At 40.1% G+C, this 69,589-nt stretch overlaps 13 protein-coding genes across 13 annotated transcripts; 7 read left to right on the top strand and 6 right to left on the bottom strand.

Annotated features, from left to right (window-relative positions):
• Positions 1-22,503: 22,503 nt before the first annotated feature.
• IWZ02DRAFT_162321 (uncharacterized protein) lies at positions 22,504-24,522 on the bottom strand. Its single transcript, XM_066762081.1, has 3 exons — positions 24,447-24,522; positions 23,913-24,228; positions 22,504-23,835 (listed from the first exon to the last, which is right to left on the bottom strand). The coding sequence occupies exons 2-3, from the start codon at positions 24,099-24,101 to the stop codon at positions 22,603-22,605; spliced, it is 1,422 nt and encodes a 473-aa protein (XP_066617527.1). The 5' UTR covers positions 24,102-24,228; positions 24,447-24,522; the 3' UTR covers positions 22,504-22,602.
• Positions 24,523-33,542: 9,020 nt separating this feature from the next.
• On the top strand, positions 33,543-35,057 carry IWZ02DRAFT_162303 (uncharacterized protein). The gene is made up of 2 exons (XM_066762080.1): positions 33,543-34,049; positions 34,118-35,057. The coding sequence occupies exons 1-2, from the start codon at positions 33,876-33,878 to the stop codon at positions 34,802-34,804; spliced, it is 861 nt and encodes a 286-aa protein (XP_066617526.1). The 5' UTR covers positions 33,543-33,875; the 3' UTR covers positions 34,805-35,057.
• Positions 35,058-35,624: 567 nt separating this feature from the next.
• Positions 35,625-36,868, top strand: IWZ02DRAFT_162162 (uncharacterized protein). The gene is made up of 2 exons (XM_066762077.1): positions 35,625-35,926; positions 36,035-36,868. Exons 1-2 carry the CDS (start codon positions 35,723-35,725, stop codon positions 36,689-36,691), a joined length of 861 nt encoding a protein of 286 aa, XP_066617525.1. The 5' UTR covers positions 35,625-35,722; the 3' UTR covers positions 36,692-36,868.
• Positions 36,869-37,998: 1,130 nt separating this feature from the next.
• On the top strand, positions 37,999-39,073 carry IWZ02DRAFT_437871 (uncharacterized protein; the record flags this gene model as incomplete). Its single annotated transcript, XM_066766671.1, has 3 exons — positions 37,999-38,097; positions 38,157-38,482; positions 38,545-39,073. 3 exons carry the CDS (start codon positions 37,999-38,001, stop codon positions 39,071-39,073), a joined length of 954 nt encoding a protein of 317 aa, XP_066617524.1.
• Positions 39,074-40,036: 963 nt separating this feature from the next.
• On the top strand, positions 40,037-40,933 carry IWZ02DRAFT_437870 (uncharacterized protein; the record flags this gene model as incomplete). Its single annotated transcript, XM_066766670.1, has 1 exon — positions 40,037-40,933. One exon carries the CDS (start codon positions 40,037-40,039, stop codon positions 40,931-40,933), a length of 897 nt encoding a protein of 298 aa, XP_066617523.1.
• Positions 40,934-41,407: 474 nt separating this feature from the next.
• Positions 41,408-41,974, bottom strand: IWZ02DRAFT_495308 (uncharacterized protein; the record flags this gene model as incomplete). The annotated part of the gene is made up of 3 exons (XM_066770127.1): positions 41,408-41,593; positions 41,728-41,790; positions 41,873-41,974. The coding sequence occupies 3 exons, from the start codon at positions 41,972-41,974 to the stop codon at positions 41,408-41,410; spliced, it is 351 nt and encodes a 116-aa protein (XP_066617522.1).
• On the bottom strand, positions 41,947-42,531 carry IWZ02DRAFT_162248 (uncharacterized protein). Its single transcript, XM_066762078.1, has one exon. It carries the CDS (start codon positions 42,410-42,412, stop codon positions 42,071-42,073), a length of 342 nt encoding a protein of 113 aa, XP_066617521.1. The 5' UTR covers positions 42,413-42,531; the 3' UTR covers positions 41,947-42,070.
• On the bottom strand, positions 42,180-43,816 carry IWZ02DRAFT_162269 (uncharacterized protein). The gene is made up of 2 exons (XM_066762079.1): positions 42,998-43,816; positions 42,180-42,934 (listed from the first exon to the last, which is right to left on the bottom strand). The coding sequence occupies exons 1-2, from the start codon at positions 43,712-43,714 to the stop codon at positions 42,536-42,538; spliced, it is 1,116 nt and encodes a 371-aa protein (XP_066617520.1). The 5' UTR covers positions 43,715-43,816; the 3' UTR covers positions 42,180-42,535.
• IWZ02DRAFT_162057 (uncharacterized protein) lies at positions 43,817-45,044 on the top strand. Its single transcript, XM_066762075.1, has one exon. The coding sequence runs from the start codon at positions 43,920-43,922 to the stop codon at positions 44,904-44,906; it is 987 nt and encodes a 328-aa protein (XP_066617519.1). The 5' UTR covers positions 43,817-43,919; the 3' UTR covers positions 44,907-45,044.
• A 139-nt stretch (positions 45,045-45,183) lies between these two features.
• IWZ02DRAFT_437867 (uncharacterized protein) lies at positions 45,184-46,049 on the bottom strand (the record flags this gene model as incomplete). Its single annotated transcript, XM_066766669.1, has 3 exons — positions 45,184-45,513; positions 45,572-45,940; positions 45,969-46,049. The coding sequence occupies 3 exons, from the start codon at positions 46,047-46,049 to the stop codon at positions 45,184-45,186; spliced, it is 780 nt and encodes a 259-aa protein (XP_066617518.1).
• Positions 46,050-46,568: 519 nt separating this feature from the next.
• Positions 46,569-47,231, top strand: IWZ02DRAFT_437866 (uncharacterized protein; the record flags this gene model as incomplete). The annotated part of the gene is made up of 3 exons (XM_066766668.1): positions 46,569-46,587; positions 46,650-46,696; positions 46,722-47,231. The coding sequence occupies 3 exons, from the start codon at positions 46,569-46,571 to the stop codon at positions 47,229-47,231; spliced, it is 576 nt and encodes a 191-aa protein (XP_066617517.1).
• Positions 47,232-48,254: 1,023 nt separating this feature from the next.
• On the top strand, positions 48,255-49,745 carry IWZ02DRAFT_495303 (uncharacterized protein; the record flags this gene model as incomplete). Its single annotated transcript, XM_066770126.1, has 2 exons — positions 48,255-48,308; positions 48,360-49,745. 2 exons carry the CDS (start codon positions 48,255-48,257, stop codon positions 49,743-49,745), a joined length of 1,440 nt encoding a protein of 479 aa, XP_066617516.1.
• Positions 49,746-51,673: 1,928 nt separating this feature from the next.
• IWZ02DRAFT_495302 (uncharacterized protein) lies at positions 51,674-54,453 on the bottom strand (the record flags this gene model as incomplete). Its single annotated transcript, XM_066770125.1, has 2 exons — positions 51,674-53,836; positions 53,899-54,453. 2 exons carry the CDS (start codon positions 54,451-54,453, stop codon positions 51,674-51,676), a joined length of 2,718 nt encoding a protein of 905 aa, XP_066617515.1.
• Between the last annotated feature and the right edge of the window lie 15,136 nt (positions 54,454-69,589).

Below are 69,589 nucleotides of genomic sequence, written 5' to 3'. Positions count from 1 at the left end.
ACAATTCATGGAGATTTTGAGGCGTGCCCCATTGAAATGTAAGAAGGACGTGCAAGAGAGGTATTTGAACTCCTGATGATGTAATTCCCGTCATAAACAGAAACGCGCATGGAAATGCCAACAGCGATGGAGATTCGCCACACGTGGCGAGGTAGCAGCAGTCAAAGGATATTCAGAGCTGGATAAAGAGACGAAGTTTGCACATGGCCTGTGGAGAGGTATAGGAAGAGGGACAGGGCACCGTTGAGACAAGCTTTTGCATCATGCGGCGATTTTTGGCCCGCCCAACAAGATCAACGACCTCAAGGTCGATGAGGACAAGGCGACGACGGTCGCCCACATCAGAAGGATCATGGAAAGCCAATCGGTGAAGAAGAAGGCGGCGGGACAGCAGTCGCAATGGCCTGGGAGGTAGCGCGCTCGCACATCTGTAGCCGCTGTCACACTTTCCGGCGTGCTTGTTGTCCGTGTTGGCCACGGCAGCATAGCTGCTGGGGTAGGCCCCTGCAAAATTGGCGCGAAGTCTCAAAGGTGCATGGAAATTGGGAATAGAAAAGCAGGCCTTGGAAAAATGCCACGGGAAACAAAAGCCTCAGTCCAAGAGAAGAGAAGTCCGGCGGTCGTCATTCCTGAACATGATCTTTGAGAGGGAGGTGTCCCTCGTAGAAGGCGATGCTGATCTGGAAGAGGAGAGAGCCATGGCTGACGCGCCGGAGGCGAATCTGAAAGGTGTCTGCATCGCGAGGATGACAGGGGACGTTTCCGTAATTAAATGACGACGGCCTGGTGGCGAAGACCGTCAAGCTCGTGATTCGTAATTCGTAGTCGAAACCGCAAGCCTCTGCACTGTAGCTGCTGTCGCAATTAACCCATTCGACTGAATAGAAGTCACATCGTCCACACGCCCGCCGCGAGCACGACCGCACGTGCCCGAGTCTTCATTTTGGTCGCGTTGAGGAGGAGAGGGGCGGCGGGGGTTTGAAAAGTGAGATGGAGACGGATGCTCCCATGTTACAGCTCCCTTGACATGGCGGTCCCGTGTACGCTCGACGGTTTCTACCTGGTTGGGTTTTCTGCCCCGTTCGTCACCTTCGCGCCGCTGCGAGTCCGTTTTCGAGCCCGACCTTGCGTCTCGTGCGAAACGCCGACGACACGACTGAAGATAGAAGAGACAATGAGGTTGCTGTGGAGATACAAGTTGATGAAGAGAGAGGTATCATTTGAGAGGGTGTTAAAAAAAAAAATTCTGAAACGCGAGACTCGAGAGCAGTCGTGCTGGAAGGCGATAGCAAAAAAGACTCGACGCCGGATGCTCACCAACGGACCTGTCCCATTGTGGAAATACTGGCTGCTGCGCCATTGCGGCGGCCGACTTGGCCATCTCTCCGTCTCCTGGTATTCATGGATTTGTCGCATCAACAAAAGCGCGGCATTCAGCAGGTAGTGTTTAAGGCTGCCGTTATGCTAGCTGGCCGGCGGTTGCTCGAGCAAAAAAAAAAAAAAAAAAAAACCCTCGACCTGGCCGGAATTCTCGCCCCGCATATCAACGCCCTTGACTGCGCATTCTATCATTCGTGCACGACTCTCTACGCGCGTCGCTTGAGGGAAGGGATGGCGGTTCCTTGCACGTTGTGGCTGGTGGTACGAATCCAAGACTCGTTCCACGATGCCGACCGGCCGGCCGCCAAGGACCTCGTCTTTTTTGGTGCAAAGTGGCCCTTCGATGTCATATCGATGACAGACGCATGGCAACCAAGGCAGACGGGTAGGAAAGGCGCGAGATCAAGGCAGCCGCTGAGGCGTCAAACGCAGGCGGCAACAAAACACCGTGGGTCGCTGGCACGACGGTGGGAATGGCAGCGGAGAACGATTGTCGAGAACTGACGCCGGGGAGATGGAGGAAGTGATGGAGTTGAAGGGGCGAGACGAGATGCGATGAGCTGGCGACGTTGTCGGGGAGAGATTTGGCTGATGAAGTTGAGGTTGCACGGCATTCCCGTTTGCTCTCAGTCTCGGGCACAAATCCCTACCTCCGCCCGCCCGCCCATAACAACAACTAACCCAACAGCTGTCATCGCATGGCGACGAATCTCTTCTCTACTAAGCTCCCCCTTCTTTGCCTCGCTGATCGACTTCCTTACCGCCGCCCTATTAGCATTCCCTATCGCATCCTATAGAAACCCGCTACTCGAATCATATTATCGTCTACTAATATAGTGTAAGTAAATACTAAGGGTATAATTAATAGACTACTTAAGGCTATATATAGTACTAAATCTACTATAAATAAACCTAGGGTAATTAAACTACTTAAATAGGTTAGAGGCGCCTTTAACTCCTAGTCCTCTCCTATAATAATAGTTACTAACTACTTATAGTACCTTCTATTATATCTATAAGTTCTACTTTAGCCCTTAGATTTTAACCTAGAAAATTATACCTATTCTTTACTTACTTAAATATAGTATTACTATACCTATCTCTAAGACTATTTTAAGCTTCTACTTTAGAGCTACTATATCTTTAGATATAGTAATACTTTAAAATAGGAGAACCTATCTTAATCTAAGTAGTTTAGAATCTAAAGAAGCTTTAAAAACATTTTAGTTAGTAGGTTAACTCTATAGTTAGGCTTTTTAGATATAGTCTTCTTATTCTAGAGCTCTATCTACTAGTAATTAGAGTAATTAAATCGCCTAAGAGCGTTAGTTAGTATTCTTTAAGGTAGATAAATTACCTTACCTAGTTATAGGTATTATTATAGTTTCTAACTATTTATATCCTTAGATAGATCCTATAGTTAAAGTATTAGGCTTAAAGTACTAATTCTCTATATATACTTACTTAGATTAGTACTTTAATCCTACTATTATAAGACTAGCTTACTATAACTAATTATTACTATAAGAAAGAAGTTAACTCGTATATCTACGTCTTAATCTCCTAATATTTAATTAGTTATTAATAGATAATAGAGTAATAGTAGCTAGATAATTAGGCCGCCTAGTAGGTAGCCTTATAGTAGTAGTAGTAGGGGTTACCCCTAGATAAGTAGGCCTACCTTATAGAATAGGTATACTAATAGTAGTAGGAAGCGCTCTATATATAATAGTAGAACTAGTAGCTATACTACTAACTAACTACTAGTCTATTAGATCCTAATATTATCTAGTTACTATAGTAGTAGATAGCCTACTAGGCTAATAAGAAGGAGCGTAAGTACTAAGTAGGTAAACTAACTAAGATCTTACTAGAGATACCTATTTATAAGGGTAATAGAGATAGGCTAGATATATAGATAGATATAGTTTATAATAAGATAAGCTAAGACTATACTAACTATATACTAAAGACTTAGTTATTTACTATCTAGGCTAAACTTAGTAGTAAAGCTACCTACTAAATAACGTCCTAGTTTAAATAATATAGGAATAATCCTAGTATAACCTTTAAGTAACTACTTATATACTTAGAGCTAATCTATAGTAATCCTTACTAAGTAGTAAATACGTAACGCTAGATATATATATTATACTAGTAGGGAGTACTATTCTAGAAGTTTTTTACTAAGTTTAATTAGGTCTTATAGTTAGCTAGGAGTAATAAGTAGCTAGATTTAGCTAAGATTAGCCTCCTAGAGAATATACTAAGCTATAAACTATTAGCCTAGATAGTAGGGTTAGCCTTAGGAGGAGAGTCTTAGGACTAGTATATAGCCCTTCTTACCTAAGTTAGTAATTCTATAGAGAGACTTAGAAATAATAATAGTAGTATATATAATAGTAGTTACTAGGCTAATAGCTAATTCCGTAAGGGTAGGTTAATAGGTTAGGCCTCTAGTAGTACTATAATAATACTATAAGAATAGTTAAACTAAATAAGTACTACCCCTAAGGCTATAGAATAGGAGCCTACTAGCCTAGCCTATTTAGCTATCTAGTATACTAAGTAGGTATTAAATATAGAGGTAAGCTAATAATATATATCTAAGCTCTATCTATATTATAGTAGTAATACTTACTTTATTAGTAAGTACCTATATAAGCCTACTTACCCTTCCTAGGCTATAGTAGTCTAGCTATTACTAGAGGATAAGATTAAAGATATTAAGGAGCCTAAATTAGGAAATAAGGAACTCTAGCTATATTTATAGTCTAGAGTAAAGTTATAAACTAGAGAAGGTTAAATAGTAGGATTATAGTCTATTAGCGTAAGGCTAAGTAGTATATAAGGGGTAAATTCCTACTAGTATTAGTACTAGTTAATTAAGTATCCTATACTAGAACTCTTATTAATTTAGGGAGTAAACTATATATAATAGTAACCTTCTAGTTTATAATATATATAAACCTTCTAGTCTATAAAATTATACCTATACTAATACTTAGACTAAAGAGCTTAGAATAGTTAGTAAAGATAGTAATAGAGTTTATACTTAATTTAGGAGGATACTTAAGGATAATCCTTACCTATATAGTACCCTAACTTCCTAATAGTATTAAGTTACTAATAGGAGTACTATAGCTCTACTAAGAGAGGGTCCTACTAGACCTATTAGCTAGAAGCCTTATATTTAAGGATACTAGCCTAATAGTATAGGAGGAGGGAAGATTAGAGGTTAAGAATAGAGTCTACTTTACTTAGGCTATCTCTACCCTAGTATACTAACTACTTACCTAATTAGTAGCTAAATAGTAGAAAGGATATATATTTATAGTAAGTCTTACTAATATTAATAAGGCTCTAGTAACGAAGCTAGCTATTAGTAGTAATAAGATCTAGTACTATCTACCTAAGTAGATTAGTAATAAGTACCTACCGTTATTTAATAAGGCTCTTATAGATTTACTCCCTCCTAACTAACTAGGAATTAATTATAAGATTAAGCTAAATAAGCTACTAAATAGAAAGGACCTAGACTCCTCCTAGAGACTACTTTATAGAATAAGCTATAAAGAGTTACTCGTCCTATATAAGACGTTATATAAGCTCCTAGAGAAGGGGTTTATATATATAAGTAGCTCTCTAGCCGTAGCTCTAGTACTATTTATAAAGAAACCTAGTAGAGGATTAAGGTTTTATTACGATTACTAGGCTCTTAATACCCTAATAAGGAAGGACTATTATCTACTTCTACTAATTACGGAAATATTAGCCTAGATTAGATGAGTATACTAGTTTACTAAGCTAGATATAGTCTTAGTATTCTACTATATTTATATTACTAAAGGAGATAAATAGCTAATAGTCTTCTATGCCTAATTTAGACTATTTAAGTAGTTAGTAACGCTATTTAGCCTTACTAATACTCCTAGTACCTTTTAATAGTATATTAACTAGGTACTAAGAGAGTTCCTAGATAATTATACTTTAGCCTATATTAATAACATTCTAATCTTTATAGAGGGATCCTAGAAGGAGTATTATTACTAGGTTAAGATAGTAATAGACTACTTACTTATAGTAGGCCTCTATATTAATATTAGGAAGTACGAGTTTAAGGTCTAATTAATAAAATACCTTAGCTATATTATTAAGGCCGGATAAGGAGTATATATAGACCTATCTAAGGTTAAGGTAGTAAAGAACTAGGCTAGACTAACTACTATTAAGGCTATATAAGGCTTCTTAGGCTTTACTAACTTTTATTATTATTTTATTAGTAGTTTCTTAGAGATTACGGAACCTCTTATTAGGCTTATATAGAAAAATAAGGAGTTTAGATAGGATAATAAGACTAAGAGTACATTTAAGAGGTTAAAGCTAGTATTTATTAAGGCGCCTATACTAATATAGTTTAACCTAGAAAGAGAGATAGTATTAGTAATAGACTTATTAGGTTATACTACTAGGGGAGTCCTTTACTAATATAATAATTAGGGAGTCCTCTAACTAACTACCTTCTACTTAAGAAAGAGTAATATATATAAAGTAAACTATAAGATCTATAATAAGGAGCTCCTAGTAATTATTAAGGCGCTAGATAAATAGGATTACCTATTAAGGAGTATTAGTAGCTTTACTATCTAGATAGACTATAAAAACTTAGAGTACTTTATAACTAGTAAGTAACTAAATAAGTATTAAGTCTACTAGGTAGAGAAGCTTAGTTAGTATAACTTTATAATAGTATACATCCTAGGAAAAGATAATACCTAACTAGATATACTATTATAAAGAGAGTAAGACCTACCTACTAATATAGATAGTAGCTACTTAAAGTACTACTTTACCTAAATACTTAAGTTATTACCTACTAGCCTTATAATAATAAAGGCTAGTTAAGAGGAAGAACTAGTAGAGGAGGATACTATATAGGTATACCCTATCGTATTAGATAGTAATAATACTAGGACTAAATAGATAACTAATATATAGAGAGAGTTAGTAGGAGAGGACGGAGCTTACTAGGCCCTAAAGATAGTAGTACTTAGAAGGAGTAGAATAGTACTAGTAGAGCTCTCCCTTAGTAAGATATTAATATCTAACCTAACTATAGATAATAAGGGTAACCTTTATTAGCGTAGTTACTTATAGGTACTAGATTCTAAACCTCTATAAACTAGTATTCTCTAGACGATATATAACTCTCTAGAGGTAATCTACCCTAGTAATAATAAGATAGTATCCTAGCTCTACTATCTTAAGTTATTTTAGCTAAACTATAACGTATAGGTAAAGTAATTTAGGTATAATTATAACGTCTATAGGGTAACTAAATTCTAGAGAGACTATAAGTAAGGACTACTCTAACTACTCCTAGTTCTAGATTAATAGTAGTAAGAAGTATCTATAGATTTTATAGGCCCTCTTATAGTAAGTAAGGGGAATACCTATATACTAGTTATTATAGATAGGCTATTAAAAGGCGTAATCCTAGAACCCTATTATAATCTAATAGCTAAGGCCGTATTATTATTATTCCTATAAATATACTACTAGTACTATAGGTTACCTAAAGCTATTATATTAGACTAGGGTCTATAGTTTATAAGTCTTTTATAAGAACGCGTCTATAAACTATTAAAGATTTAGCGGCGTCTCTTAATAGGTTACTACCTAGAGATAGATAGTTAGACTAAGAGAGTAAATATAGAGGTTAAGTAGATATTAGCCGCGTTAGTTAACTAAGTATAGAATAACTAGGCTAACTACTTACTAGTAGTTAAGTTTACGTTAAATAATAGAATATTAGCTACTATAGGCGTAAGCCTATTCTTCTTATTATATAGCTACTATGCTAACTCCTTATAAATAAGACTCTTAGAAGGCCCCTAGCGCGTTACTAACCTATAAATACTAGTAGTATAAGGTAATACTATTATAATAAAGATCTAAGAGGCTACTACTTAGGTAGAAAACACGATAACTATATTCTAGGTAGCCTAGAAGTAGTAGGTAAACTACTAATATAATACCTTACCTATATATAAAGTAGGTAATAAAGTTTAGCTAAGCCTTTATAATATCTCTACGGACCGCCCTATTTAGAAGCTAGATTACTAGTTAGTAAAGTATACTATAACGTAAGTTATTTTAAATAAGGCCTACTAGTTAGATATTCTAGGTACTATTTATAATATCTTTAATATAGACTAACTACGACTAGTATCTAATAATACTCTACTAAGCTAGGTATATATAGATTATTAGCTACCTATAGTTATTATTAATAATAAGAATAAGTAGGAGGTAGAATATATACTAGATAAGCGTTAGTACTAAAACTATTAAGAGTTCTTAGTAAAGTAGACTAGGTATATAAGACTAATATAGAAACTAGTATCTATATTTAAGGATATAGTAGTTATTAATAAGTTTAAAGCTAGTTAATAAGTTTAGGTTAGAGGTAAGGGAGTACTACTAAATAATAAGTAAATAATAGCGGACCCTAGTAGTAGAACATCTAATAAGTACTAGTACTATCTAAATAAGCTACTAGTAGTACTACCTATACCTAGGCGCTATAGTACTAGGCTTAAGTAAGTAAACTAGCTAGATTAGGATTCTAACTAATAGGGGGCTACTAGTAATATATACTAACTATATAAGCCTACCTATAATAATCCTCTTTATAAGGTCTAGAACTACTAAACCCTACTTATACTCTACTAACTCTACTAACTCTATAATCTTTATAACTATACTACCTTATAACCCTATTATCTTACTATACTATAGACGCTAATAATAACTACTTACGTAACTTATATAACTATATTACTAAGCTTAAGAATCCTTCTTCTCTAGTTAATACTATAAATCCTATAGCTTCTTCTATTACCTCTATAGACCTAGCCCCCCCTCCTAATAAGGCTAACCCTACTACCTACTCTAATACTTACCCTAGTAACTCTTACTTTAGTACTACTCTCTATATTCCTTCTATCTTTAGTAATATTAAAGACCTCCTTAGTATTAAGCTCTATAGTTACTACTTTTATATTATATTAGGCTCTAGTTAGGATAACCTTAATAACTCTATCTATAATATTATTACTACTACTAGTAGTATAATCCTCCTCTTCCCTAACTTTAGTAATACTAAGGATAAAGAGAAGGACTACTTAGGCCCCTTCCCTCCTAGCTCTATCTAGTATTAGATTATTATAGATAAGGTTATTATTAGTCTTACTCTATATAATACCCTACCTATACCTAGTTATAACGTGCGCTAGATCTCTCCTACTAAGCTATATATGCTTATTACTATTAGTATTACTAAGCTACCCTAAGGCTAGTACTATTTAATCTATACCCTACCCCTATTCCCTTACCTTAGTATTAATAAGCGCTTTATAGTCTAGTAGGGCTACCTATTACCTAGCCGCGTTACTAACTACTATATCTACTTATAGTAGATCTATAGTAATAAGCTAGAGTATAATATATTTATTATTTACTACTCTAACGCCTACCTCTTTCTATTCCTCTTCCTTAGTAATATAATTAAGGCTATAGGTAGCCTTATCCTTAACTACCCTAGTAGCCTACCTAACTATAAGACCTAGTTCCTTACCTACTCTACTAGTACTAATATCCTACTATTTAGCTAGCTACCTAATAAGTATAAGTCTAGCTAGGATCTTATCCTCCCTATTAAGTAGTTCTACTACCTAGTCTTCGTCTATATTAGGAACCTCCCTAATCTAGGCTATATCCTCTATAAGTACTCTAGTAATAAGGAGTTCTAAGCCTACCTTATCTCTTATAGCTTTACTAATAAATAAGCTACTATAGTAACCCTAGTAGCTCTCTTAGCTTATACTCTTTCCTTACTATTCCCTTTATATAGTAGATTAGCGTTATATTTAATAGCGTAAGGGGGGGGGTATTATTACGGTTTCTAACTATTTACATCCCTAGATAGATCCTACGGTTAAAGTATTAGGCTTAAAGTACTAATTCTCTATATATATTTACTTAGATTAGTACTTTAATCCTACTATTATAAGACTAGCTTACTATAACTAATTATTACTATAAGAAAGAAGTTAACTCGTATATCTACGTCTTAATCTCCTAATAATTATTCCTCTTATTACTAGTTACGCTATAATAGAATAGAACGCTATATTTAGTAACTATAGCGCTAAACTAGATCTATCCTATTAGAGTTATTATCTAATAGTATAGAATATAGATAGAAGAAAGGAGTAGAGTAGAAGAAGATCTTAAGGTAATAGTAATTTTTCTATACTAGTAGTAGTACTTATTAGGAGATTAAGACGTAGGCACACGAGTTAACTCCTTTCTTATAGTAATAATTAGTTATAGTAAGCTAGTCTTATGATAGTAGGATTGAAGTACTAATCTAAGTAAGTATATAGGTAGAGAATTAGCGCTTTAAGCCTAATACTTTAACTATAGGATCTATCTAAGGATGTAAATAGTTAGAGACTATAATAATACCCCCCCTCTTAGAGCTATATTATCTTAAAACGCCGTTAAATATAATACTAATCTACTATATAAAGGGAATAGTAAGGAAAGGGTATAAGTAGAGGTAGCTACTATAGTTATAACTAGTAGCTTACTTATTAGTAAAGCTATAAGAGATAAGGTAGGCTTAGAACTCCTTATTACTAGGGTACTTATAGAGGATATAGCCTAGGTTAGGGAGGTTCCTAATATAGATAAAGACTAGGTAGTAGAACTACTTAATAGAGAGGATAAGGCCCTAGCTAGACTTATACTTATTAGGTAGCTAGCTAAATAGTAGGATGTTAGTACTAGTAGAGTAGGTAAGGAACTAGGTCTTATAGTTAGGTAGGCTACTAGGGTAGTTAAGGATAAGGCTACCTATAGCCTTAATTATATTACTAAGGAAGAGGGATAGAAAGAGGTAGGCGTTAGAGTAGTAAATAATAAATATATTATACTCTAGCTTATTACTATAGATCTACTATAAGTAGATATAGTAGTTAGTAATGTAGCTAGGTAATAGGTAGCCCTACTAGACTATAAAGCGCTTATTAATACTAAGGTAAGGGAATAGGGGTAGGGTATAGATTAAATAGTACTAGCCTTAGGGTAGCTTAGTAATACTAATAGTAATAAGCATATATAGCTTAGTAGGAGAGATCTAGCGCACGTTATAACTAGGTATAGGTAGGGTATTATAAGAAGTAAGACTAATAATAACCTTATCTATAATAATCTAATACTAGATAGAGCTAGGAGGGAAGGGGCCTAAGTAGTCCTCCTCTTTATCCTTAGTATTACTAAAGTTAGGGAAGGGGAGAATTATACTACTAGTAGTAGTAATAGTATTATAGATAGAGTTATTAAGGTTATCTTAACTAGTACCTAATATAATATAAAAGTAGTAACTATAGAGCTTAACGCTAAGGAGGTCTTTAATATTACTAAAGATAGAAGGAATATAGAGGGTAGTACTAAAGTAAGAGTTACTAGGGTAAGTATTAGGGTAGATAGTAGGGTTAGCCTTATTAGGAGGAGAGGCTAGGTCTATAGAGGTAATAGAAGGAGCTATAGGATCTATAGTATTAACTAGAGGAGGGGGATTCTTAAGTTTAGTAATGTAGTTACGTAAGTTATATAGGTAGTTATTATTAGTATCTATAGCGCGGTAAGATAATAAGGTTATAAGGACTATAGAGTTAGTAGAATAGTAGGTAGAGCGTAAGTAGGGTTTAGTAGTTCTAGACTTTATTATAGGTAGGCTTATATAGTTAGTATATATTACTAGTAGCCTCCTATTAGTTAGAATCCTAATATAGCTAGTCTACTTACCTAAGCCTAGCGCTATAGCATCTAGGTATAGGTAGTACTACTAGTAGCTTATTTAGTTAGTACTAGCGCTTATTAGACGTTCTACTACTAGGGTCTACTATTATTTACTTATTATTTAGTAGCGCTCCCTTACCTCTAACCTAAACTTATTAACTAGCTTTAAACTTATTAACGGCCGCTATATTCTTAAATATAGATACTAGTTCCTATATTAGTCTTATATACCCGGTCTACTTTACTAAGAACTCTTAATAGTTTTAATATTAATACTTATCTAGTATATACTCTACCTTCTACTTATTCTTATTATTAATAACGACTATAGTTAGCTAATAATCTATATACGCCTAGCTTAGTAAGGCATTATTAGATGCTAGTTATAGTAGGTCTATATTAAAGATGTTATAGATAGTACCTAAATATCTAACTAGTAGGCCTTATTTAAAATAACTTATATTATAGTATACTTTAGTAACTAGTAGTCTAGTTTCTAAATAGGATAGTCTATAGATACGTTATAAAGGCTTAGCTAAACTTTATCTCCTACCTTATATATAGGTAAGGTATTATAATAGTAGTTTACCTACTACTCCTAGGCTACCTAGAACGTAGTTATCGCGTTTTCTACCTAGGTAGTAGCCTCTTAGATCTTTATTATAATAGTATTACCTTACGCTACTAGTATTTATAGGTTAGTAACGCTCTAGGGGCTTTCTAAGAGTCTTATTTATAAGGGGTTAGCGTAATAGCTATATAATAAGAAGAATAGGCTAAGGCCTATAGTAGCTAACGTCCTATTATTTAATACGAACTTAATAACTAGTAAGTAGTTAGCCTAATCATCCTATACTTAGTTAACTAATACGGCTAATATCTACTTAACCTCTATATTTACTCTCTTAGTCTAACTATCTATCTCTAGGTAGTAACCTATTAAGAGGTACTATTAAATCTTTAATAGTTTATAGACGCGTTCCTATAAAAGACTTATAAATTATAGACCCTAGTCTAATATAATAGCCTTAGGTAACCTATAGTACTAGTAGTATATTCGTAGGAATAATATTACTACTACCTCTACTATTAGATTATAATAGGGCTCTAGGATTATACCTTTTAATAGTCTATCTATAATAACTAGTATATAGGTATTTTCCTTACTAGCTATAAGGGGGCCTATAAAATCTATAGATACCTCTTACTACTATTAATCTAGAACTAGGAGTAGTTAGAGTAGTCCTTACTTATAGTCTCTCTAGAATTTAGTTACTCTATAGATATTATAGTTACGTCTAAATTACTTTACCTACGCGTTATAGTTTAGCTAAAATAACTTAAGATAGTAGAGCTAGGATACTATCTTATTATTACTAGGGTAGGTTACCTCTAGAGAGTTATATATTATCTAGAGGATACTAGTTTATAGAGGATTAGAATCTAGTACCTATAAGTAACTATACTAATAAAGGTTACCCTTATTATCTATAGTTAGGTTAGATATTAATATCTTACTAAGGGAGAGCTCTACTAGTACTATTCTACTCCTTCTAAGTACTACTATCTTTAGGGCCTAGTAAGCTCTATCCTCTTCTACTAACTTTCTCTATATATTAGTTATCTATTTAGCCCTAGTATTATTACTACCTAACGCGATAGGGTATACCTATATAGTATCCTCCTCTACTAGTTCTTTCTCTTAACTAGCCTTTATTATTATAAGGCTAGTAGGTAATAACTTAAGTATTTAGGTAAAGTAGTACTTTAAGTAGCTACTATCTATATTAGTAGATAGGTCTTACTCTCTTTATAATAGTATATCTAGTTAGGTATTATCTTTTCCTAGGATATATACTATCGTAAAGTTATACTAACTAAGCTTCTCTACCTAGTAGACTTAATGCTTATTTAGTTACTTACTAGTTATAAAGTACTCTAAGTTTTTATAGTCTATCTAGATAGTAAAGCTACTAATACTTCTTAATAGGTAATCCTATTTATCTAGCGCCTTAATAATTACTAGGAGCTCCTTATTATAGATCTTATAGTTTACTTTATATATGTTACTCTTTCTTAAGTAGAAGGTAGTTAGTTAGAGGACTCCCTAATTATTATGTTAGTAAAGGACTCCCCTAGTAGTATAACCTAATAAGTCTATTACTAATACTATCTCTCTTTCTAGGTTAAACTATATTAGTATAGGCGCCTTAATAAATACTAGCTTTAACCTCTTAAATGTACTCTTAGTCTTATTATCCTATCTAAACTCCTTATTTTTCCGTATAAGCCTAATAAGAGGTTCCGTAATCTCTAAGAAACCGCTAATAAAATGATAATAAAAGTTAGTAAAGCCTAAGAAGCCTTATATAGCCTTAATAGTAGTTAGTCTAGCCTAGTTCTTTACTATCTTAACCTTAGATAGGTCTATATATACTCCTTATCCGGCCTTAATAATATAGCTAAGGTATTTTATTAATTAGACCTTAAACTCGTACTTCCTAATATTAATATAGAGGCCTACTATAAGTAAGTAGTCTATTACTATCTTAACCTAGTAATAATACTCCTTCTAGGATCCCTCTATAAAGATTAGAATGTTATTAATATAGGCTAAAGTATAATTATCTAGGAACTCTCTTAGTACCTAGTTAATATACTATTAAAAGGTACTAGGAGTATTAGTAAGGCTAAATAGCGTTACTAACTACTTAAATAGTCTAAATTAGGTATAGAAGACTATTAGCTATTTATCTTCTTTAGTAATATAAATATAGTAGAATACTAAGACTATATCTAGCTTAGTAAACTAGTATGCTTATCTAATCTAGGCTAATATTTTCGTAATTAGTAGGAGTAGATAATAGTCCTTCCTTATTAGGGCGTTAAGAGCCTAGTAATTATAATAAAACCTTAATCCTCTACTAGGTTTCTTTATAAATAGTACTAGTATTACGATAGCTATTAGATACTAGTATACTAGTAACATAAGCACTATTAGATACTAGTAACGTAAGTATATTATAACTATACCCTTACGCGATTACTTAATAAGCCGAAGCTAATTATAACTAAGCCGTATAAACCGGCTAAGCCGCGTAAGCTAATAGTACTAAGTAATAATAAATACTACTAAGGATATATAGCCTACTTAATAGCTAATAAAACTTCGCGTAGTAATAAGAAGATTAATTTCTTATCTATTTTAATAACATAACTAAAGTAGTAATTTACGTAGTAAAAAGAGAGTTTAGTTCTTATTTTACTTCTTATATAAATATATATAGAAGATAGAAGAGTATATAGCATCTTCTATATTTATAATAATTAAGAAGACTTTACTTAACTTTATCTTTTAACTACTTAACTTTAATTAAGTTCTTTTTAATTTTATATATATCTAACTAAGTAGATAGCCTTTAGGTAAAAGCCTATATATTAGCTACTTAACGATTTATAATAGATATAGAAGATTATTCTAGGTATTATCCCCGTCCTACTTTTTTATTACCTAAGGGAGGTATTAGAATACCTAAACTAGGCATACTATATATATAGCCTAAGCCTTATATATGACTATCTATTATTTAAGAAGGTAATTTAAGTTATCTTAGTAAGGCGTATTAGTATTATCTAAGGACTAAAGAGTATTAAGTATATATTAACTATAGAAGTCTTTATAAGGCTATAGTATAGTATATAAATATTAAGGAGGCGTCCTCTCTATACCTACTTATAAGAAAGTAGAAGACTATTCTATACGTAGATAGTATAGCTAAGAATTAAGCCTACGCGACTAGTACTTAAGAGGAGTCTAGTAGTTAATAATAAATACCCTTATATAGAGGTACTAAATTACCTTATAAATTAGAGGAAGAAAGAGGATAGGTACTCCCCTTCTTATTATAATCTTTTTACTTCCTATTACTAGTTAAGCTTAATATATAAGTATAAGAGAAAGGTCTTTTTTACGCGATATAATTTTAGGTTAAAGAAGCTTTTAGGCATATTCTACTAGAAGAAGCTAATAACTATTAATCTAAGATTACTCCTCTTATAAAGGGATAAACCTAGGATATTACTATTTATATAAAGATATAAATTAAGACTCTTAAATAAGTTATCCTTAACTTAGTAGAAAGGATTATAAGTTATTAAACTTTATCGCGTAAAGATACTATTAAGTTAATAAGTTTATAGTATTTAGAAGAGAATAGATCCTAGAAGAAGAAGAAATATATACTAAGAGTACCTAACCTACCTAAATTAATAAATAGCTAAAACCCTACGTATAAGTATTAGTAGCTCCTTATAAATAATAAAATCTATAGTAATAAGGACTACTTTAAAAGAGGTACTACTATAGATACTAAGGAAGCTATTATAAGTTATATCCTCTCTAGGATATAGGGTAAGGTAGTATAGTATTTAGTACTATTTCTTTATACCTATATAAAGATAGATAATCTAGTCCTTAATACTAACTTATATTACTAGCTTAAGTAAGTATTTAAGAATCTATACTAGTAAAAGGATGTAAAGAAGAAGCTAAAGGACCTTTATTATAAAATTCCTATAGATCTTTAGAAGTTCTAGTTAGAGTTTATATACCTAGCTTTAGAAGCTAACCTTCCGTACGAATAATAAAAAGAGGATTTTTACTCTTTATTAGATCCCCTACTATAAACTCATTTAGTAGGAATTAAATAAGACGACTCTATTTCATTTAAAGAATACCTTTAAAAGGCGTACCCTATTATATAAAGTATAATTAAGTACTAAAACGGTTAAAATATATCTCTATCATCCTAGGAAGACTATATAAAGAAATAATAATAGGAATAAGTAGGTAAATCTACTCTTTTAATAGGTAGAAGTTTAAGAGAGTAGCCTTTTTTAAGGTTATTATAGAGATCTACTCCTTATATAATAACGGAAAATTTAATATATAAAGAAAAAGTAGAACTCTAAGGTAATATTAGACCCTACTATTAATATAAAAAGTTTAGATACCTTATCTAATAGTGCCTAGAAACTAAAGTAAAGATAGTTAATACTATAATAGAAGAAGAAGGAGAAGAGTATATAATATTAGAACTATACTCTTCTTTATTAGAAAATAATAAGTCTTAGGGGAAGTCTCCTTCCTAAGATATAAGCTTAGAGCTCTATAAATTACTAATTTATAGGTAAACGTTTATAACCTTATTAGAGGATACTTATTTACTATATAAACTATAATTATAGCTAGTAGTTATACTATACCTATTTATGCCCTAGTTAATACTAGTATAAATAGATCTAGCTTTATCTATCCTTAACTCCTTCTATAACTTAGGGAATTAGGAATTAAGAAAAGAAAGATTACTAGTAGGAACCTTAAAGTCTCTAGGTTTAACTAACGCATAAATAAGTAACTTAATTTCGTTTATTAATTATAATTCTATTTCTAATATTATCTAGTTATAATATACGCCTTTATACTAGATATTAGGCGCTATAATATTATTCTAGGCTACTAGTTCCTCGTATATTATTATGTTCTTCTAGATTACCGTAACTAATAACTCGTTTAGTTAGATCCTCTAGACCGAATTTCTTTTTTAAATCTTTTAAACGTTCTAAAATTATCTATATAAAGTAAAGTTTTATAAATAAACTAATTAATTTCTTTAATATATATCTCTAATAATATTAAAGTTAATAATTAAGAAACCTTTTTTACTTCTCTTATAGAAATTAAGCTACCTATAAAAATACTAATAGAAGTAGTAGATCTTTATTCTATTATACTAGATAATATTAACGAAGCTAATAAAGATAAAGCTTTTAATAAATACCTTAATAATTATTTACCCTCTAAGTATAAAAACTACCGCGACGTCTTTTTAAAATAAGAGTCTAACTAGCTACTACCTTCTTATATAGGAGTTAATTATTAAATTTCTCTTATATATAAGGATTCTCCGTGCCTACTAATAAGTCCCCTCTATAGAATATCTCTAGAATAGCTTACCGTAGTAAAGGAATACATCTAAGAGAATTTAAAGAAAGGATTTATTACTAAGAGCTACGTACCCTACGCCTCTCTAGTATTAGTAGTAAAAAAACCTAGAGGTAGTTAGCGAATTTATATTAACTACTAACGGTTAAATAATTAGATAAAGAAGGACTTATATCCTTTACCTCTTATCTTAGAACTCTTATAGAGAGTAGGTAAAGGAAAGGTCTATATAAAACTAGATATTTAATAAGCTTTCTATTAAATCTAACTTTAAGAATAGTCTAAAGAATATACTACCTTCTATATAAGATATAGATTATTTAAATACCGCGTTTTACCTTTTAGGCTAAGTAATAGGCCTACTACCTTTTAACGCTTTATTAACTAAGTTCTCTTTAACTACTTAGATAACTTTATTATTACTTTTATAGATAATATTCTTATTATTTCTAAAGACCTATATAAACATACCTAAGATGTTATTAAAGTTTTATAATAACTATATAAGGCTAGATTATAAGCTAATATAAAAAAGAGCGAATTCTCTACTAATTATACGAAATTCTTAGGCTATATTATCTTAACTAAGGGTATATTAATAGACCTATAAAAGATTAAACCTATTTATACTTAGTAACTACCTATAACCCTTTAATCTCTTTAGTCTTTCTTAGGATTCTATAACTTCTATTAGAGATTCCTTCCTAACTATAAACGAATTAGCTAGCTACTAGAAAAACTATATTTAAAAGTAAAGTAGTAATAACTTAGACTAGTTAAGGAAGAATCTTTTAGGAATCTTAGGAAACTAATATATAGTAAATTACTACTTATAAACTATAATCTAACTTTAGATACTTATATAGAAATAGATATAAGTAATAGAGTAGTTATAGGAGTTCTATTATAATATTAAGAAAATTACGAATAGAAACTAGTATCCTTTTATTCTAAGGTAATATTAGATGCTAAACTCTACTATAGAATACCTAATAAAGAACTTCTAGCTATTATATAAGGACTAGAGGAATAGAGATCTATACTTATAGGCCTTTATAAACCTTTTCTTATAATTATAGACTATTAAGTATTAGAATACTTTACTTCTAAGCGCTAATTATCTACATAATAAGTAAGATAGGCTAAGTAACTTACTAAGTACTAAGTCCGGTTTACCTACTAACTAGGAAAGAAAAACATTATTATAGATATTCTTATAAGAAAGTAAGAGTAACTTAAGACTTAAAAAGAGAAAGTAAAGGCTATATAAGAGTAGTATCTTATTCCTACTTCCTAGGTAGTCCTACTTATAATGATAGAGCTAGAAGTTTCTCTACTAATATTTTTCTTAATAAACTCCTCTATATAAATAGAGAAAACCTAGATCTTAAACTATAGAGAGAAATAGCCTATCTTTAACTAGAAAACGAATCGTATTAGAAGCTATAGGATGGATTACTTCTTTACTATAGCATATTAGTTATTCCTAACTAGGATAACCTTTACGCGAGAATAATTAAAGTAATATATACTACTTATATTACTACCTATCCTAGAATTAATAAAATGCGAAAGCTATTACGGTAATACTATTACTAGCCTAGCTAGACTTATATAATTAAGAGATATAGCCGAAACTACTATATTTACTACTAGAACTATAAATTTATAGATAAGATACCTAGCCTTCTATATCCTCTACTAATTCCTAACTATTCCTAGTAATACTTAGCTATAGATTTTAAAGAGATACTATAAGACTAAAAGGGATTTAATTATATCCTTATTATTATAGACTAGTTATCCTAAAGAACCTTTAGTTTACCTTATATAAAGAAAATTAATACTAAAGGAGTATCTTAACTTTTTTATAATTACATCTACTAAATTTTTAGAAATCCTAAAAGTATACTATTAGATTAAGGTCCTTAGTTTATTTTAGCCTTTACGTAGGAGCTATATAAGTTAACTAGTATTAAATAATACTTTAATTTAGCCTATTACTCTTAGATAAATAGAATTACTAAGATAGTAAATTAGGTCCTTATATACTAACTACGACCCTTTATTAATTACTACTAAAACGACTAGTCTAATCTTCTACTATTAATAGACTTAGCTTAGGCTACCCTCCTATATAAGGCTATAGGTCTTATACTAGTAGAAGTAGACCTTAGCTTCGTACTACGTATATATTATAACTAGACTACTTATATAATAATAACTACTCTACCTAAAGGTAGAATATAGTCTATAGCTTAGTCTCTCTAAAAAAGAAGATAAGAAGCCTATAAGTACGCCTATAAATTAATTTACTAATTATAAGAAAAGAACTACTAATAAGCTAATAAATACTATTATATACCTAACTTTAATATTAGAGACTTTATTTATATTAAGAAGACTAGCTAGATAATAGACTAGCTAAATCTAAAATTAGACGCTCCTAACGTAGGACTATTTAAGATTACTAGAATAAAAGAATATTCGTATAAATTAGATCTTCTAAAAAGTATAAAGGTTATAAACCTTTTCTATACTAATTACCTACGTAAAGTAGCTATAGACCTATTACTATAATAGAGATATACTAAGCTAGAACCTAAGGTTATTAATAACTAGTAAGAATAGGAAGTTAACTTTATCTATATAAGTAAGGTTACTTACGGAATTTTAAGGTATTAGGTCTAATAGGTAGGATATAATTAAGATAATAAGTAGTATATAGTAAGTTCTTTTATTAGGGCCCCCTAAAAAGTAGAGGACTTCTATACTACTAATCCTTCTACCCCTAGACTACTAAAGAACCTAGAAAAGTAGAAAAGAGCCTTCCTCTAATAAGAATTATAGGAAGAAACGTAATTAGATAACTAACCTACCTATACTCTAGTAAAGAGAATCCTTTAACGCTATAGTAAATAACTCTTATCTATATAAACTAATTTATCCTTATCTATTCTATTTTTCTATTTTAATTTTATTCCTTATCTTTTATACCCTTACTTCTCTTCCTCCTCTTTAGTAGGAACTAGAGCCGACTTCTTAAGTTTAGGCCTTATTATACCTTTAATAGAGTCCTAGAGAAAGTTATTAACCTAGTTATCTATTATATAGTAAAGAGTAAGGTACTCTCTAGGCTTTATCTTATCCTTACGCCTTTTATATTAATTAGGAGGACGAGTACTAGTAAGGTTACTTATAGTATAGTTAAGGTTACTAGTACCCTAGATATAGTTCGCGTATTAACCCTATAAGAAACCTAGTAACTTATAGTAACTATAGAAGATATAAGTAGAAAGATTATCCTAGTACTTAGTATAACTAGTAGCCTAATTAATACCTATATATTAGATTAAATAAGTATTACGTAAAGAACTATAAGATTCTATAGATATAATATTAAAATAATCCTTAGAAACTAGGATAATAGTATAATAAGCTAAGTTACTAAGGCCTAATATATATATTACGCGTTAGCTAGTTTCGTTACTACTAAGGGATTTCTATAATAAGTTAGCTATTACGTAAGAATAAGTAAGTAGTAATATATACCTTAGCGAGTTTTTTAAAGGCCTTATATAGGACGAAGACTATAATCTTATTAGAAGTATCTACCTCTAAGTCCTAATCTAAAGGTTCTACTAGTAATTCTATAGGTAAAGTAGCTAGATAAATAATGCTACTATTATTACTTTTATATAAAGGTATACTTAGTAGTACGCTAATATAATAGCTACTAGAACGTATATATAAAGGTAAGGTAGGTAAATTAGCTTATATAATATTCACGTAAGGATTTATAGGTAGAATAGTAATATATACTAGCTCTTAAGAGCTAGGTACTATACCTAGACTAGTTAGCTTTACTTTACCTTTTTAAAACTCTAAATATATAAATAATTAGCTAATTATATATAACGTCTTACGCGATAGTTCTAAGTTATCTTAGTATCCTCTTAAGGTATTATATTACCTTTAGGGTGCTTAGAGTAATAAAGTTAATTAGATACTATCGCGTAATAATTAGTTAAGCGTTTTTAGACCTACTATAAATAGGAGGACTTACTATTATTACTAGAGCTAGTTACTTAAGTAAGAGATAGGCTAAGAGTAATAGGAAGATATAATAATAGAAGTAAGATCTATTATTATTATTAAGGTAGTAGTAAAGAAGGTTAGTTAAACTATAAACCTAATAATAAGATATACCTAGTAGTTCTATACTTTATACCCTTACTAAAATAGCGCTAGTTAGTTATCTATATAAGTACCTAATAAGCTAACTTAGGCTTCCTATTAGGGGGGAATATTATAATAGCTATTAGATACTAGTAATATAAGTATATATTAAATACTAGTAATATAAGTATATTATAACTATACCTTTACGCGATTACTTAATAAGCTAAAGCTAATTATAACTAAGCCGCATAAACTAGCTAAGCTATATAAGCTAGTAGTACTAATAGATAATAAATACTACTAAGAATATATAGCCTACTTAATAGCTAATAAAACTTTATATAGTAATAAGAAGATTAATTTCTTATCTATTTTAATAACGTAACTAAAGTAGTAATTTACATAGTAAAGAGAGAGTTTAGTTCTTATTTTACTTCTTATATAAATATATATAGAAGATAGAAGAGTATATAGTATCTTCTATATTTATAATAATTAAGAAGACTTTACTTAACTTTATCTTTTAATTACTTAACTTTAATTAAGTTCTTTTTAATTTTATATATATCTAACTAAGTAGATAGCCTCTAGGTAAAAGCCTATATATTAGCTACTTAATAATTCGTAATATAAGTAAGATAAATAGCTATATAAGTTAGTATTAATATAGGATACTTTACTATATACTATTTTATAATTCTATACTACTTTAAGATATAGTAGTAGGTAGTCTTTAAAATTAGGAAGCTATATTATTCTAATAGTTATAGGTAGGTATTCTAGGGGTAGAGTTATACTTTATAAATAATAATATATTTATTATAAGATATAGTTACCTTAGGCTAACTAGTATATACCTTAGATATACTAGTATAGTTAGGAGTTATATTCTTTAAGGTATATTAAATAGTTAAATCTAGGATATATAGCTTATATATAATTATTATAGGTTTCTTACCTAAGAAGTATACTAAATAATAAGTACCCTTTAGGTTAAAGAGAGTTCCTTCTTAGGCTACTTATTACTAAAGATTAGCCTTAAAGGATTACGTGGTGCCATAATTATGGTGAAGTGAAGGTAGTAGGTGTACGCGACGCGAGTTTCGCGTGTCGCGTCGCGGGGAATTCTCGCTAATACTTTTAGCCTAGAACTGTAGCATTCATCATCAAAGATCCTCGTGCAAAGCCGCAGTAGTGGTTGTAGCGCTGCTGTCACTAAGACCATTCCCCTCGTTAAACACACTCAAATCCAAATCTAAAAGCCCATCCCAATCAAGCGCATCCCAATCCAACTGATACAGCTCCGGCAAGTGGTCCAAGTCAACAACAGACGATGATTGTTGGTCCGTCAAGCTCGTGCCCGTCGCCGCATCTTCCTCCTCCTCCTCCTCCTCTACCGCGATATTTTGTCGGTCCTCCTCTTCTTCGCATCGCTGTGCGCCGGTCATACCTATCATCGGGGCGGGAGGACGCTGTTGCCGCAGCCGCTCGAATGGGGCCGGCGCCGCTTGGTGTGGTGGTACGGCAGGCGGGGCCTGGAGGAGTGGTGGTAGTAGTGGTGGTTCAGAGAGGGCCGAAAAGCCGCGCAACGCAAAGAACGACTGCCAATGGATACAGCCGTCGCGATTCAACGAGTTGAGGAGATGCGTCGCCGAGCCGGGTATGCCGCCGATATCGTTTGCGTGCGAGACAGCGGCCGAAGCGCTCTTGTCCTCCTCTTGCTTATCGACCGAGTGGCCATGGGAGAGGATGTTGGAGTCTGCCACCGCCCACGCCGACGCCGCCGCCTCCGGCGCGTAGGAAAAGTCGTCAAATGGCCAGTCGAGAGAGATTGTGGCTTCGGCCTGCTCGTCCGCGAACGTACATGCGTTGTCCAGATCCATCTTGTCCAAGTCCCCAAACGCCGCCGCCGTGTGCTCAGCCTGCTGCTGCGTGACCAGCGGAGCGGCGGCACCGTCTGTCTTGGGCGTAAAAGACCAAACGAAGTCCATGCCCGAAGAGTCGGAAGAGTCAGAAGGGTTGGCCGACTGATCGGACAGCAGCTCGTTCTCGTCTTCCTCGTCGTCGTCCCCCTCCTGTCCATTCTCCTCGGCTGCGTCCAAGATCTGGCCCGCGGGCTTTCCGAAGCTGTCTCGGTCGGCGTGCGAAAAGTTTGCCAAAGTGCGAGAGCGGATGCGTGGTGTAGTGTTGCGGCTACGGGATGCGGGACGAGAGATGGGGGACGCCGACAATGAGGGCGGCGGCGTCGCGGGAGTGCGATTGCGTCGTCGTTTGCGGTTTCGCAGAGGCGAACGCCTGTATGTGCAGTTGGAGCCCAGCCGGCTGCATCGCAGGCAGGGTGCGTTGGCATTTTCGGGGTCGCGTGTACAACGCTTGGCCTGGCTGTGACAACTGTCGCACTGCACGCACGTTGAGTCGGTCAGCTCAGCTCATCAGGGAGTCTGCAAGTGAGTGGGTGGTGGGTCGTGATGCGTACCGCTTCGCTTGCCCAAAGGACAGTGGGTGTGCGGAAAAAATGTGGATGTGCCATTGTGCTTGAAGGGCTTTGGCTTGACTTGGTTGGCAGGGTTGAAGAAGTGTGGAGGATGAAGGAGTTAAGAAGATGAGATGCATTTTCCAGCGACGCAGAAGATACTGGGCTTTTTGAATGCGGACATGACGGCATTTGTAAATGAATGTGCCGCCATTCATGGTAGTCATTGGGCCGTGGAATAGGGGAAGAAAGACAAGGAGGTTCAGTTGGTTTCTAATAGTTCCAGATGTAAACGCGCAAGCTGGAGGGGCCATAGCACCTGTCATCGTTGCCGTCGTGATTTTCGTCGTTAGTGTTGACTACATGGAACTGAGTGGACACGAGGAGGGGCATTGACGGCGAATAATGGCGAGCGTGGGCGGATGGATGGGATAGATGATGGTTAGGGTGGTTGGAGAGGTGCTATGCTAGTAGTGCTGTGGTTAGACAGCCGCCTACAGGCTGCCCCGACCAAGCGAGACTATCACTCTCACTCACACTCACACGGGGGATTTTACACCAATTTGAAGCAAAAGTCTCAGCAAACCGTTCGGTCATGTTTCATCTTCTCGCAGTGTGCTGAGTTGCAGCTGCAGTCTAGGAACTGTCCAGTGTAGTAGAGACGGCTGTCCTGCTTGTAGTAAAAGTTAGTCAACTTTCCATCCACCATAGCATTAGTCGGTGTGTACGGGGAGCATGCGGTTGATTTTCACACGATAAAGGCAAGACAGCGTCCCCGTCGACGCCCTACACGGATGAATTCCCTAACCCCAGCTCTTACATCGTTTGAGACCACGGACATGTCGGGGCTTTTCTATAACCTAAGCGGATGAATTTATTCCCTAGCATGGCTGGTACCATGCTTACCGTTAACTTCGCGGCGATGCTGCTACTACCACTACAAGGAAAGTCATGAAAAAGAAGTTCCGTCATCCTCGAGTTCCATGGGGAGGCGTTTGTGCGAAAACTCAGCGGCACTTTGGGAAAGACACGCACTCTTTGTAGTCTAGAAAGGACATGCTAGGTGAGCGCACACGTAATTGAGTTTAAGGCGCCCGTCGGGGATATCGGCTAAGCAAACGCATAGCTCTATGCGTGGCTGCATTGCAGGGTTTGTTTTTCGTCGTCGCCGAGATGGAGAAAATTAAGCCGAGAGCAAGCGTCGTAGGGTTAATAGAGAGAAGGAGTAGCTTAAAGAGTATTAGGAGAAATTAAAAGTACGCGATTTAGCTTAGCTAGCGTAGTAAGATGCATCTCTTTAAAGATAGCGCGCTTAAGAGAGAGCATTAGTATAGTAAGTAAAGAGGAGAATATAAGCTAGTATCTATTACGGGCGTAGAATAGGGGTAAGAGGGACTTTTCGTGATAGTAGCTACTATTAAAGCGTTTAGGTCTTAGGTCTTTATAGAAGTCGCTAAGGTAAAAGCGTTTACATCTTTAGTCTCTATAGTAGTAGCTACTATAGAAGTATTCATGCTTTAGATCTCTATTAATAACATTATAGCCTTTATCTCTAGCTTCTAGTCTTAAACGGCATTCCTAGTTTCTATATTAATACCTATAGATTTAAGCGAAGTAAAGAGTTAGCGTCTAAGTTTAAGTATCTAAGTCTTACCTCTTTCTACTTTACTATAAGATAGTAGTACTAACTTTCCTAGAAGATTCTTCTTAGAGATAAAGACGAAAATTTAGTATATCTTACCTCCCTTAACGCTCTTATATAAGTTAGCTATAAAGGGCCGTAGAGGGATTAAGGTAATAGGCTATTTTATAGAATTAATTTCCTTATTATAAAGTTATTTTTTACCTTTAAATTAGCTCTAAGGACTTTATCTAGGGTATTAGCTACTATAGCGTTAGTAGTAAGGTATTTATTATAAGTAGGATAAGTAGTTCCTAGCCTATTTTAATATCTTTAACACTCTAGATATAACATATAATATATAGTTACTTATATTAAACTAATAGATATTAGGTAGCTAAAGATAGTCCTAAATTAACTAAAGATAGGAAAATAGACTAGGATAAAATTAAAAGTAAGAATTAGTAAATACGCCTAGATAAAGATATTAAGAGAGATAGTACCTAAAGACGTTATTAGTACTATATTTAAAGAAGGTATAGCTCTTAGTCTTATAGGGGTATTAGGTAGAACTTATAATCTATTCTACTTATAGCTTAATATTAGGTATTCTAGCCGCGATAGATTATAGGAGGGGAGATATAGATAAGATAAGGATAGAAGTATAGCCTACTTCTATATAAAATAGCTTAGGCTATAGCTAATTTATTATTTATCTATCTTAAAACTTAGTAATTTTAATAAGGTATAGGCTAGATTAAGGAATAAGGACCTATCTATAGATTTAGGTATAGATAAAGAGGAGTAGGTAGAGGATTTCGTACTAGATTTAGTAGGTAAACGTTTTATATAGTACTATATAGGACCTAGTTAGGCACCCCTTAATAGAAAAGGCTAACTCTTTTAGGTAGTTTAATTACCCTAATATTTAGACTAATAATACTAATATAAGGTCTTAAGAATAGTAATCTAGTTAAGGAGTAAGGAGTTAGTCCTATTCTTTACGCCTTTAATACTACGCTATATCTTAAGAAAATACCTAAGAAATAGGGAGAAATAACTTCTACTTTACTATCTACTATTAATAATAGTAGTGCTAGTAGTAGTAAGGTATATAAAACTATAGCTATAACGCCTCTTTTATAAGTAATACGCTAGTTTAAGTCTTTTCTTAGCCTCCTTAGACCTTTTATTAAATAGTTTTTATGTTATATATCGCTTTATATTACTATTAGTAGTTAGTTAGGTTTTACTAGACGCGGAATTAATAGTATAGCTTTTTAAGTCATAAATAGTAAATTCTAAGGAGTATAGAGACCTAGGATAGTAGGCTTTAATTATTATATTAAAATTATAGGTAGCTCTATCTCTACTTAAAGGTTTAACTTAAGGATAGAATAGACTATAGAGGTAAGAAAAGAGGTTACTATACCTATATAATTAATAATTAACCTAGGACCTTAGGAAGTAGTAGCTTAGGTAGCTTAAGGTTTATAGGAATATTAATTAGTATTCTAATAGTATAGAGTTAACCTTAATAGCCCTTATTATCGCTATCTTAATTTCGCCTTACTTTTATACCGTCTTCGTTATTACCTCTATTTTATCTTACTTTTACGTTATCTTATCTACCTTAATATATATTATTCTCCTATTCTTTATAGAGGAGATAAATTTTATACTTAGTTTATTAAGTACTATAGAGTAGAAACGTATATATAATTCTATAGAAGAATTATCTTCCTAGTACCTTATAGAGAGAGTATAATTATTAGGAAGTAAGAGGAGCGTAGGATCTTAGATAGGTAAAACTTATAGAACTACTAAGGATCTACGGTTTAGGGGGGGCCGTATAAGATAAGTTAATAAGGTTATTATTTATAATAAAGGAACTAGGTTACGTTAGTAGAAGAGTTTACTATAGAGACTATAGTACCCTTTTAGTAAGCTAGGCTAGGAAATAGTAAGAAGGATAAAAAAAAAACTCGTAGGTATATTAAATTAATTCTTAGGCTAGAAGTAGGAGTAAAAGATTTTATATAAGATTTTATATAAGATTTTATAGCTATAAAATCCTATATAAAATCTTCTAAAAAATCTCCTATACCTATATCTAGAAGAATAAACTATAGTAATGCTATCTAGTATAGTCTTAGGCTATTATATAACCTTTAGCTATAGTAAATTACTAATATAGCGTGCTAGTAAGCCCTATAGCTATATTAGGGGCGGTCTAAAGCGGTAGGGTTTTATAGTACTTAATAGGGCTATTATACTTAGACTATTAGTCTTTTTCTAAGTAGTAGTATTTAAGGAGTTAGTTTAAGGATAGTTTAGATAGCGATATTATATAAATATTAAGGATTATATAGGTATTACGGGACGGCGTACCTAGTATCTTTATAGTATAGCTATTCTTTTAGAGAGCGCTATATCTATAAGTAGTTAATCTACTATTATTTTTTCGTCTTAATTTTACTAGGCTTTTACGTTATCTTATTACCTTAACGTGTACTATTAATAGGTACTCTAGTAGCGTAGTATTAATTATAACGGCCGTTACTATTATTATCTTAAGTTTACTCTACTTTTTATCTTCTTATCCCCTTAATAGCTAGCCGTTATATTTATCTTAGTTCTACTCTTCTTTTACGTTATTTTATCTACCTTAACGGCTATAGTTATTATTATATTAACTTTACTTTACCTTTACGTTATCTTAATTTTACTAAGAGTAACGTTAGGGAATAGTTTAATAAGGTAAAAAAAAGAGAAAGAGGATATTATAATAGGTTTAGGACGGCTAGTATAAAGCTATACTAGTATAGTATAACGGTCCTTAATTACCTCCTATATTATTAAACCTAATATAAGTTTTAGCTCTAATACTACGTAACATTTTAGTTCTTCTTAACTAATATCTATACTATATCTTTAATATACTATTATATATCCTTATACTACATACTATAGATACTTAAAACGCTTTAATAAGGTCGTCTATACTAGATTAAGGCGTAATTTAATAAGAAGTAGTAGGTTCTAAAGTCCGTAAAGGTCTCTATAAAGGAAGAAATTTATTAGAGTTAAATCTACTAGGTAAGATAGTAGTATCTTTAGTATTTTAGTCGTAGGGATAATCTTATAGATACTAAAGCTCTTATACCTACCTAATTTATCGTAGTTAAATCTACTATATAAGGATATACTATACTAAACTTAGCGCTTTAGTTATAAGCTTACTCCCCTATAGAGGAGTAGACTATTACGACTCCTAGGACGAGTTATAAGGACCTTACTAAGCATACTATAGACTAGATCTAGCTAGAAGGTTTACTAGCTAATATAGGAGGTAATAGTAGATGTTTTAGGAGGTAGGTAGTTTTATATTAGCTACTAGGACTTACTAGAACGGAATAGTAGCTAAAAAAGGTACGTAATAGGTAGTATTAATACATAATTAGGCCTTTTAGTACTAACTTATATCTTACCTTCTATATAACTATAGGATGTCCCTATAGGCTATAATATATAGAGGTTATCTATTTTACCTATTAGGCATAGTAGGATTAGGGGTAAGACTACTACTACTACTAATTACGCTATATAATAGGTATAGTATAAGACTCTTCTAGATTTCTTAGGTCGTCTTATCTTTATTCTAGTAGACTAGGTAGGATAGTAGGTCTATAGGTCTCTAGCTAAAGCTATAGGTTACGTATATAGCTAACCTAAGAATTAAATCTATCCCTAATACCTATAACCGCTAAGTACTTACTAGCTAGTATACTCGCTATAGAGCCCTACTTCTAAGGATATCTACGTTTTAATATAGAGGCCCTAATAGTAAGCGTACTATAAGTAGCCTATAGAAGCTAGCCCTAAGCTCCTCTAACATAATTTCGCCCTAATTATAATGTATTAAGTAGTAGAAGGCGGTATAGAGGGAGTATAGTAATAGTAATTAGTCCTAGAGATGTATTTTAAGTAGGGAATATAACGCATCTTATAGAGTAAAGAGTAGCTATTCTCCTTAAGCGTAACGGTATAGAGGGTATATTTAACGAAGCTAGAGGAATAGATAGAGGGAGATTATAACATAAATAATACCTTATTAACCTTTCGTTAAAGTTAATAAATCTAGATAGGCTAGAGGGTATAGTATTAGTAATTAGCGGCTAAAATCTTCTTCTACGAGATATAGTTATTATTTAAAAGATAATAGGTTATAAGATAGTAGTAGACGACTAGATAAGTATTAGCTAGGTAGTCTATAGTAAATAGTAGCTTTCTCTATATTTTCTATCCTAGATAGTAAATAGTTAAAGGCTTAACACGTCTACTACTATAGATAGCTAGGAGATTTTATATAAGACTTTATATAAGATTTTATATAAGATTTTATGATACTAAATCCCCTATAAGATCTTATATAAAATATCTATTAAACTAAAATAACGAAACTTATTATTAGTAGACATAACATAAAACCTAGATTAAGCTTTACTTTTCTTTACGTCTCCTACTAATACGTGGCTCGTCCTAACCGCTTTCTTACTAGGCGTTCCACATTTCTTAGTAGAAGACTTAGCTCTAGCAGATATAATACTATAGTTACTTAGGATATTAGGAAGCATTTATCCGTTAGACTTAACATATAGAGTCTAGAGCTAACTTACAAGAAAGTAATAGATGGACGACGGTGCTCTCGAGTCGCAGGAGGCTTCATGCTTAAAAGGGACTTAATCGGCTTAGGGACGCTCAACTTCGTAAGCTTATAGACAGGGAATGGCGTAGCTAAAGGGGAAGGTTAGGGCGACAAGAAGGCTGACACAAACTGTGGTCTTGAAGAGCATCATGTTAGAGGAAGTGAGTTAAAGGGAGACGGCGATAGTGGCGAGGTATGAGATCGGAGCGGCCTTACGTGGTCAGTTTTGGAATTAGCCGACGGGGCCTGCATGCAGATGAACGGATGGTACAATAAAACAGTATCGTGCTTGAGATAATAATGAAGAAGATGGCACAGGCATAAGCAAAGGTGAGGAAGGGTATTAGTTGCAGGCCCAACTCTAAAAAAAAAGATTCAATGACGGCGGGAGGCTAACAAGTTGTGTAATGAAAGATTGCCATGTCTGAGATGACAGCAAGTACGGCGCGACTACTGAGCGACAGTGGCGGAAATTTCGAGGGATGGCAGTATCTACAAAGCCTGCGTTCGGAAACAAAGTCGAAGCGGGCGGAAGGCAAACAGAGGGCACAAAAACGTCTTCCCGGGATGATGTTGGCGACGAGCGGGCGGCGGAGAGCAACACGGCGACGTCGAGGAATGTGCGCGTTTGGACATGAGGAAGAGCCGTGAAGATGGAATTGGCAGTGAGGCGGTGTTTGGTGACGGCGGCCATGGCAGCGATAAGACGTGTGGCTGATTGAGCATGCACAGCCAATTTTGGACAAGGGGAGGTTAGAACAAATTGAATCGATGAAGAGGCTTGCGGGACCGGGGGTATGTTGCATCAGCAGCACTCAGGCGGCGGTCGTCGAGGGCGGCCGTTGAAATTACGAGAGTTGGCGACGGCGAGAGATGGGAAAAGCGAGCGGTGGGAGAAGGCGAAGCAGAACGAAAATCAGCCACTAACATGAAGAATATGACGGGAGAATCGAAATCCCAGGGCGATGGTGCTGCTCAAAGAAAATGATGAACCCAGAAGTCGTGGATGTGTCGCGCGCTGAGAGGAGATTTTGTGGGAGATTTTGTGGGGGTGGGAAAATTTTGTACATCAGCCAATCAGGATTTTGTGCAATATTTTGTGCAGGACTTTGTTGCCACAAAAAGATGGTGGGTCCGTGCGGCTCTCCCACGGGCGCCAGCTCCTGCCGCACAGCAGACGATGCCCCTCGGCACAACAGTGCCATGAACTCCCTAAACTCTGATACGCACACCCAGCGTCGTTGAGTGCGGTAGGGGCAAAATTGAGGTTTGGGAAGACATACCTGACAGACACCGTGTTGATGGCCCGCGCGCGAGGACACGCACCAGGATCAAAGGGTTGAAGGATCACAGTGCTACTCAGCAAATTGATCTCGTCTGCATGTCGGAAACAGATTGAGGGCCTGTCCGATAATTCATTGATGCGGTGGCCTTTGGATGGGGAAAAAACTCCGTGGCGAGGGAAACATGGTCGACTGTCTTTGACCACCCATGGCGAAGCTGGTGGGTTGATGGAAAGAGATGAGTTAACAGCCGAGTGGAGTGGAGGGGCCGAGGAGTGGCGAGGCAAGGCGGGGCGGGGCGGAGAGGAGCCAGGCAGGGACCGACATCTGCCCGGTCGCGTCCTCGTCGCGTCGCGTTTCCCGCCGCCAACCAACACCAACAACACACGTAACCGACCTTTGCCGGCCCCATCTGGCCTGGCCGACTTCAAACGTCAGCGACTGTCACAGCAATCCATCGGCGTCATCCTTCTCGTCAGCTGGGAAGGCTTTCCGACCGGGAGGTCAATGTCGCTCTGGATATTCTCACGCGGGCGCTTCCAGAGGCCTGCGCCACTCAAACCCGTGTCTCGTTGGGTACGTGGACCGCGGAAACTTCACCGCCTCCACTGTCCAAACAACGGCTGACGAAAGTCACAGCTTAAGGTTGTGTGCGTATTCTCGCCAGCAAGCCAGCCGCGCGCCCTCCTACCGACATTCGAAATCGCCTCCGTCCACCCGTACAGCCGTCATCATTCCTCCCTTTGCGAATGCCAATGCAAGTCTCGAGAAATCTACGGCAATGCGACGCTTCTCCGCCTGCTACAACACTGCCGTCTCTGAAAGGACCGGGCACACAATCTTTCTCGGTAGGTCCATCCAGCGTGCAACATGACTCGTCCTGTCTCCCAAGCTGGAATGAACACGCGGCTGTTTGCTTGGGAGACATGATGGCACGATGGGCGAGTTTTGGCTACCGATGCTGAAGATTAAGCAACGCCTGTTGCTTGCATTCAGCTGAGCCGCCTTCGTTCAACAAAAACGCTGGCAGTGCTGCGACCGGCGACCGGCAATGTGGAATACAGATGGCGAGACTACCGCGTCACGTCATTCTGTTGTTTTTGCGAGCATCCGCACTGGAGTTGGAGCAACTCATAATACCATTGAGTCCTATCTGCGGTGCGAATGGTTGTCAAGACCAACATGGGATGATAACATTCAATCCAGACTTTAATTTTCTGCCCACCCACATCCACCTCGACTGCATTTCAGATAAACAAGCCGTCATTGACAACACCTGCCGCTTTCCCGACCTCCTGGCTCGTCGACTTTGCTCCACTACAAAACAGTTCAAATTCACACCCCTGACAAATTCTTTCGTGCCGCCCCTTCGATTCCTAAACCTCACGAACACGATCGGACCCGTTGGTAGCGGATGAGGAGAAAGCCGACATTTTCAGAACCGCGGCGTTCTGGACGCGCTCAGGCAACTTGACGTAGGCGTCCATGGCTTGCGCAATGGCCCTCTCTCGGCGGGTGAGAGCCACGTCGCGAGCAAGGCGCGCATTTGACACTTCCAACATGGCCACCTCCTTAGCACGCGTGGCTTTGTCGAAGGCCGCTTTGGCCTTGCGCATCGCACGCTCTTCCTCGTCGAGCGTGTCAATGGCCAGCACCACCCTTCGAACAAGATGCTGGAAACTCATCATCCTCTTCGTCAGCTGGAGGACTGTTCACGGAAAAAGGTCAGTCGCTATGAGGAACACAAGGACGGCTTTCTTCCGCACTTGGACCCGAGTTGTTGCCCGTCTCCATCGTCGTCGTGTTTGCCCTGCCGCTGCCGCGATTTGGACCGCCTGAGGCGACAAAGTCAGTGAGAAAACGAAGAAAGGCAGGAAGCTGATGTACCACTGTTGTCGGCGCCGGTCATGAAGAATTCGCCGTTTCCGTTGGAGTTGGACATGTTTGAACTGTAGATGGATGCAATGACAGCTTTGAGTTGCTACTCCCTGTCGGAGGACTCACGTCTGGTTTTATTTCCTCTACGACGAGCTCAAAGTCGACGAGCGGCACGATGAGCGGCTCTTTTCTTTCTTCGCTGGTCAAGGCGCGGCGGTTTCGAGCCGCGTTTGCCCCCTTTCCGTCGGCTCAGTCTTTGCAATTGGGCGGCCCGCCCTTCTTTTCTTTCCGTCTTTTTTCCCGCGCCGCGGCGACATCGAGTCTCATATTTGCTTTGTTCCTGTCGGCTCAATCCTCGCAGTCGTGCGGCTTGTAGGGATGCAGACTTTACATGTGCTTCTATTTTCCATCTCTTTCTAACCTGGCCATCCACTCCAACTTCCCATCATCTCATAATCAACACCATCAACATCATCATGGCTCAGTGCTCCGGCATCACTCTTGCGGGCAACCAATGCCGAAACCACGGCACCTACAACGGCCGCTGCCACCACCACCGCAACCAGGAACAGCAAGCCGCCGCCAGCCCCTCGAGCTCCTCAATCTCCCGCGGCAGCAGCCGTGGCAAATGCAGCAGCAACAGCAGCACGGTAAGCCGAAGCCGACGAGCTCCTGCCCACCTTCCTTTGCTGACCTTTTTGGCCGCCGGGCCATTCAGGAGGACCTTCAACTTCGAACCGCGACCACCAACGGTACCCACCGTCTGACTCCCCAGCCCAAGCCCAACTCCAAGCCCACTGCTGGCGTCGTGTTTCGCGCCCGCGGCGGCAGGCCTCTGATGATTAGCCCGCCGCTTTCCACTGCCGCTGCGTTCCGCGGCGAAGGAGGTGGAGAACACCGACTTATCGAGCCAGAGCCGACCCCGAGACCGGTGGGAGGAGGACAGGGAGGACAAGTCGAGCATGTCACTGCTGCTCCTCCACCACCTCCACCCGTCTGGGCTACCAAGCCAAACAACAGCAACAGCGTCGCGCATGTTTCCGCTGCCGCTCCTGCTCCCGCTCCCACCGCCGCTGCCCCCGTCCCTCCACCACTGAGCATGACGACAGGCGGTCTCGACGCGTCCACGGTCCGCGAGGCATTGGCCCGCATCATCGATCAAGTCGAGGACTTGTGGCTCGAGTACCTTGAAGCCTCGTCCACCACTGCTGCTGGCAACAACGCCACCATCAACGATGGAAAGGGAAACGGAAAGGAGGGAAAGAAGATGGAGATGCAGAAGGTCGTGCAGCGTGTCCTCGATTTGCAGAGGCGCGCTTTGGTGCGTCAGGTGGTTGAGTTTGCGGCGTTGATGGGGGAGTGGGTTGAGGAGCGTGGCAAGGGTGAGGGGAAGGAAGTTGAGTGAGTGAGTGGATGGCGTGGCGTGGCATGGCGGGGGTTGATGCGGTTGGCTCGATTTGGGGGAGGGGGGAGAGATGGGTTGGTTTGAGTTGGGGATTTTGTCCGGGTGTGTGTGTGGGCAAGGAAGGTGTTGAACTGTTGTACTGCACGCGCAGATTGTCTTTCTCCTATCTAACTATCTACATTAATTGTTTTGGTGGTCCTACCTACCCATCTATCCCCCTAAACACCCAAATTCCCGCCAGATCCTGCCTTCCTCCCTCCACAGAACCTTCCCTCGCTCAGCCCGGTCTGATCTGTTTGGTGTCTGGTAAGATGTGGATGGCGATAGCGAGCCGAACCCTCTAGGGCTGGGGAGAGAAGGGGTGGAGAGGAGGGGGTTGTCGCGTTCGTATTTAGGCGCTGAAGGGAAGGAAAAAAGGAGGGGCCCGACAGCAGACAGCAAAGAGCAAGGAATATTGCTGCTTGTTTCAATTATTGAGCGGCTGCTTGGGCGGTGGTATCGATGAGGTTCATTCTGTAAGCCGCCTGGCGCCGATTTCGTATTGCGTTTGCATTGGGCACGGGGAGTGGCGTGGAAGGGGGAAAACCAGGAGGCGAAAAGAAAAACGGGAGCGAGTAGAGACATCCGACAGCAGCGCAACCAGGTGAAATCGCCGCCCACCACCGTTTCTTATTGTCAGCTTATTTGTCTCACTCTTTTTGAGCGGCCAGCGGCCATTTGAGCGGCCCGCTGTGGGTGCGGTGTGGTCGTTTTGAAGCGGCTTCCAGGCGGCTCTTTTTCTGCTCTCCTACCTATGCAACCGATATAAGTACATACCAGTCTACATCGCTCAAATCCACCACATCTCGCTTTGGACATCCAACTCGTTGAACATCAGACCCTTCCAATCACTCACCCTTTTCCTCCCTATCAACAACAATGTCAATGTCAACCAACAGCTCGACCCGCGGCGTTCGCTGCTGCACCCAGAACCTCAGCAAAAAAGGCGTGCAATGCTGCCGGAACCGCAAGCCCGGCATGTTGACCTGCTGGCAACACGAGAATCTAGAGGACTTTATTCACCAGCAGCTGGTTGATGCCGGGGAGAAGATGTTTACCAAGGTTAAGCATAGGGGCAAGGAGGTGTGTTTTTGCGTCCATTTGACGAATTGACAAAAAATTACTGTTCTTCCTGCCCTATCCTCCCCTGTGAATGCGATGAAAGACTGACGATGATGATGGTGCTGGCAGTGGATGGCGCCGTTCCGCTTCCCGAATGAACTTCCGATCGTTAACGTCGCCGACAGCGAGTACATTCAAGGCTCCTCGTCGTCCTCTTCCTCCGACGCCGACGACGACGACGACGACGACGACGACGATGCCGGCGACGAGGCCAAACTCTCGGGCGACGAGGAGGTCGTCAGTGGCGGCGGCGACGTCCCCAAAGTTTGCTTCGCCGCCGCGGCGCAGCGTCTTCATCGCCAGCATCGCGGAACTTCGCACCGGCTGCACCACCAGCACGCTTCTCTGCTGCCGCACCACCACCCGGGTCAGATCCAGGAGAGTGTCGACCTCCTGCTCAGCGCGCGCGACGCCATTTCCGAGCTCACGAGCAGTAGTAGCCGTTCCGGTACCGGCACAGGCTCTGCCTTGACCGGCGGCGAACAGCAGCAGCAGTCGCAGACGCAGCAGACGCGTGGGCCATCTCTGAGTCCCCTACGCGACCTGCGCTCCCCTTCCACCAGCACCACCACGGATGTCTTGGATCAGCCGCACTCGCTACCCATGTCGCCGGCTTCAACGGCCAACTTGATGGATCGCCCGCTTCCCGAGGGCGTCCGCACTTATTTGAGTCGCTTTCGTCATGGCAGGGCGCGCCGGAGCTCCGATATCGGCGAGACGCACTAGATGCGTGAGGACTGGAGAGATGCGTGGGTGCGGAGGGCCGGAGGGGGAGGCGGAGGGCAGAAAGGCTGCGGCGGGCTTGGACTCGGAAATTTTTGTTTTCTTCCTGCTTCGCTTTGTTTCTTCTCGTGACGATAGTCGGTTTAGACGCTTTTGGTTTTCTTTGTTTTTCCTTCTTTTCGCTGGTCGGTCGGTTGTTGGTACAGCATTTTCCCTTTGTATCCTTTCCCTTTCCATCCTTTCCCTTTCCGTCTGGGAGCACCCAACCACCTAATTCTTTGATGTTGCGTTCGAGAAAACAAAAATCGAAAAAAATTGCGTTATCTTCTTTGTCTTGACCTCCCTCGTACTCGGGTATGCAAGGGGAAATGCGGGGAGAATCTCGGGCTGCCGGTTCTTTGTCTGCAGTGCACAGTACGTGGGGAGTCGATACCAACTCCCTTTCCTTCACTCAACAAATTTCCGACATTCAAGAACATCAAGACGGGCCCAAAAGTCGCGGAGGACCGCAGCGGCAGCGTGCGTCCAACAACTTAGACCAACAAGCAAAGGAAGTGGAGGGCGGCCACATTGACATGACCTTTTACAAATAAGCCCGCATAAATTTGCACAAGATGGATGTCAGACTCTAATGAGGCGCACTCCATGACTTAGTTGGTAGACGAAAGGCATCGACAGGCTGAGAAGGATGGTCAGCCGAGCGACGCTGCGTACGAGATCGATTGTGGCTGTTTTCGTGACACGACATGGTACGGCGCCTTCGGTGAGACGGTGACGCAAAGGCGACAGAAAGACGTTGCCTAGGCAAGGGAGTGGGTGAGTCGTGACACCATGCAGGTGGACACGTCCAGGTATGCAGACGGACAGACAGTTGTTGATAGTTACACAGACACATTGTTACGCGTCCTGCATCCAAAGCGACGCTCGCTCGCATTCCTGACTCGTCTCCGCGACTCTCAACTTTCTCCTTCTCTCCATGGCCAAAACTACGCTCATGTTAACGTGGAGCGCCTTTTCCCACGCATTGCCGCGTGTCTCGACCTCCACAAGATTACGGCTATGAAAAGCCGCGAGATAATGCCCGTCGCGCCCTGATTTGAGATCGCGTCGTGGGGAGCGGGTGTCTGTCTGTCTGACAGCGGCTTCTATCCGTGTCGGTTGTTTCTATCAGCGCCATCAGCGTCGGCCGTCTCTGTCGGCTCTTTTGTCGAGGGGCAATTCTTCGCACGAATACAAAATCAAAAAGAACATGATTTCCACTTGGTCTCTGTTTACCCCTCCTCAGCCCATTTCGTCTCCTGCACCACACCATGGACGGTGACGACGACTCTCACCGGAAGCGCTGGAATCTTCGGCCGAGGAGGGCGCCAGAGAAAAAGCTGTCTCGCACCGAACGAGCCTTGTCTACAGTAAGTTCTTTCTCTCCCTCCCTCCTGGAAAGACGAAAAATGACTTGGAACGTGATCAGACATGGGCAGGCAAGACGGGCCATCAAGTCCTCCAGGGCGAGCGATTGGCGTGGACGGAGTCGGACCTTCGCATCTTCCGCATCCACGCCGCCCGCAACCAATGGTGGTACCTGGAGGACGAGGATGACCATGGGATAACGAAGAGGAACAGGGCCGCCCCAGCAGTTGCCCAACTGCAGGAGCTGCAAGAAGATCTGGGGCTGTGGACTGCCGACGAAAGTCTGAATGCCGAATTGACGCGAAGGATTGAGGCAGCTGTGTGGTATGATCTGACAAGTCGATTGCACCACCGAGACGTGCTTCGGTGGCCCTTGTACACGCAGATGTCAGTATCTCTGCCCCCATTTCTCTTGCACTCCCCCGGGCAACTCACTTTCGCTTTTTCAGATGGTATCTCGATCCTAACTGGACCGGCAACACCACCAGACCTCCGATGCTGTCGACGACGCCATGGGTCGCTGCGCTCAGTCGCGCCTGGACTCGATGGACCCCGCTCGAGCAGCACGCCGTCTTTCTCTTCCTGCGCGCTTTGGACCATCACGGCCTCGTCCACGCTGTCCTTCCCTTCATTTGCCAGGCAATAGATGACTACATCGACCATCAGGTGTTGAGGGAATGCCCGACGACAGTGAAGATGAAGACGGCCATGGTCGTTCCGAATACGCCTCCTTCTTACAACCGTCCTCCTCCTCCTCCTCACCCTCTGCCACCGTTCGCTCCAAAGACAAGCTTCTGCGCCCTTTCTCCCATAATGACTGTTTGCGACGTAGCGCCGGTAGTGGCTCGAGACAACAAAATTGCTGCGGAAATGGTCAGAAGGTTCAGGGAGGCCGAACGCAACCTTTGGGACTGGGTGAAGAAACAGAACGAGGAGAAGAGGAAAAGGCAGAAGGACGATCATGGATTTTGGTTTTGACGGCCATGGCTGATGTACAAATGGCAAGGGCAGGCATATGGGCAGGGGCCGAAAGTGATAAAGCGGATTGCAAGCGTGGAATTGATTTTGGTTTGATCAATTCGATCATGACCCTCTCTTCCTTTTCTCTTCCTTTTTGCTCTTGTCTTGATTGCACATGAGAGGAGGAAGGAGACTCGACTCGCCGCATGTAAACTGACGCCGGGGCTTCTTCGACGCGTACGAGAGCAGCATCCATCCACATTGACGGACTCAACCTTTCCGCAGTGTGCCCACACAACAGACATGCAGTTGTTGCTGGCCTATCCATAAGTACTCTTCTCAGGCATGATGCGCTCCAACACCGACACCTTCAATGAGCGCGGCGACGTTGCGTTGCAGTCCGTCGGCCTTGTCGCATCGGCTGACCTGGCCATTGGACTGGTCAGATCAGCAGTGAAAACGCAAACGCTTTCGCGTCGCTCAGCACAACCCACTCCGAAACGACCCCAATCTGTCGAAAGCGCAGACACGAGGCGCAGACCAGAATTCGAGACAATGTTTCTCCGCCAGCGGCCCAGCGGCGCCGCCAGCAGCGGTCGGGTCGATGGACCGGGCAGTGGTTGGGAAAGGGCATGAACAGCAAACGCATGCTGCCGCTGGCGCCACGCCGACTTCTTAAATTTTTTTTTTTTCAACTTTTTTTCCCTTCTCCCTTTTCTTTGTTTGTCTTGTGTAACCTGGGATGAGTCTGTCGGTCTGTCGGTCGGTCAATTTCAATTTGTCCCCTTTTTCCAAACTCTTATTTATCCTTTCTTCCCCAAGTCCTTTTTCTCTGTCCCTCAGCCTCGCCATCCCCAGTCTCCCACACTTCTTTTGTTTCTTTGTGCTCGGTCGGCGTCGTCAAAGGGCGCAGCGTCGCCCGGGGTTCCCAAATCGTCCGAGTCGCTTTGTCGTCCCGTTGCATTCTTTTTGTCTCCAACCATGGCAGAGACGGAAGACATAAGGAGCGAGCGATCGCCATCTCCTCCCCCTCTTTCTCTTCCCTCCCGCTCTTCCTCCTGGCCTCTGACTCAATCGAGCCATAGAATGAGCCCGCATCGCTACAATCTGCGCCGTCGACCGGGTCAAATTCCATCCACAGTTGTCAGCGACAACGGCAGCGCCGAGGTCTCCACTTCTACCACCTCGACTACCAGCAGCCCCTACCAATCCTTCGAAGGCTTCCATGTCGATCATGTCCCGCGTACGATGCCCCCGACCCGCCGAAGAAAACAACCCGCCACACGCAATCGGACTGACAAGTCGACCGTGAATCCAGGATACATCGAGACGGTGGAGTTGCCGTACGCCGCGGCGCCGACACGACAACAACGACCGTCGAGGCTGCAAGTGCTACTGCGATTCCTAGGCCGAAGCGCGTTCATAATCGCCATCTTCTGTGCCGGCATTGCCGTTGGCTACTATCTCATGTGGCATGCGGCCGGGGCCCGTGGAGGCGAGGGAGCAGCAACAACAGCGACGCCAGCAGATCGGCAGGCAAAACAACAATACCTGGCCGAGCGGCTCGGTGCGGACCTGCAGATGCTGCACTGGAATCCGCTCACCGCGCTGGGCGTCGTCGCGCGGCCGGAGTCGGACGCATCGGTTGAAGAAGTCGAGCAGTGCAAGCGCGCTGTTGGCAAGGGTTACCGCACGATGTCGGGTGTGTGGCATCCGGATTCGTGCCCGTATCGCAAGCAGGGTATCATTGCGGGTTGGCAATGTTCGGAGCTGTATCAGATGTTGGAGAGCAAGAAACAGATGGCGTTGTATGACTGTTTGAATAGGGAGATGCGCCAGGCGGCGGATATGCGGAGCATGTGGGGATCTGACGAGTGACGATGAAGTGGATGGATGTTGATGAAGTGGTCACGGATTGAATCTTTTGCATCAGCCATTCCATGTTTTTGCTCTGTACCTTTTCAATTCAGCGCATGCTTCTGCTCTTGTCTCTTCTCTTCTATTTCCCCCTTTCTTTTTTGGATTTTGTGGGTGTCGTCGGGGGATGAAACTCGCTGCTTCGGCGCGCACCGCGGCCTTTGCCGCGCAACCTCCGACACCACTACCACACACTTTCTTTGAACAAAGGGATTGCAGATAAGTGGGAAGCAAAGTTGTCACTGCTGATCAAAGAATGTCGGAGGAAATGGGGGGGCACGATGGATTTCGACAACTTTGGCCAAGGACATGACCGTCGAAACACAAATTCCGTTTGCAAGTGCACTTTCGCTCTCCAGGGAAAGAGATGCAGGTCTGTCTGTCTGGTCCACGACCACCCACCACGCTCTTCTACATACATTTATGGCCCTTGGATCATTGCGTACCACAGAAGCCAGTCTCGGTGCCGGCCTGTGAAGCATCCGCCACTATCTGCATCTGCCGTGCCCTCTGTTCGTTTGCGCGGTTCAGCGACTCCGCCGTCCTCTGGAGTTGCGCTTCCTTTCTCGCCAGGCGACCGCGGAGGTCGTTGTTCTCCTGACGCAGGTATTCGATCGTGGCCTGGGTGCAGTGGTGGTCAGTCAGCGTCTGGTCGCAGCTGGCAATCACAATGACATCCGAGGAGGCGAAAAGAAAAGAAAAGAAAAGCGTTGGGGAAAAGAAAACTAATAGAAACATAAACGAAAGAAACGCACCATTTTGGCTTTGATGTCATCCTCCAGCCTGGCTATCGTCTCCGTCATTTGCAAAATCGATTCCTGTAGCCTCACAATACGCGTCAGCACTTGGACCTTGTGACGCCGGATTCGCCGGCGGACCGTCGCCAGCATCACCACTTACCCGAGATTGCCGTTCGCGCTTGCTCTCCCCCACCGAAGCGCCGTGCCCCATCTGCTCCAGCTCAGCTACCGCTGGGCGTTCGATCTGACGGCGCGAGGACATGGATTGATGGCGGACAGAAAAATGGAAAGAGAAAAGCGATCTATTGGCTCCGTCGGGGACTTTTGGTTATTTGGGTCGTTTTTGTTGTTGTCGTCGTCATTGTTCGGAGCAGCATTGGACGATTGATGGATCAGCTTCGTCTGCTGCAGTCTGCCGGATTTGTCTCGTAAGAAATCTGAGACAGAATTGATGGTATCCGTCTGCACCGCTCTTCCTGCTGCCGAGCCAGACCCAGCCGGTCAAGGGACTAACCAGGTGCCAATTCAATAGGTCGGTCTGCGCAGTGCTGTGATGGTTTGGCTGCCGATCCTGCTGTTGGAACGCGGCTTGAAACCTCTCGCAATCTGAGAACGCGGCGGAGATAGAGGACCGAAGCAAGTTACCCAAGATACATACAAGATGCGAAGTCATTGCGCCCAACGCCCACGCCGGCTCCATTGGACGTTCGTTTTGCAGTGAAATTTCAAGTCTTCAAGCCGATGCAAGGAAAGAAGTGACAGAAAAAAGGAGGGGATGGGGGAAAACCACAATCCGCGTCCAGTCTCGAAGACCAACTCCCATCTAGCCAATTTGAACCCTTTCCAGCAGCTCGAGCAGTATCTCCAAGTTGCGCAGCACCTGGGGAGCCACCAACTCGGGCTGACCATACCGCGTCCACGTCTGCAAAACGATGACATTAACCCAGCCTTCGTCCTTTTTCGTGTCCTGACTCCGTATCTTGTCGACCAAGGTGAGCTGTAGCATACTGGAATACCGCCTGAACAGCGTCACGGCATTTTCCATCATGGGAGGGGCCCCAGTTGTCATCTGGGAGGATAGCTCTTGCAGCCACGCTAGCTCGTTCTTGAAGCCACCGACGGCTTTGGAGAAGGGGATCCAAGTCCATGCACAGCCACCCTCGAGGGCCTGGGCTACCTCGTCGACCGCTCTCTTCATGAGCACGAGAAACCTGAGACGCTCCTAGGTTGTCCGTTAGTCACTGTCCCACTTCTCCAGATAGGTTGAATAGGAGAAGGCACAAACCTCCATCTTCAAGGTTATGTCGTCAATGAGCGTGAGCACACTATCGAGCTTCATTTGCAGCTTTTCGAGCACATCTTGGAAATGGACCAAGGCCGCATTTGCGTCTTTCGGCACCCGCAGAGCTTCCGATTCGACCATGCCCATCGACTCCTTGAGCAAGCAATTGACCGTCTTGCCGAATTGAGTCACCGTCTTGAGGTCCTTAGTAGCGTTGTTCACGACTCGAGGGACGTACGCAAGCGCCTCGAGCGCATCCTTCGCGGCGTTGATCTTGCACATGGTGCCATCATTGACTGCAAGCGCAATCTTGTCCGCCAGTCCGGAGAGGTTCTCCAACGGCTGGATCCCGCCTTGAAGTACCTTAAGGCTGTCTGAGACCCTGCATGTTGCAAAGTTCTGAGTTGCGCGCTGACGCACCAAGATCCTGTCGGCGTCGACCAACGTGGCGCTCGGGTGCTCGACGATATTTGGGGGTCGGAAGTACTGGAAGGCAATGATGGCCACGAGGGCCACGATGATGGCGCCGACAATCTTTACTTGAGTCGCTGCCAGCCCTCGAGCTGGAGTGACGGGGATTTGGTCGAGCTCCTCGGCCACCTGGAGAACCTGTTCGATTTCGCGCTCTGTAAAGGGTTCTTCGGTCTGGTCGTCTTTCTCGATGTCGCCATTGTTTGAATTCGTCATCGAGAACGGGGTCGGGAAACATTCGCTTCCCATTTTTCTCTTTTCGATCAAAGCTCTGAAAGATCAGGGGACGAAGATAACTCTAGGAGAGCGTGTCAAGACGTTGAGGGCTGGAGTCGACGTTAAGCAAACAAAAGAATGCTGGAGAGAGTAGAGATCATGGAAATTGGTCGAGAGCAAACGAAGGGAAAGCAGAGCAGAAGCTTCTGCACGGCACTGACCATCATATGCAGGTCGCATGGAAATGCCTAGATGGAGCTTGGTGGCCCAGAAACTGCAAACACCATGTCCAAGACACTCGGACGTTGTTCGAGGCAAAATCGTTTTTCCACATCGTACAGGAACGAGCCTCACAAGTCGAACTCGAGAAAAGTCTTCTCCATGTTACTGGAAGAAAAAGCTCTGCATTATACGATTTAAAGGTGCCCCCCGTCGTCGTTGTTGCTTTTTTCTTTTCTTCATCTTCAGCATCAAAAGTCTTTCGCACATCCACCATGGCCCCCAAACAAGTATTCAGCTTCAAAGACACGGCGCACACCTCGTCGGCCAAGCACCACCGTCAACGCTCCGCAGCACCAAATCCCATGATGATGCAAGAGCCGAGGCCACACGAACACGTGCACAACCCCATGATGGTGTCGTACCCAAATCTCCACTACGCAGGGATTTCGCCCACAACACCGCCAAACCGTCACAGTTCTGCGGCGTCACGGCCCATGAGGATGGCTCAGGAGGAGGTAACACGCGACAGCGCACGTACTTGGACAAACAAAATGCGGATGCTGACTCTGACCTGCAGTCTGATGATGACGACGAGCCTCTTTCTGTTCCGCAAATATCCGGTCGACGTGCAGCAGCAGCGGCAGCAGCGCCGGCGCCCCAGTCTCAACAGTGGCTGCCAGCCATGCCGGGCTCGATGCCAACATACGGTGAGGCCAGCCCGAGCGGTACGCTGCAGATGCAGCAGCAGCAGCAGCAGCAGCAGCAGCAGCAGACGCACCTCCGCACGCTAAGGGACAACTACCGGGCTGCCCGGGACGGCGAGCAGGCGGGTTTCGACGAATTGCTGCAGTTGTACTCCCGACTTCGCGCCAGCAAGAAGGGGGGGGATGGCGCTGCCATTCATGCCATGGACACGTCGGTGAGGCGCTTGCAAGAAGTCTACCTGATGTTTGCTCGTCGCAAGCTTGAAGCGTATCATGAGCTTCAAATGGCCAAGTATTGAGGTGGAAGACTGTGGAGGGACTCAGAGAGAAGGAAATCGTATGCCATCGTCGCCGCTGTTTTTGCAGTTTTTTGCAGTTGATTCATTGTTTCAACGCCGCTAGAGGCTTGCTGCGGATTCGAACATTCTTTCGTCGTTGTTAGTTTTGTATCTGCTGCAAGTTCGCGCAAGAAAGCATTCTTTTGTCAATTTGTATCTACTGCAAAGCTGTGTGCAGAATCAATGCCATGTTTCCACGTAATTTTCCCAACACAGACCGTGACGCTTTCCGACTACCTTACTGACCCGAAAACTTCTTCTTCAAAATCTTCCGATCGGTCTTGCACAACTGCCACGTGCAGTAGTTCTGCAACATGAGCCTCGTAGTCTTGACATGCTCGCTGACCAACTCCTCGTGGGTTTTCCTCAGCTGTGCCAAGCGCCTGTCTTCATCACCGTCCATCTTGAGCGCCTGCTCCCTGAAGTCGGAGAAGAGATTGCCGTGACGTTCCACTATGGAATCGAGCATCTGCTTGGCCGCTTCGTACTCTGCCTTGCTACGCTGCTCGTTCTCCAAGACATCGCTGTACTTGTATTCCGGGACCATTCGGCACAGTGAGGGAAACGCCTTTTGTCGCCTTTGTCAGTCGAAACGCGAGATTGGTGCAGCTGCTGGCCCAACTCACCTTTTCGAGATTTTCCAGTGACATGTCATTGTAGTCCCAGTTGTCTTGAGCCCAGACGCGTTTTGCCCGAACATCCCAGGTGCCGTTTCGAATGACGCCGTTTTCCTCGAGAGCTTTGAGCAGGTCCTCCTTGATGAACTCGAGAATCAAGTTCTGCAGCTCGATGGTCTTTTCATCCGACAGGTAGCCCTCGGTGCCGGAGCGGATGTTGAACAGATCGAAGAGCTCCTCGCAGTCTTCTCGCTGAAATTTGCTGTTGAAGGAGACGTGCGCCATCCAGCGGAGAATCTCGGCAATGACAAACGAACGCGAGTACCAGAAGACTTCTGGAGTTGGCTGGCCATCGCAAATGGAGGCGCCCAAAAACGTCTGCAATGGTCCGTCAGCGTTCATGTACTGCCTGCCTGCTCTTCGGTTGACTTGCCGTTCCTTTGCATTCTTCGGCAATTTTCTTTCGATTTTCCGGCTGACTGGGCATCGTGATCAGGACGAGGGAAAGATGGTGATGGGCCGAAATGATGGTGTACAAGTCGGTCTGGTCTATAAGTACAAACCAAATGCTGCCGCGCCAAAATCTTCATCCGCAGGGTCCATCTGCGTCTGCATCAAGCATCGGCCCATGGGTTCTGCAAGAGAATTGACCACGTACAACTGTGCCAAGTGCAATGTGGTCGCGCCGATGCATCCAAAGCCTCCGAAAGGAAAAGGATCGGCTCAGACTCAGGCACAGGAAGACGTCAGGGTCGCGTTCGCCCTTCGACCCTGGCACTGAATGGCGGGTGCCTGCAGGTGGACAGCTCATTGACAAGGTCGCCCGTTTCTCTGCACAACTTGAGCAGTTTTTTCCTCCACCCTCGTCGTTATGGCACCGACCGGGTTAAGAAATGGACGAAACCGACCGTCGAGTTGTGAGAAAGATTCTTTTGGCAATAATCGCTCTGCTATCCACGAAGAATTGAAATGCAACCGCCCCCTTTTCTGCCGCTGATGTCTCATCATGCTGCAGCTCGCCGTCGGTCAGCCATGAAGTCGACCCTCCTCTGTCACACTTCATTTCCCCAACCACTTTTCCATCCAGATCGACCACCTCGTCCCGAACCTCGTCCCAAATGCCTGCAAACACCGGTACGTATACGTTTCCCTCTGACAGGGAATCATTACCAGTGGCGAAGTTGACAAACGCCCGGGGCCAGGCCAGAATCGCGCCTTCACGAGCCAGCAACAGCGCACCCTGATCCAGGCCCATGAACTGGTTGCCATCTACTATGCTCGTCGTCCAGAGAACCTCAGCACGCTAGACAGCGGCAACAACATCCCCCACATCAGAAGGAGCCTCGCTCTCCTCGATCCCAACGCCATCTTCCGAAGCGAAAACTACGACAAACGGTCTCCGGAAGCCCTCAATCTGCGCCATCACTCGCAGCGTGCGTCCGAGGTGCGCCGTGCGCTGGAATTGATGGAACCCGCGATGGACAATGCCGGCTTGGAACTTGGAGGCGCGGATACTGGGGCCGGTGGCGACTTGGAATGTTTCGCTTTGGTCGTTTTCTGCGTCCTTGCGTTCCTGCTTGTCGCGTGGCTCTGTAATCTCAAGGTTGCCGCCCGTGAGCAAGAACAGGAGGATAGGTACCGCCAGATGAGGTATGGAGGGTGGGGTTAGACATGGATTCGGAGTTGGAGGGCGATGTCGGAGGGCTCAGCCATGCGAAGGAATTGAATTGAATTTGTGCCATTTGGTGTTGGAAAGAGCGGTACGTCTCCTCCAAGTGGAAAATCATGGTGAAGGGCCTCCCCATAACAGCTGAATGCTGAAATCCTCACGTTCCTGCGACAGTGTTAAAAGTGCCACACAAAAGGAAAAGAATTAAGGCAGAGATTGGAGTCACGTTGCGCCTACCTGCGAGTTTTCATGCACAATTCATTGACCAATTTTCCAAATTGAGGTGCGCATTGCAGTCCTCACACCAAACCGTGTCTCGCTCAGATGGTCAGCAGCCAGACTTCCCAGTCTCTCCCTCAAGGCGCATGCCTGACCAAACGCTCAGACACGGAAACGCCCCTGCAGGAAAAACACACCACGGGCGGGTGTTTCAGGAAGTCATGTCCATGGGCGCTCCCGCTGTGGTGTTGACAAACGAGGGCGACACGAGCGCCGAGAGCGGCTTGGACAAACAAGATGATGTCTGAACATGGCCTTCACGCAAAACACGCGAATGACCATCGAAATGTTGCGGTTGGGTATGTCTTGTTAGGACGGCATCATGAGATTGCGGCCTGGGGAGAGAAACAAGCTTGTGAAGCCGTCTGGAGTGTCGGCTGGACCAATACTGCACAAGCCGTCGACTCTCTATGCCGGAACATGGCCTCCCCAAATGCTGCTGCTGCCGCCGACTGCTGAGACGGCGGATCCCAGGACAGATGATTTCAGGGAGGGAGCCTCAGCTTTGCAAAACACAGCGCAATGATCTGAAGATCATGACCCCCTTTTCGTCGCAATTGCCGTCATTTGTTCCACTCTCTTGCCCTTCGAATCATTCGCTGCAATGTCACGTTTTACCCTGGCGGACATGTATAATACCGCAGCAAGCTGTCTTCAGGGCGTCAGGTCAGTCATCTCTCCTTTCTTTCATAAATCCAAAATCTTGCACTCTTCTATCCCTCGATCGCAGCGTCGAAACGCACCATGTCGTCTTCGCCAGGACATTCAACTCCTAGAAGAAAGCGGACGGGGAGGGCGGTACGCTTTCCCAGAACTTGTCTTGTCTCGTCTTCTCTGACCTTTATTCAGTGTGACCACTGTTATCTGCAGCAAAAACGCTGCGACAATGACCCGGACCGACGAGACGCGCCCTGCTCCAGATGCCGCCAGCATGGCATCGAATGCAGCTACAACCGCGTTGCCAAAGCCCTTGGCAGACCCAGTACGCAGCATCGTCGCGATCTTTCGACGCAATCGCCGATTCCTGTCAGCCGCGCAGGCCATCGTCGAGCCGGCGTCTGGAAAGAACGTCGTCCTACACCAAGGACTGTGCTCCGCCGCAGCTTGAGAATCGGCAATGCTTCTTCAACGACGGGCTTTCCCCCCATTGATACTCGTGCAAGTGGTGCCATCGATGGTCAAGCGCTTTATGAACCAACGACCCCGCGCCTCGCCTTGACGTACGACAACAGCATTAGTGCAACGCCTTCTCAGACCCCCAGTACTCGTGTTAGTGCGAGTCGAGCCGGCAGCGCCGATCAAGAACAGTTTGCTTCGAAAACCCCGCGCCGCATCCTGAAGAACTCGCGCGATGCTTCCCCGACCATTCCTCCCATCCGCGTCGCCGCCTGCACAACAAGCGCCCTTCGTCCCACTGCTGCCAAGGTGCCTGCCCAAAGAACATTGGACGGGTGGTTGAAAAAGACTCGACGTGAAGATAATCCCGACATCCATGGAGCCCTGGAAAGGAAGAAAGCCGCCGCCGCCGGAACTGCCAGTGAGAAAAATGTGGACGTGGACGTGATGGATCCAGAATCGTCAAGTCCCTCTTCCGGCAGTCACTCCAACGAGAGCAGCCACACAGTCCTCGTTGACGAGCTCACCCGAGCCTCCTTCTCCAGCAGCCACGGGATGGGATTCATCAGCGACGCAGCGACCTCTTCATTCAACGCCGCAGAGTCAATTCCTGGTCGTCAATCCAACACCCCTAGCCGGACGCTGAACAACGAACCCCTCCAAGTCCACTCATTCAGCAGTCACAGCACGCCAACCATCGAAAACGATTTCGCAGCAGATGCTTCAGCAGCAATGTCCTCATTCGACGCTGCCGCCGATCCAGAAGAGACCCGCGCATTCGAGCTCCTCACCAACCTACAGGCATCCGGCTGCATCGATTGGGATCGGTTCCACTTCATGAACGGTTTGCCGCCCTTCTGCTCCCTCTTCCCCTCCCCGCCGTCTCTTGTTAGTCTTGAAGAACACGGCCCAGCCGGGGTCCAGCAGCAGCAGCGGCAGCACAACATATACGGCGGAGGCGAAGCAAATGTGCTTGTGGTTGATGCGGCGCTTAGAGGAGGAGGGGGACAAGAACGAGGAGAGTTGGAATGTGATGATGATCTCGACATGTACGTGGACGCTTGGAGGCAGCATGTCGATGCCAGCGGCGGCGGCGGTGGTGATGAGGAAATGATGTGATCGGAAAATCGATTCGTTGAGTAGTGTTTGTCTTTCTTCATTGCTCAGTGTTGTGTTGAGTGGTTTGGCGTCGACTACTGGATATGTTTTTCCGCCGGGGGAGATACAGGTTTGCTGCCGGTCATCTTGCTTTCCTACCACTCCACCGTTCGTGCCTTTAATAGCTTACATTTCATCACTCCCAAAAATTCTTAATCATTTTTACCAATGCGGCGTGCTATACCTTATGGAAACGAGCACAGTGCCCTTGAGGCTGCACAGACAGACAGGCGGACAATCAAGGCAGGCCGCCATTTTGGCGCCTTCTTCTATCACTGGCAGATGTTCGTACCGATCTGATTATGCAGTGGATGCGTGCGACTTGTATTTTGCGCACCGCGCGCATGGCAAGACAGGGCAGGGCGGAGGCGCGGGCGATCTCATCAAGGTTAGACAGATACGAGACGAAAATTGCGTTCCAAAAAGCCTTGAGCTCGGGCGTGCGTGGTGACGTAGTCCATCAAGTTCATGCGTAATTTAGTGAAACTCATTGGTGCATGTGTGCATGCACTCCGGGTGTCAATCTCACGGTGGCCTGGCTCGATATCCACCATGCTGACCGCCACCGCCACCACAGGAGATTGAGGTGACCGCATGAAGGCAGCACCCGCCCCGCGAAAGAGCCAAGGGCATTGGTTGGAATTGGCGCCTTGGCTTTGAGAAGACAGAGAGCGCGCGTAGCGCATGGGACTGCGGTACCCGGTGCTTTGTGGAGGAGCATGATCCATTCCACAGTACACCACCATCTCCCCAGCTCTCAGGGGCCAGCATCGCTCGTCCTCACGAAGAAAAGCGCCTCTCACTTTCGCGCATCCATCACTCTGCCGCCACCCGACGAAGCCATCGACAATCTGATGACACATCCCCCCAACACCAAAACGCTGCTTCTTCAGCGTCGCTGGCTGCCCAAGCTGGCTGTCCAAGCAGGCGTCGCGAGTCCGGCTACTCGTTTCGCAAGGAGTACTCCCATCAATTGGAAGCGTTGGGTGTCGTCTCCTCAGTCCGGCCGGGTATTCGAGCCAGTCCAGTCAACTCAGTCAGTCTACAACAAAGTCTTCGCTGGCTGGTTGGTCGGTTGACTGGCTAGCTGACAGTGGTGCGGGACTCAAAATTTGGTCGGAAACGCCACGAGCGAGCGTTCGAGCGAATAGCATCGGGGGATGGGGGAGGTGCGGGGTCCGCGACGGGCGACTCTTGGGTCTGCCTGTCGCGCCAGCCGGGTGAGAACGTGCAAAGAGTGAGGGAGTCGCGATTGAGGGGGCGCGAGCGAGATTCCGGACGGTCGGATAGACGAATGGACGGGCGGACAATGTGGGCAGGGAGGCGGGCAGGCAGGCAACGAGGTTGGAGATGACCTCGAGAACTCTTCTCTTTTTCTTGTTCTTCGATGGCGGAAAGGGTGTTTATCGAGATCGCCACGGAAAGAATCATTCATGCGGGGAGGAATTACTACGATCAGTGTAGATATTCCATTTCATCTCGGCTCGACATTCGACTCGGCCGCAGCTGCTGCATTTTTCGCTCCCTCTCACTCAAAGATTGATGACAAGTGACGCTGAGAAGGGAAGCAAGGAAAAGCAAGCAAACAAGGACCAGAAGAGACGACAAGCATGCTTGCAGGAAAGTTTGGGACGTCGCTTTTTGTGCCCACAGGAACGGCAGCTTCGAGTTGCACAAAAAACCGCACAACATATACCATGTACCACGCGTTGGTACATCATGCCTGACTCCCTGTGCCAAACAGCGACGGTGTGTGGTGCAATGAAAAATCAAGCAGTCGACAAAATGTCGCAGATGGCCCCCAGGCAACGGTAGCAATGAAACGGCCAACAAAATGTGGCAGATGCCCCGAGCAACGATAAAAACGAATTCGGCAGCAAACCCGTCATTCAATCTTCCTGGCCTACGCATCGGCCAATGTCTTCCATAAGTGATTGGACGGACGTGATTTTGGTTCGCAATCGCGTAGCCGCCTGGCCGAGCTCCAATCGCATTTGCTGGACTGCTTGTTCAACTCTTTCAAGTTGACAGGCCTGTTCCCTGCGCCTGGCCTTTTCCTCGACGACTGCCTGGACCTTCTTTTCTTCCATCGCAATCGAGTCTCTGAGCTCCTTCACAACCGTAGCATCCTTGGGATTGGGCTTCACTGTGACGTCGGTCAGCTGATCCATGATGGCCTGGCGCTTTTTGACTTGGTCTTGCGCGCGCGTTTCTTTGTCATCGAGCAATTTGCTGTGCAGTTTTGCCATGGTGCAAATTTGTCCAACGACGCCACTCCCGTCAAACGCGGCGTTTTCGTGTTCCTCCATTGACTGAAGGGCCTGTTTGGCACTTCGGTACCATGCTATCAGATTGACAGCTGAGATTTCGTTCGCGTCCGGAACTAGGGGCGTCATTGCGGCGACATCAACGGCTTCTTCGGTGAGAAAAATCTGCAAAATCCGGCGCCAGACTTTGGCGTTGATGGCCTTGGGGACAGTTCTTCGTGCCAGGAGGTAGAGGCACTCCGCCAGGACAAAAACGCCGCAGTCTGCAGAGCCCTCTTGTTGAGGACTGTCACGGGCGAAAAAAGCCTTCTGACTACAAGTATGGATGCCACAAGCTCGAAGGATGGCATGACCGATGGTCGGGTAGGGCGCTCCTTGTAAGTACAAGGAGTCGAAGATCTGTATGTGCTGCGTGTCCAGATCCATACTTGGCAGAATCCAATGGCTTTGCCGGCATAAAGGGGCCACCAGCAAAAAGTCGCCTGAATCGACGCTGAAAGGTCTCGTTTGTGACCTCGACCACTTATCCCAATCGCCATCACGCGGTGGTGATATGGCTACAAATCTGCACCCCAAGTCCGCGACTCTATTCAACACCGCCCAAATCTCATTGTCCGAAATCCACTTGCCGTCCGCAAGGCGTGATACGTCTGGAAGATTCGACTTCTTGGTGTCGATGTGATCCTGGCGGGATGAAGGAGCTATCGAGGTGGGCGGCTCCGCAGGACGAAGTGGGCCGAGGGCAGACGTCTGAACAAAATCAGACTTTGCTCGTCCAAGCGCGGGCATACGATCGGGAAGCTGAGCGGTGTCGGACTTTAATCCAGTGATGGAGGCAAAAGGATTCGCAAGCGATCGAGGGCTGCGGATGCCAAGCCTTGCCCTGTCAGGAGTAGGGGAGTAACCAGGGTTCCGGGAACGTAGAAGTCTTGATCCTGCCTGAACCGCGGCTATGTTAGGGGTGGACGTAGGAGGATCAAGAGGCACAAAGCCGCTGGGTCCTGAATCGGCCCCAGACTTGACCTCTTCGGGGGTAGGCTGGCAACCAGGAAGCCGAGAACCTTGAGGTTCTGATTCCTCTTCGACCTTGTCTCCTTTAGGGGTGGACGGTCGACGGGCAAGGGGCAGAGAGCTGTTAGGTCTCGATGCAGCGCCGATTGGAGCGGAATCAGAGGGAATCGTGCGAGGGGTCGGCATCTTCGATAAGTGAGCGATTTCACTTCGCTGCGGTCGGGGTTTTGAAGGGCCTTCCGACGGCTTGGCGGTGGTGAAGGGGTTCTGGATGCGCTTCGGGAAGAGAAACGACGACGGGCTGGACGGGTCCGCAAATTCGTCGACAGTGAAGCCAACATCGTCTTCCGAGATTTCACTTCTTTCTCCGCATGAAGCGTGACGCCCAACCTCGGTCGACACGTCGCCGTCTTCCCAATGCATCCCAGGTGCGTTGTCATCGGCCATGTCCATTTCCTCTTCACCAGTCTCCGCAGAGTCGGAGCCTTGTTCTCCAACTTCTTTTCTTCCATCAGCTTGTGCACTCGTTTCGACGCTCGATTCGCGCTGGAAGAGTCGGTCAATTTCGTTGCCTACGCGATGCTCAATATCCTTGATTATGTGTATTTGCTGAGCCCGTCGGCGTTTGGCTGAGGACGGGGAATACGCGGGTGAAATTTTCTCGAGGTCCCTCTTGCCTTTTGAAGGGGGCGTGGCGGCGGGCGTAGGGTCGGTTGTGACGGTCGCCATTGACGGAGGTGAGGCTGGTTCGATTTGCGCGGGAGAGTGTGTTGGCTTTGAGGGCAAAGTAGCTTGGTTAGCATGGTGCACAGGATGAGGTTGAAGGACAGGCTCACAGACGTAGCCTTGGCTCTCTCAGTCGCCTCCAGGGCAGCTCTGGCTTTCTTAACGTCCAACGGCCGGATGGACGCCTGTTTCTTGACTCCCTGCCTTGCAACACCTCCCGCGCGCCGAGTTTCGCGAACTTTGTTGATGGCCTCGACACAGACGTCGAAGGGTATAGTCGGTTTGCGATATGCGAGGTCCTGGAGTAGATCCACTGTTCGCCGCGAGAAGACAAATTCAAACCCCCAGAGATTGTTCAGCTGCGAAAGCGAAGCATTCCACGGCGACCTTTCGATCGCTGCAATCTTGGTAGCGTTCTTGCCAAAACGGGCCTCGGCCGTTGCGACCAAAGTGCGGTGGCTGTCACCAAGGTCACACCACAGGGTCTTCCACTTCAGGCCATGGTGACGCTGCAAGATGGCTGCAAAGGCGTTGAGCGCATGAACACTCGGTTCTCTGTCTTCAGGGAACTCGAGCTCAAAGTTGCGGAGATCTTGCTTGAGGGAGCGGTCGGAGGCAGGTGGAGGGCTAGCGGAGGGAGCGGGATTGCGACGTGTCCTCACCATGAGAGCTCGGGAGCGAAGCGGGTGAGGTGGTTGGTGGTTGGTGGTGGTGGTGAAGTGCAGCGACGTGGAGAGATGGGGTTTGTGTTTCGTTTGTTGTGGGGCGGACAAAGAGGCAAGTGCGGAGGGTGCGGGCGTGAAGTCACATGATCGGGAATTCTGTGCCCACAAAATCTTGCACAAAATCTTGATTGGCTCCACAAAATCTCCCACAAAATCTCTATTGGCTGCACAAAATCCCGCACAAAATCTCTCGACCCGTCTTGATTGGCTCCACAAAATCTCCCACAAAATCTCTCGACCCGTCACCAGAGGCCTCTTCAGCTGTCTTTCTGCCTCAGTTGCTTGCGCATCTACTGCATCTACATCCACTGTGCTCATCTCGCCTGCGCTGCGAATACTTTGCAATGCGTGCAGCTCGACTTGCATGATGACCCATCAGGGATCTCCGCCCAACACCCGCCCCCAACCATTCCCATGAAACATCTCCATCAAGTGTTTGTCCCTGACGACCGAGATTCCATCTAGTCTTGACAGAATTTGCCTAATGTTCAATTCTCCCCGGGTCCAGAGCGAGCAGAACCTCCACGAATCTCAGCAACCTCATCAACTCTTTCTCATCGCCGTCGCAAACAATCCGGGATGCGTGAAAGAAAAGGCCGAGAAGCTGCAGAGCGCCACCTTGTCCTCATTGACGGTAATCTTTTCTAGCTTCTCCTAGAAAACGTGACGCCAAAGCGACCAGCCGTGATTGTACTGCACGCCGTGAGTCTGTCTTGCCGTGAAGAGAGGCCGCTGCATTTCTCATTCCCGCGAAACAAAATTGTTTGGGAAAGCCGCCTCGAGCCCGCAGTTGTGACTCCCCCGACCGACGGCTTCTGTCTCGTCACTGACCGCGATCATGACCTTTTGCCGACCTTCGTTCTTGCGCTGCAGAATTTGTCAGGGCGGCATCGCTCAAGCATGCGGTCGGTCCTGCTTGCGCACTGCATCTTCGAGCAAACTGGGTGGGTGCAGCGAAGAGAGAAAGTCGTCGCTGCCGCCGTTGTTTCCGCCTCTGTACACATACATTTCGCCCTCCTCCTCCGCCATATCTCCGTACACCACTCCATCGTCAAAGGCAATCAAGACACCAGCTCCTCCTCTTTTGACTAGAACCACGCCCTTCTCGTCCTCCAACCAAGCAGAAGACGAAACCTGTGCTCTGCAGGCCGAGGGCAAGGTTGTCGATCAAAGAATCATGACAACAGGCCCGCGATTCGCTGCGGAGCAAGTCTAAAGCAAATCGACGAAAATATTGCAACGCTTTGTTGGGGACTGTACGCAGTCTACAAAAAGAAACACGAGACCAAGGTCGCCGCCCCTAAAGAGTCCTACGAAGCCAAGGCTGACATAACTACATCTTCTCGTCGCCGGCCTAGAAAACTACGACGCAAACTCTGGTTTCGATTCCTCTCCCTCTTTAATTCTTCCCAATTAAAGGGCACACCGATGACTGCATCGCTGTGGTTATAACTTAAGAGCTGCCATTCATAACGACATCTACGTCGTAGGAGTTGTCATTCGCGACTATAGCTATAAACTAAATGATATTTCCCCGTTATACCCTTCGTTTACTTCCCCTATAGTGAGATTCTATCATCTAAGCTCGTCTTTTACCTAGTAAGTTACTCCTACGCTACTTAGTACTAAATCGGAAATCTCCTTTCTAAAAATCTCGCCGTAATAAGTTGCCTTCTTATACTAAGAGAAGTAGATACTATTAACCTCTTAATTAAATTTACTTAGTAATTAGAATACTTAAGTAACATCTACTAATATCGCTAGGAATTTCTTCTATATAGAGCTAATCCTTATCTAAAGAGGAATAATAATCTATATAAGTATTTATAGTATTATAGGTTACTATAAAAGCTTACGCTATCTATAAATACCTATAAATTTTAGCCTATCTTTATTCCTTTCTATATAATAGATACTATTTTCTAAAGATATAAACTATACTAGCTAATACCTAGTAAAGCGCCTCTTTAGAAATCTAGGCTTAGGCTTAGAATCTACCTACTTTCTTACCTAGTATAGTATTAGTATAGCCTTCTCTAACTATAATAATATCCCTAGCTTATCTATAATAGAATTTCTAAGGATAGCTAGTAGCCTTAAGGCCCTATTAAAGTACTACCTATTATAGCTAGATTACTTTACTCTACTACTAAAATATTTAGACTATAGACTCTAGTCTAATACTCTATAGCTATATATAGCTATAATTAGACATCCTTAACTTACTTAGAGTAATAGCTAGTAATATTAAGTTACCTAGCATAAAATAACTACCTACTTTATTAATCTAGACCTTTAGAAATAGTTACTATACTAACCTACCTACCTATATATATATATATATAGCTAAGGTTTAGGAGCTACTAGATTATTAATACCTATAGCTTATTTATTATTATAGTTTATAGGCTATTCTAGCCTAATCTAGTCTTAAGTATTACCTAGCCTACTTATATCTTAAACTTCCCTTCTATATAGAGCTTATATTATTCTACTAGTATAATATACTCTTTCTTATATAGTGCCTCTATTACCTAGTACCTATATAGCTATATTAGTATTATAATCCTTCTACTCTATACTAGGAAATAAGACTCTACTACTAACTAGCTTAAGTTTCTCTTTAGAACTAGTCTCCCTCCCCCCCCCTTCTCTTCTAGAACTATCTATAGAGCTACCTATTTCTAAGTCTAACTTATTAAATAAGTATAGCTTAGAGTCTTTACTTTTAGCCTTCTAAGTATATTAGATTTAACTAGTAATCTTTTCTATTAATAGCCTTAGACTAGCCTTCTAAGCTACCTATTTCTAAGTCTAATTTTCTAAATAAGCGTAGTATATATTACTTAGCTTAAGTATTCTAAGTATATTTAAATTTAAATAGTAAGCCTTTACCTAAGATAAATTTTATTATCTCTACTAGCTATAGTTAATCTAAAAGACTAAATAAATATCGTTATATTAAGAAGTATCTTAGAAAATATATAGGATATAGTTAATAGTATTATACTTTTAATTAGTATATCTTATATTACTTACCTTTTTCTTTTTCTTTTTTTTTCTTTTTTCTTCTAGTAAGTATAGTATAGCTATAGGCATCTTTATTAATAATAGTAATAGAGCTAATAAAGAGTTAAAGAGTTAAAGTATAAGATATAGTTAGTAGGTAAGAGATATAACTAAGTAGTAGATAGTAGCTAATTTAGTAATTTAGTAGTATAAATATTTAAGATTAGGTAGAACCTAGCTTAGTATTATAGAACCTATATAACTTAAAATTAGGCGTAGCCCTCTATAATAGATTTTTAAAATTTAAATATATATATAGTATATCTAAAGCTAGCATCCTATTTTAGAGAGGATCTATACTAATTAAAGTTAACTATAGAATATAGAAGGTATTTATTATTAAAAATTATTTCTATCTAGCTTATTTATATTCTTCCTTCTAGTAGTCTTATAATAGATTTAATTTTAACTTTCTACCCTAGCTTAACTATAACTACTTTAGTAGTAACCTTTTCTACTAGAACTAGCTACTTTCTTACTATTATTAATCTACCTTTTAGAGTAACTTATCTAGATTAATTAGTCTCTCTAGCCCTATCTTATCTCTATATAGCTATTTACCTCTATAAAATAATAGTTTTAGACTTAACTATATTAATACTAATAATAAGACTAAGGTTAGTTAGTATAGAACTTATATCTAAATATCTAGTTAAATAGGCCTATAGTTTATTTATAGTAGGGAGCCTAACTAATAAAAACCTTCTATACTATACTAAAACTAATACTAATACTTACTTAACTTAATTTAACTTAGTTAGAAGATTTAACTTACCTTATAGTATATAGTCTAACTAAGCCTAAGATAATATAGAATTACTATATTATTAGTAATTAGGTTTCTAAATATAGTATATTAAAGTAAAAGAATATATTACTAGGTCTAATAATAGTAACCCTTAGGTTAGAGAAGAGTAGAAGAGTAGTAGTACTATTATTATTATCTCTATTTTACTCTATTCTTTTATTCTTATCTATCTTAATATATACTACCTTAGGACCCTATATAGCCCTATCTAGTAGAAGAACTAATAGGGGATAGGAGGCCTATATATCTTATATTAGATAGTTAATAATAAGTAATATTATAGGTAATTAGTTAGGTACCTAGTTATTTTAACGCTTTACGTATCTATTCTTATTAGAATAAGATATAGAATTAACTAGTTTCTTTAAGGATAATACTATTAGTCTTAGTAGTACTTTCTAATTATAGATAAGTAGGTACGTCTATATATATAATTAGTTATATAATAAGGGGAAGATATTATCTTTTCTTCTCTATAACTATCTACTTATATAACTATTTTATATAACTAGAATTAGGTAATTATAAACATGCTTAATAGCTTACTACTAATATTACTACTACTATACCTTATAAGATATTAAAGATATTATATTAAGTATATATAGTAGAGTTATCTTAGTATAATTTACTCTCCTAGAATAGAATAATTCTAAAGCCTAAGAGATATAAGAACGCTATAAAATAAAGTTATAGTCTAGCTAAAATAGGAAATACCTTAGTATTACTAAGGAAGAGCCCCTCTAGGCCCCTTAATTATCTCTTATAAGGTCTATAAAGCTAATCTTACCTATACCCTTATCCTCTTATTTAATACCCTTAAAATAGCTAACTACTACCTAGTATCTAGTCTAGGTATAGGGCTAATAGGTAAGAATATAGCTTATATAGGCTTTCTTAAGAAGAAGTATCTTATTATTAGAATTTAAGAGATTACTATAGTTAATCTTATCTAGATAGTTATTATAGTATAGTCCCTCCTAAATAGGATTAAAAACTAATAAGGCGAATAGATATAAGATAATAAGATTATTAAATAAGCTAGCTTAGTAGATACTACTTCTAAGAACTTATATATAGTTTAGTTTCTTATTATAGTAAATAGACTTATATAGGATAAAGGCTAAGTTAAAAGTATAGCTAGCCTTATAGTTAAGTTTAATAAAGGTAGAGAGAACTAAGGAGAGGACGTTATATATCTACTTTAATTATATAGGACCCTAATAGGTACTATATAGCTAGATATAGTATTTTCTAGTAATAGAAGTAAAGGTAGCCTAAATAGCTACTCTATAGTTAAGTATCTAGTACTTAAGAGGTCTAAAGATAAGGTTATTAAGGTTATTAAAGAGGCTATTACTCTAGTAAGAGGATATTATTAGTTTAAAGGGAAGAGAGGAAATAAGTAAGAATAGTCTTAATAATTAGGAGATAATATATTTAATAAGAGGGTTATTAAAATATTAGTTATAGGGTAACGTATTAGCCTTATTAGGTTTAGTATTATTTCTATATAATAGGATAATCTAATATATTATAAGTAGTAGACTACTACTCCTAAAACTTTATTCTAGCTAGAGTAAGTCTAGTCTAATAGATAAAGGCTTTATAGACTACTCTATTAAGCTACTTAGTAAGGCTATTAGTAGGTATCTCTTTAGTTAGATACTATTAAAACTAAATAGAGCTATCCTAGTATACTTAGTATAGCTAATATTAGTAGATATCTACGTATTAAAGAGATATTTTTAGTTTAGAAAGATCTTTAGTAATAATCCTTAGTATCTATTAGTTATTATATAAAAGGATTAGTAGTAAATCTAAATATAAGTAGAGATTCTTAAAGAACTACTCCTACTAAACTATCTCTATTCTAGTATAAGAGAGAGATAATAGCTTAGCTTTAGTAGTAGCCTTTATAATAGTAGTTTAGCGTATAGCCTTCTAGTCTACTAGGCTACTAAATAGTATAAAGATCTATCCTTCTAACGACTTATAAGTAGCTATATTATTACTAAATAATGCGTCTAAAGTATTAGGAGATTAAGATATAGATATATAAGTTAACTCCTTTCTTATAGTAATAATTAGTCGTAGTAAGCTAGTCTTATAATAGTAGGACTAAAGTACTAATCTAAGTAAGTATATATAGAGAATTAGTACTTTAAGCCTAACGCTTTAACTATAGATCTATCTAAGGATATAAATAGTTAGAAACTATAGTAATACCCCCCCCTTTACGCTATTAAATATAACGCTAATCTACTATATAAAAAGGAAATAGTAAGGAAAGGGTAGGAGCTAAGGTAGCTACTAGGGTTACTATAGTAGCTTACTTATTAGTAAAGCTATAAGAGATAAGATAGGCCTAGAACTCCTTATTACTAGGGTACTTATAGAGGATATAGTCTAGGTTAGGGAGGTTTCTAATATAGATAAAGATTAGGTAGTAGAACTACTTAATAGGGAGGATAAGACCCTAGCTAGACTTATACTTATTAGGTAGCTAGCTAAATAGTAGGATGTTAGTACTAGTAGAGTAGGTAAGGAACTAGGTCTTATAGTTAGGTAGACTACTAGGATAGTTAAGAATAAGGCTACCTATAGCCTTAATTATATTACTAAGGGAGAGAGATAGAAAGAGGTAGGCGTTAGAGTAGTAAATAATAAATATATTATACTCTAGCTTATTACCGCGGATCTACTATAAGTAGATATTATAGTTAGTAATATAGCTAGATAATAGGTAGCCCTACTAGACTATAAAGCGCTTATTAATACTAAGGTAAGAGAATAGGAGTAGGGTATAGATTAAATAGTACTAGCCTTAGGGTAGCTTAGTAATACTAATAGTAATAAGTATATATAGCTTAGTAGGTAAGATCTAGTATATATTATAACTAGGTATAGGTAGGGCGTTATAAGGGGTAAGACTAATAATAACCTTATCTATAATAATCTAATACTAGATAGAGCTAGAAGGAAATAGGCCTAAGTAGTTCTCCTCTTTATCCTTAGTATTACTAAAGTTAGGAAAGGGGAGGATTATACTACTAGTAGTAGTAATAATATTATAGATAGAGTTATTAAGGTCGTCCTAACTAGAGTCTAATATAATATAAAAGTAGTAACTATAGAGCTTAACGCTAAGAAGGTCTTTAATATTACTAAAGATAGAAGGGATATAGAGAGTAGTACTAAAGTAAGAGTTACTAGAGTAAGTATTAGGGTAGGTAGTAGGGTTAGCCTTATTAGAAGGGGGGGCTAGGTCTATAGGAATAATAGAAGGAGCTATAGGGTCTATAGTATTAACTAGAGAAGAGGGATTCTTAAGCTTAGTAACGCGGTTACGTAAGTTATATAAGTAGTTATTATTAGTATCTATAGTATAGTAGGATAACGAGGTTATAAGGTAGTATAGTTATAAAGATTATAGAGTTAGTAGAATAGTAAGTAGAGTATAAGTAGGGTTTAGTAGTTCTAGACCTTATAAAGAGGATCGTTATAGGTAGGCTTATATAGTTAGTATATATTACTAGTAGCCCCCTATTAGTTAGAGTACTAATCTAGCTAGTTTACTTACTTAAGCCTAGTACTATAGCGCCTAGATATAGGTAGTACTACTAGTAGCTTATTTAGATAGTACTATTACTTATTAGATATTCTACTACTAGGATCTACTATTATTTACTTATTATTTAGTAGTACTCTCTTACTTCTAACCTAAACTTATTAACTAGCTTTAAACTTATTAACGGCTACTATATCCTTAAATATAGATACTAGTTTCTATATTAGTCTTATATACCTAGTCTACTTTACTAAGAACTCTTAATAGTTTTAATACTAATACTTATCTAGTATATATTCTACCTCCTACTCGTTCTTATTATTAATAATAACTATAGGTAGCTAGTAATCTATATATACCTAGCTTAGTAAGGCGTTATTAGATGCTAGTTATAGTAGGTCTATATTAAAGATATTATAGATAGTACCTAGTATATCTAACTAGTAGGCCTTATTTAAAATAACTTATATTATAGTATACTTTACTAACTAGTAATCTAGCTTCTAAATAGAATAGTCTATAGAGATATTATAAAGACTTAACTAAACTTTATTACCTACTTTATATATAGGTAAGGCGTTATAATAGTAGTTTATCTACTACTTCTAGGCTACCTAGGATATAGTTATTACGTTTTCTACCTAAGTAGTAGCCTCTTAGATCTTTATTATAATAGTATTACCTTATACTACTAGTATTTATAGGTTAGTAACGTACTAGGAGCCTTCTAAGAGTCTTATTTATAAGGAGTTAGCGTAATAACTATATAATAAGAAGAATAGGCTAAGGCCTATAGTAGCTAACATCCTATTATTTAATATAAACTTAATAACTAGTAAGTAGTTAGCCTAGTTATTCTATACTTAGTTAACTAACGCGGCTAATATCTACTTAACCTCTATATTTACTCTCTTAGTCTAACTATCTATCTCTAGGTAGTAACCTATTAAGAGATACTACTAAATCTTTAATAGTTTATAGATATATTCCTATAAAAGACTTATAAACTATAGACTCTAGTCTAATATAATAGTATTAGGTAACCTATAGTACTAGTAGTATATTTATAGAAATAATAATACTATAGCCTTAGCTATTAGATTATAATAGGGTTCTAGGATTATACCTTTTAATAGTCTATCTATAATAACTAGTATATAGGTATTCCCCTTACTAGCTATAAGAGGGCCTATAAAATCTATAGATACCTCTTACTACTATTAATTTAGAACTAGAAGTAGTTAGAGTAGTCCTTACTTATAGTCTCTCTAGAATTTAGTTACTCTATAGACGTTATAATTACGCCTAAATCGCTTTATCTACGCGTTATAGTTTAGCTAAAATAACTTTAGATAGTAGAGCTAGGATACTATCTTATTATTACTAGGATAGATTACCTCTAGAGAGTTATATATTATCTAGAGGATACTAGTTTATAGAGGTTTAGAATCTAGTACCTATAAGTAACTACGCTAATAAAGGTTACCCCTATTATCTACTCTTAGGTTAGATATTAATATCTTACTAAGAAAGAGCTCTACTAGTACTATTCTACTTCTACTAAGTACTACTATCTTTAGGGCCTAGTAAGCTCTATCCTCTCCTACTAACTCTCTCTATATATTAGTTATCTATTTAGCCCTAGTATTATTACTACCTAATATAATAGAGTATACCTATATAGTATTCTCCTCTACTAGTTCTTCCTCTTAACTAGCCTTTATTATTATAAGGCTAGTAGGTAATAACTTAAGTATTTAGGTAAAGTAGTACTTTAAGTAGCTATTATCTATATTAGTAGATAGGTCTTACTCTCTTTATAATAGTATATCTAGTTAGGTATTATCCTTCCCTAGAATATATACTATTATAAAGTTATACTAACTAAGCTTCTCTATCTAGTAGACTTAACGCTTATTTAGTTACTTACTAGTTATAAAGTACTCTAAGTTTTTATAGTCCGTCTAGATAGTAAAGCTACTAATACTCCTTAATAGGTAATCCTATTTATCTAGCGCCTTAATAATTACTAGGAGCTCCTTATTATAGATCTTATAGTTTACTTTATATATATTACTCTTCCTTAAGTAGAAGGTAGTTAGTTAGAGAAGTTCCTAATTATCGCGTTAGTAAAGGACTCCCCTAGTAGCGTAACCTAATAAGTCTATTACTAATACTATCTCTCTTTCTAGGTTAAACTATATTAGTATAGGTACCTTAATAAATACTAGCTTTAACCTCTTAAACGCGCTCTTAGTCTTATTATCCTATCTAAACTCCTTATTTTTCTATATAAGCCTAATAAGAGGTTCTATAATCTCTAAGAAACTACTAATAAAATAATAATAAAAGTTAGTAAAGCCTAAGAAGCCTTATATAGCCTTAATAGTAGTTAGTCTAGCCTAATTCTTTACTACCTTAACCTTAGATAGGTCTATATATACTTCTTATCTAGCCTTAATAATATAGCTAAGGTATTTTATTAATTAGACCTTAAACTTATACTTCCTAATATTAATATAGAGGCCTACTATAAGTAAGTAGTCTATTACTATTCTAACCTAGTAATAATACTTCTTCTAGGATCCCTCTATAAAGATTAGAATATTATTAATATAGGCTAAAGTATAATTATCTAGAAACTCTCTTAGTACCTAGTTAATATACTATTAAAAGGTACTAGGAGTATTAGTAAGGCTAAATAGCGTTACTAACTACTTAAATAGTCTAAATTAGGTATAGAAGGCTATTAGCTATTTATCTCCTTTAGTAATATAAATATAGTAGAATACTAAGACTATATCTAGCTTAGTAAACTAGTATACTTATCTAATCTAGGCTAATATTTCCGTAATTAGTAGAAGTAGATAATAGTTCTTTCTTATTAGGGTATTAAGAGCCTAGTAATTATAATAAAACCTTAATCCTCTACTAGGTTTCTTTATAAATAGTACTAGAGCCGCGGCTAGAGAGCTACTTATATATATAAACCCCTTCTCTAGGAGCTTATATAACGTCTTATATAAGATAAGTAACTTCTTATAGCTTATTCTATATAGTAGTTCCTAGGAGGAGTCTAGGTCCTTCCTATTTAGTAGCTTATTTAGTTTAATCTTATAATTAATTCCTAGTTAGTTAGGAGGGAGTAAATCTATAAGAGCCTTATTAAATAATAGTAGGTACTTATTACTAATCTACTTAGGTAGATAGTAATAGATCTTATTACTACTAATAACTAGCTTTATTACTAAAGCCTTATTAATATTAGTAAGACTTACTATAAATATATATCCTTTCTACTATTTAGCTACTAATTAGGTAAGTAGTTAGTATACTAGGGTAGAGATAGCCTAAGTAAAGTAGACTCTATTCTTAACCTCTAATCTTCCCTCCTCCTATACTATTAGGCTAGTATCCTTAAATATAAGGCTTCTAGCTAATAGGTCTAGTAGGACTCTCTCTTAGTAGAGCTATAGTACTTCTATTAGTAACTTAATACTATTAGGGAGTTAGGGTACTATATAGGTAAGGATTATCCTTAAGTATCCTTCTAAATTAAGTATAAACTCTATTACTATCTTTACTAACTATTCTAAGCTCTTTAGTCTAAGTATTAGTATAGGCGTAATTTTATAGACTAGAAGGTTTATATATATTACGAACTAGAAGGTTACTATTATATATAGTTTACTCCCTAAATTAATAAGAGTTCTAGTATAGGATACTTAATTAACTAGTACTAATACTAGTAGGGATTTACCCCTTATATACTACTTAGCCTTATACTAATAGACTATAATTCTACTATTTAACCTCCTCTAGTTTATAACTTTACTCTAGACTATAACTATAGCTAGAGTTCCTTATTTCCTAATTTAGACTTCTTAATATCTTTAATCTCGTCCTCTAGTAATAGCTAGACTACTATAGCCTAGGAAGGATAAGTAGGTTTATATAGGTACTTACTAATAAAGTAAGTATTACTACTATAATATAGATAGAGCTTAGATATATATTATTAGCTTACCTCTATATCTAATACCTACTTAGTATACTAGATAGCTAAGTAGGCTAGACTAGTAGACTTCTATTCTATAGTCTTAGGGGTAGTACTTATTTAGTTTAACTATCCTTATAGTATTATTACTATACTACTAGAGGACTAACCTATTAACCTACCCTTATAAAATCGGCTATTAGCCTAGTAACTACTATTATACGCGCTACTATTATTATTTCTAAGTCTCTCTATAGAATTACTAACTTAGGTAAGAAGGACTATATACTAGTCCTAAGACTCTCCTTCTAAGGCTAACCCTACTATCTAGACTAATAGTTTATAGCTTAGTATATTCTCTAGAAGGCTAATCTTAGCTAAATCTAGCTACTTATCGCTTCTAGCTAGCTATAAGACCTAATTAAACTTAGTAAAAAACTTCTAGAATAGTACTCCCTACTAGTATAACGCGTATATCTAGCGTTACGCGTTTACTACTTAGTAAGGATCGCTATAGATTAGCTCTAAGTATATAAGTAGTTACTTAAAGGTTATACTAGGATTATTCCTATATTATTTAAACTAGGGCGTTATTTAGTAGGCGGCTTTACTACTAAGTTTAGCCTAGATAGTAAATAACTAAGTCTTTAGCGCGTAGTTAGTATAGTCTAGGCTTATCTTATTATAAACTATATCTATCTACGCGTCTAGTCCGTCTCTATTACCCTTATAAATAGGTATCTCTAGTAAGATCTTAGTTAGTTTATCTACTTAGCGCTTATACTCCTTCTTATTAGCCTAGTAGACTATCTACTACTATAGTAACTAAATAATATTAGGATCTAATAGACTAGTAGATAGTTAGTAGTATAGCTACTAGTTCTACTATTACGCGTAGAGTACTTCCTACTACTATTAGTATGCCTATTCTATAAGGTAGGCCTACTTATCTAGGGGTAGCCCCTACTACTACTACTATAAGGCTACCTACTAGGCGGCCTAATTATCTTACTACTATTACTATAAGGCTACCTACTAGGCGGCCTAATTATCTAGCTACTACTACTCTATTATCTATAGATAACTAATTAAATATTAGGAGATTAAGATATAGATATATAAGTTAACTCCTTTCTTATAGTAATAATTAGTCGTAGTAAGCTAGTCTTATAATAGTAGGATTAAAGTACTAATCTAAGTAAGTATATATAGAGAATTAGTACTTTAAGCCTAATACTTTAACTATAGGATCTATCTAAGGATGTAAATAGTTAGAAACTATAGTATAAAGCTCTAAAGAACTCTCTATATAGAGTACTAAGCGCTACTCTATTCTACTATCTATATCTATACTATAGGCTAAGTATCTTAGTATTAAGTAAGTACTATAGGACGTAATTAGTAGCCTTTAGATAAGCCTTTATAGGGTTTATAAGGTATTAGGCTAGCTAAGATATAGTAAAGGCGACGTCTAAATATATAGTAATAGCTATAAAGTTAATTAAGCTAATATAGCCTTAAAATACCTTAATCTCTTTAAGTATAGTAATATAGTCTTTAGGTATAGATAGGTCTAATCCTACTAGAAGTAGTAATTATAGAGGCTTAGTATTAAGTTTAATTATATACTAGGTAGCTATCTTCTTAATATATACTTCTTAATCTATCTAAAGGACCTACTTAGCCCTATTCCTAGTAATCTTTATACCTAAGAACTAGTAGATAGGGGCTCTACTAGTAATCTTAATCTCCTTCTTAAGTTTAGATTTAATAGCTACTATATATACTATATCTTTATAAAAGTAGACTTTATAGAAGTTATCTATATAGAAGAATATATATATTAGACTATTAGAGAAGATATACTTAATTCCTAGTACTTATTTAAAGCTAAGCTTCCTTAAGATACTTATAAACTAGGTTTACTAGAGAAGAGAAGCCTCTTTAAGGCTAAATAATACTTAGTAAATCCTTAATACTATATAGTCTAGATATTTAATCCCTTCTAGAGACTAGGTATATAGTATATATAGGAGTCTAGTATTTAGAAAAGTATTAATTATACCCTATTAGTTATATTCTATATTAAACGCTATAATAATAGCTATTAAGGCATAAAAGATTTATATAGTAAGTATTAATATATATATCTTATACTTTATACTTTATAAGTCTTTTCTTATATAAAGGTAATCCTTATAATACTCTAGAAAGAGGTCTATATCTAGCTTATATTTAAATACCTAAGTAAGGGGTATTATTATAGTATTTAGTAGTTTCTTAACCTATTTAAATATCCTAGTATCTATTACCTTCTAAAACTCCTTATTAATAGTATCTATAAAGAGGTCTTTATATAGGTATTATAGTATTTACTTATATCTATATAGTTCTAGGGGAAGATTATTATAATAGAGTATAGCTTATATTATAATATATATAGCTAAGGTAAGAGAGATAGCTAAGGTAAGTAAGGAATAGAAGCTTTAGTTTAAGAGATTAACTAGATAGATTATTAGTACCTCTTTATTATTAAGTTACTTTACTAGGTACTTAGGTTTATTCTTAGCTAAGTATTTAATACTAATAATAGGTAGGAATATACTATCTATATTTAGTATAAGATATAGTTTAGGTATTATATTTAATATAAGTAGCTAATCTAGGCGTATTAGCGCGTCTATATTAAGTATATAAGGAAGAATCTTATTAGTAATATATAGTTCTCCTATATTATTAGTAAAATTTAGCTTCTATATTATAGAATTAGTAAGAGTTTACCTTATAGTATAGCTAGGATATCTTAAATAGAAAAGATTATATTATATTAATAGTTATCCTAGTTAGTTAGGCCCTAATCTTCCTAATATAGCTTATTTATTAGGAGCTTTTAAGGGTTATAATAGAGCTCCTACTAGTTAAGAACTTTCTCTTTTATATTAAAGAGTTCTAAGGCTAAAAGTAGCTTATAGAAATAGTCTAGTAGATATAGATTAAGTATATTTAGTATATTAATAGCCTATTAGTCCTCTAGCTAGCCTAGGTAATATTATTAGTATTTATTAAAGAGGATATTTCTAGTTCTTATAACCTTATTTAGTAATAGGATCTAGATTTATATAATTATTATTAAATCCTAGCTAACTAAGTATCTAATATTAGTATATAACTCTAGCTTATAAGTTTTACCTAGTTAGTCCTTTTCTAATCTATAGATATATACCTTATAGCTAAATAGCCTAATATAAGTAAGATTTAGCTTATAGCTAGTAGTAAGCTTAAATAGGGTTTTCTACTTAAGTTACTATATTAGGAAGTAATTAACTAGATATACTACTATAGTATAAACTTCTAGCTAAAGGTTCTCTAGTAGATTAGTATATAGATATAGGGAATATACTACCTAAATAATTACCCTTCTAGCTCTCTTAGCTAGATCTTATACTAAAGTATATAGTACTATTAGCTTAATCTTAGTCTTATTATTAAGAACTAATAAATAGAACTCTAGGCTAGCCTTTAGCTTATTATCTATCCTTAAGATATAGATATCTTACCTAAGAGTATAGATAAATACTACTAGCTTATTCTATATCTTTAGCTAGTATTTAGTATTATTTATAGGATATAA

The sequence above is a fragment of the Phyllosticta citriasiana genome (assembly GCF_038021145.1).
Source record: "Phyllosticta citriasiana strain CBS 120426 chromosome Unknown IWZ02scaffold_25, whole genome shotgun sequence".
Lineage (NCBI taxonomy): Eukaryota > Fungi > Ascomycota > Dothideomycetes > Botryosphaeriales > Phyllostictaceae > Phyllosticta > Phyllosticta citriasiana.
Note: the sequence above shows the minus strand (reverse complement) of the source record. Positions and strands in the feature narration are given on the sequence as shown.

Coding starts and splice junctions, on each gene's coding strand:
- IWZ02DRAFT_162162 (XM_066762077.1), top strand. CDS start 35,723: ATGTCAATGTCAACCAACAGCTCGACCCGCGGCGTTCGCTGCTGCACC. Junction 35,927..36,034: donor TTAAGCATAGGGGCAAGGAG/GTGTGTTTTTGC, acceptor TGGTGCTGGCAG/TGGATGGCGCCGTTCCGCTT.
- IWZ02DRAFT_162057 (XM_066762075.1), top strand. CDS start 43,920: ATGGAAATGCCTAGATGGAGCTTGGTGGCCCAGAAACTGCAAACACCA.
- IWZ02DRAFT_162248 (XM_066762078.1), bottom strand. CDS start 42,412: ATGGAGCCGGCGTGGGCGTTGGGCGCAATGACTTCGCATCTTGTATGT.
- IWZ02DRAFT_162269 (XM_066762079.1), bottom strand. CDS start 43,714: ATGGGAAGCGAATGTTTCCCGACCCCGTTCTCGATGACGAATTCAAAC. Junction 42,935..42,997: donor ACATAACCTTGAAGATGGAG/GTTTGTGCCTTC, acceptor CGGACAACCTAG/GAGCGTCTCAGGTTTCTCGT.
- IWZ02DRAFT_162321 (XM_066762081.1), bottom strand. CDS start 24,101: ATGCCGTCATGTCCGCATTCAAAAAGCCCAGTATCTTCTGCGTCGCTG. Junction 23,836..23,912: donor TCCTTTGGGCAAGCGAAGCG/GTACGCATCACG, acceptor ACGTGCGTGCAG/TGCGACAGTTGTCACAGCCA.
- IWZ02DRAFT_162303 (XM_066762080.1), top strand. CDS start 33,876: ATGGCTCAGTGCTCCGGCATCACTCTTGCGGGCAACCAATGCCGAAAC. Junction 34,050..34,117: donor GCAGCAGCAACAGCAGCACG/GTAAGCCGAAGC, acceptor CGGGCCATTCAG/GAGGACCTTCAACTTCGAAC.